At 39.1% G+C, this 64,730-nt stretch overlaps 5 protein-coding genes across 10 annotated transcripts in view; all 5 read left to right on the top strand.

Annotated features, from left to right (window-relative positions):
• Positions 1–6,368: 6,368 nt before the first annotated feature.
• On the top strand, positions 6,369–9,446 carry LOC108243513. 3 transcript variants are annotated; one of them, XM_017428979.3, is made up of 10 exons: positions 6,369–6,491; positions 6,586–6,891; positions 6,992–7,045; positions 7,180–7,215; positions 7,306–7,422; positions 7,538–7,562; positions 7,674–7,714; positions 7,802–7,852; positions 7,950–8,053; positions 9,163–9,446. In XM_017428979.3, the coding sequence occupies exons 1-10, from the start codon at positions 6,443–6,445 to the stop codon at positions 9,292–9,294; spliced, it is 915 nt and encodes a 304-aa protein (XP_017284468.1). In that variant the 5' UTR covers positions 6,369–6,442; the 3' UTR covers positions 9,295–9,446. The 3 variants fall into 3 exon arrangements, with proteins under 3 accessions (XP_017284468.1, XP_037837866.1, XP_017284470.1); XM_037981938.1 differs by having other exon boundaries at positions 9,196–9,446; XM_017428981.3 differs by having other exon boundaries at positions 7,306–7,416.
• A 35-nt stretch (positions 9,447–9,481) lies between these two features.
• Positions 9,482–18,995, top strand: spa17 (sperm autoantigenic protein 17). 3 transcript variants are annotated; one of them, XM_037981921.1, is made up of 7 exons: positions 9,486–9,594; positions 9,814–10,001; positions 10,077–10,156; positions 10,246–10,289; positions 11,649–13,410; positions 16,553–16,754; positions 18,068–18,995. In XM_037981921.1, the coding sequence occupies exons 2-7, from the start codon at positions 9,848–9,850 to the stop codon at positions 18,121–18,123; spliced, it is 2,298 nt and encodes a 765-aa protein (XP_037837849.1). In that variant the 5' UTR covers positions 9,486–9,594; positions 9,814–9,847; the 3' UTR covers positions 18,124–18,995. The 3 variants fall into 3 exon arrangements, with proteins under 3 accessions (XP_037837859.1, XP_037837849.1, XP_037837853.1); XM_037981925.1 differs by having other exon boundaries at positions 9,488–9,594; positions 16,553–16,708; XM_037981931.1 differs by lacking the exons at positions 16,553–16,754; positions 18,068–18,995 and adding an exon at positions 13,515–15,146 and having other exon boundaries at positions 9,482–9,594.
• Positions 18,996–21,493: 2,498 nt separating this feature from the next.
• hepacama (hepatic and glial cell adhesion molecule a) lies at positions 21,494–30,425 on the top strand. The gene is made up of 7 exons (XM_017428943.3): positions 21,494–22,059; positions 24,858–25,205; positions 25,856–26,137; positions 27,717–27,807; positions 28,036–28,103; positions 28,244–28,314; positions 29,548–30,425. Exons 1-7 carry the CDS (start codon positions 21,957–21,959, stop codon positions 29,914–29,916), a joined length of 1,332 nt encoding a protein of 443 aa, XP_017284432.1. The 5' UTR covers positions 21,494–21,956; the 3' UTR covers positions 29,917–30,425.
• A 3,359-nt stretch (positions 30,426–33,784) lies between these two features.
• On the top strand, positions 33,785–47,844 carry pde9al (phosphodiesterase 9A like). 2 transcript variants are annotated; one of them, XM_037979674.1, is made up of 18 exons: positions 33,785–35,057; positions 38,418–38,488; positions 38,945–39,022; positions 40,072–40,115; positions 40,207–40,261; positions 40,400–40,470; positions 40,605–40,692; positions 40,778–40,859; positions 40,949–41,023; positions 41,111–41,197; positions 41,381–41,485; positions 41,677–41,759; positions 42,048–42,204; positions 42,667–42,780; positions 43,034–43,138; positions 43,244–43,372; positions 43,442–43,537; positions 47,094–47,844. In XM_037979674.1, the coding sequence occupies exons 1-18, from the start codon at positions 34,989–34,991 to the stop codon at positions 47,139–47,141; spliced, it is 1,557 nt and encodes a 518-aa protein (XP_037835602.1). In that variant the 5' UTR covers positions 33,785–34,988; the 3' UTR covers positions 47,142–47,844. The 2 variants fall into 2 exon arrangements, with proteins under 2 accessions (XP_037835602.1, XP_037835600.1); XM_037979672.1 differs by lacking the exons at positions 33,785–35,057; positions 38,418–38,488; positions 38,945–39,022; positions 40,072–40,115 and having other exon boundaries at positions 40,216–40,261; positions 40,802–40,859.
• A 15,758-nt stretch (positions 47,845–63,602) lies between these two features.
• The window catches only part of oafa (OAF homolog a (Drosophila)), an 18,813-nt gene continuing 17,685 nt past the window's right edge, over positions 63,603–64,730 (top strand). Inside the window, exon 1 of the mRNA XM_017429027.3 lies at positions 63,603–64,372. Coding sequence (XP_017284516.1) covers positions 64,142–64,372 — 231 coding nt within the window. The 5' untranslated portion in view covers positions 63,603–64,141. The remainder of the gene's footprint in view (positions 64,373–64,730) is intronic.

Below are 64,730 nucleotides of genomic sequence, written 5' to 3' on the forward strand. Positions count from 1 at the left end.
CTGTTGAGGCCAAACAAAATACATCAATTATTCGTAATAATTATTATAGTTCTTAAAACAAGGTAAGTCATAAGATATTTTCAAACAAGCTGATCAATGTAGATGTGAACAATCAGTTTAGTAAAGACATTCACTGGTAAGTTAATTTCTATGGACTTATTATCCGTTAACTAGGAAGCACCCCTAAGGCTTGGAAAAAACCCACACCAATCAATATACTGCCTTAAACTCTCAAATATATGATATATTAGAGCAATATATCACTAAGCTCTATAAAACATCAGGATATATTATCTTCTCTGATATCCACATAGTGTATGCCACAAGAACAGATGGATAAAATCTCACCCCTTAGACAGGCGAATCGTGCAGGACACTGCTGACACTGCGAGCGGTCAGTAAGGTTGGTGCGATTGCTGAGGGTCCCCGGTGGGCAGGCGTTGGCTGGTGCATTGGGTTTTGAGGATCCAGGAGGACACACAAACCTAGGTGGATTCAAACAAAATTGATCACAGAAATAAGGTAACAACTTCAAGACAGGTTTAGATGCAAAACAAATTCTTTAGTATTCAAAATGCTTCAGTGATCTTCAATATCAAATATAAAGTGAGGGAAATTGAAGTGTGCAGAGTCATGCTTGAGAGATGAGATGGTTATTTACCCTTGCATGCAGTCCACATCAGGGGCTCTCAGACCAATCTGTGTGCAGGCCTTTCCAGCGTAGCACTCTCTGCAATCAGCCAACTCGTCCTGACCCTCCAAAGGGTTAAAAGAGCCTGGTGGACATGGCATCGGATCTCGTGTCCCCTCTGGACAGTTAAAACCAGCTGGGCACTTAAGACAATCCTTCACACCTGGAGGGAAAATTAATCATGCTTTGAAGGGATACAGGGTTGTGTTATTTGTTATATCCTAATGAAGCTTTAAGCAATTTCTGTAAGATTTTTCTCATCCATCATCTTGTCTATATTAGACTCACTTTTCTAGCTCTTATCGACTGACTCATTTTTTTTATTACATTTTTTTCTATTTGCTCTCTTGGGTATCCATCTGCTGTATTTTCTCACCTGTATGTTTTGCTTCATACAGTTATGAACTCCTGGATTTTATGTAATCGCTGACCTTTTGTTACGATAGTTTGCAATAGCACCAAATTAGTCTGAATGAGCTTTAGCAAAAGTGTAGAAATAGAAAATGAGGATTTAATTGCAATGACTGCATGGATAGTTTTGAGCATCTGATTTTAGTAAAACTGTAAAACAATGGAAATAGTTTATTGCTGTACTCGACAGTAGAAAGTTCTTCTGTTGCTTAGAGCATCTTTAAAGTGGTTAAATGTGACTATATCATGTATCTTCAATAAAAATCACAGTTGTAAGTAAAAACAGAATGCAATGATTTGCTAATCTCATAGACCCATACTTTATTTACAATGGAAAACAGTAAACATATCAAATTCTGAAACTAAAAGTGGTATAGTTTTCTAAAAAAAAGGTTTTATGGCACCAGGTCAGTAAGAGGAGTGGGTATAAAGGAGTTTCTCAGAAGTAAAGATGGGCAGAGGTTTACCAGTCTGGGAGAAATGCATCTAAAAATCGCAGAACAATTTCAGAATAATGTCCCTCATTGGAAAATTGGAAAGACTTTGAATATCCCATCATCTACAGTTCATAATATCATCAAAAGTTTTCAAGAATCTGGAGAAATCTATGAGCACAAAGGGCAAGGCTGAAATTGGATGCCTATGTCTGTGATCTTTGGGCCCTCAGGCTGCACTGCTTTAAAAACAGCTCTGATTCTGTTCAGGAACACTTCCATAAATCATCGTCTGTAAAAACAGTGTGCTGTGCCATTAACAAATGCTGGTTAAAGCTCTATCATGCAAAGAAGAAGCCTTACACTAGCCAGAAACCCTGCTGTTTTCTGTGGGCCAAAAGCTCATTTAAAATGGACTGAGGCAAAATAAAAAACTGTTCTGTGGTCAGACGAATCAAAATTGGAAATTTTTATTTAAAAATCATGCACGCCATGTCTTTCATACTAAAGAGGAAAGGGACAATCCCCTCTGTTATGAGAACATGGTTCAAAGGCCTGCCTCTCTGATGGTATGGGGGTGCAGTAGTGCCTCTAGCATAGACATCTTACAGATCCAGCAAGGCACAATCAATGCAAAAAAGTATATACAGTTTTAGAAAAACATGTGCTCCCATACAGCAAAAAAAAAATCCAGCAATCCAGGACTGTTGAACAGCTAGAATCCAACATCAGACAAGAATGGGAAAGGATTCTCCTCCAAAAACTCCAATAACTGGTCTCCTCAGTTCCTAAATGTTTACAGACTGTTGTTAAAAGAGGGTATGCTTTACAGCTGTAAAGTGTCTCTATGTGTGGCTGCTATAAAATTCAAAAATACCTTATTTATTTTTGCATTATACAATTTCTTAGTTTCAACATTTGATATGTTTACTATGTTCAATTGTGGGAAAAAATGGGTTTATGAAATTTGTAAATCATTATGTTTTGTTTTGATTTACATTTCACATAATGTCCAAACTTTTTCAAAATTGGGGTTGTAGTTTATTACTGTATAAACAGAAGTAAAGCATCTAAACCCACTTATTGCCCCTTGATGAGGGGTGAAGGTGCCTGGAGGACATGTCACTTCCTCCAAGGTGCCAGCTGGACAAAACCTTCCTCGAGCACAGGGGAGGCCAGGACTGGATGTGCCTGATTGAGACAACACATAAAAAGAGAGAATCATAAGTTAAGAGACGCTGACTCATCCAACATGTGTTCATAATTTGTGCTGGTGAACAAAACAAGCGATGCTTTAACAAACTGATCTTTTTTTCATATATTTACTTAAAGTGTGAATTCAGTTACTTTCTGGGACATATTTATCAGTGTTTCCATTTCTGTTGCTCCAGTGAAGTGAGTGTATAAATGCAAAGACTTACCTGCAGGACAAAAGCGTCCCTCTCTGCATCTCTTACAGGCCGCCCTACTTGTCTGACCCAGTTGTTCCCCCGCTGTACCAACAGGACAAGGTGACCCGTGAGGAATGGCGGTGCCCTCCTCACAGTAATAGCCTTGTGGGCACATGAACTGGGAGGTAGGTCTCTCAGAGCTGCCTTCCAGACAGTAAAACCCTTGAGAAAATATTTATGGATCAGAGGAGGATTTTGTAAAAGACAGTAAATGTGTGGTAAAGACATTGCTTACAAAGCCACTATAAAATACATCTTGGGTGTTTTGGGGTTTTCTTGTTTTTTTTTTTTGTTTTTTTTTTGAAAAACCATAAATTAATAGTTTGTAGATTTAAACATATAGATTGCTGTTACCTGCAGGACAAATTGTGCAGTCTTTCAGTCTTTGCAGACCTTCTTTAGAGCCATAAGTCCCTGCAGGACAAGGGAAAGCAACGCCTCCCACACAATAATGACCTGGCGTGATAACAAATGAGTCCAAACACATATTTGGTTTCCTTCAGGAAAGAAAATTCAACTAAAATCCAGTAATGAACACTGACCTTTTGGACAGACAATACAAGCTGAGTCTTCCTTCAGATGTTGGTATGTCCCTGGTCGACAGGTGATGGGTTGAGCCGATCTTTGGACTGTCTGGCTCCACCGGGGTGCCACAGCTACCCCGCAAGGCAAGGATGTGTCGTTACAACTATGGCAGTAAGTTCGTCCAGGTGTGGAGGACGAGCCCGGAGGACAGGGCAGCGGCTGAGACATCCCACTATCCGGACAGTAACTTCCTATTACCGGTGGAAGACACAGTTTTTAAACATTGTGGAACAGTTCTATGTGACATTTAACCGATCTGAAACATTGCACAGGAGCAGAGGTGTTTTCTGTTAGCTGCACTACCTGCTGGGCACTGAAAGCACTGAACAATACAAGCAGTGGAGAAAAAACCTGGGGAGCAGTCATCACATTCAGTGTGATCCGCATTGGGCTCCTTTCCAGGTCCACACTATAGACACATATTGATAAAACAGACAGAATAAATGCATTTGGCTCAGATTCTATTTTGGCACATTGTAAAAGGCTTTTCTAGTGATTAGCCAATTATCGTCCTTGTATTAATAATCCTGACCTTATAAGGGAATCCAGATATGCAAACAGAATCAAATGGGCAGGTCTGGCACTGTAGGACCCCTTCAGGAGAATGCTGTCCTGCGGGGCATAAATACACTGTCCCCTTGGTCGGATCACATGAAAAGCCAGAAGGACATAGCCTACAGTCCACTCTGTCCTCTGAGCTGATCAGACCTGGAAAACAAGGCTGAAACACAAAGCAGTAAGTTATGAGTGGATGCAATCACAATAAAATTGCTGAGCAGATTAATTGTTGTTTGTTGCACTATTCTGTAACAAATCCTGGAAAAGACTTGCTTTTGATCTTAGTATTTTAATGTGTGCATTTCAGTTAAACAGACATTTAAACGTATGACTGAAGGGTTCTTTTATTCACAGGTGCGTTTTACCTTACAGTCACTGATACTGCTTTTCTTTGTGTAGAGGTTGAATGTTCCTGCAGGACATCTTGTTGGAGTAGATGCGTTGCCAGGGCAACTATATAAATGAAACATGTTATTGACAATTTAAAGTCTTACAAGTATAGTTTATTTAACATGACTCTATGTACATAGAAGCTTAATAAAGACTAGAAGCTTAATTCATGTATATTCTTTATTGAATTTCTGTCTATATAGTAAAAAAAAAAAGTGATAACCTACAAATGACCAGAGGGACAATCCAAACAAAGCTTCTCTTTGAAGTATTTTCCTTTTGGACACTGATCCAAGTCTGACTCTTCACTGAGAAAAAGGTCTGCACTCCCTTCAGAGGATTCTTCCAAATTTAGAGAATATAGAGGTTTATCATTATTAAGATAATTGCGCTTTTAAAAAAACTAATAAAAGTTCTAATGTTCTTGGTCTTACCTGAGGCATCTCCAGATTGCGTCAGCACTGGAAAAGTCCATGAAGCTGAAAGGCAGAGCATTGTTCTCCAAAAGTACATTACCAGTGGCGCTCTAACCGAGTACATGAGTAAGTTGCCGTTTTTGTGCATTTTAAAAGCGGACTGTTTGCTGTAAATCTACATGGATAACTGTTCAGAGTCAAGAAAGTGAGAGGCTCTTTGCCTGAAAGTGAAACAACCATGAAATGTGATTCCCTGGAGGCGACTCAAGCTGACAGTGATGTGCAATTAGGTTCTGTAACCATATCTGCGACTTTCATAATGCATGAGCAAGTGCTAAAGCTTGCATAGATGCTGTTTCTGTTAGCAGATCCCTGAAATTATTTATAGTGCCAAAATAAGGTCATTTACTCTAAGCTGGTAATTTAATTTAACTACTGGAATGATGTTTAAAATCTGATATATTTCTAAAGATGATTGAAAATAATGTAATTTAATTAAAGGCCTGGTTTTCTTTGAGGGAATGCATATCGCCCATTGCCTTTCATGCCAGCGTTTTAAACTAATATCTTCTTTTAATAAGAAGGGGTGGAGATAGCAATTGTAATTGATGTTATGCGATATTGTGTGAACTTGCTAGTTGTGTTAGGGCGCAGGGTATATGTTGAGAATGACTCTCAGCCACTACTACATCAAATATTAGCTCGGTGTCTGTAAATTTGATTGAGTTGTAGCTATTTCTGCGTTGGGTAAGGTCAGTAGGCTGTTGCAGCCATCTTGAACTGGGTTGACTCCAAAAGTTAATGAGTTGTAGATGTGCATCCAGTGATTACTTTCTGAGACTTTCAATAAATCTGTTCATTTGTTCATAATATTTTTTTTGCCAATGCTACATACAACCAAACACACAGACATGGGCAAAAAAATTGTAGCCCTTTTGCATTTGGTAGCAAGCAGTAACAAAAATTAAAATACGTGGAAGAAGAGGACTTTGAAATGAATAAATTAATTCACAAAAAAAAAAGGAAAAAAAAAAAACACTTTCTTTGTCAGAGCAGAGAGAGTAGTAAATTAAATTGCAGTGCTGAATTTACAGACCTACTAAGCAAACTGCATTTCTATCTAATGTTGCCTTTTATCTTACTGGGTGTTAAAATGGATGCACATACTCAGTAATAATGCATGAATAAAACTTGTCTTTACCTACGCTAAATCAGTTAGTATCACATCATCGTGTACCAATACGCATTTGCTCTTTTCATTTGCAACAGAAATGTTACTCTGCAGGAAGTCAGTTGCAATATACATGGAAAGTTGTGAATTATTTTTTGCATAGCTCTGAATCCTTTCGAATACCACTTCCTGTACCCAAACCCAGGTGGAGGAACATTTATGTGGGTACGTCAGTGCCTTTTTTGCAGCTGCAAACAGCTTCAGACTGCAAGAGAACAAGACATTTCACTGCATGCTCTGAAGGTGTAAGAAACTCAGAAAGCCAGGGACCAACGATGAGGATCTCAGTCTTTTTCACCATACTCTTCTTTTGGGCTGCACAAGGTCAAATAGGCACCCATACAGAAAACGTATGCTATATGAGGTAATATTATAATATTTGTTTCTTAAAGTTAAATTTGTTGTTCTCTCTTTGCAGATTTTGTCATTTCCGCTAATGCAAAGACCCTCGTTGAACACTTGCACGTAGAACTGGGCAGCAGTCACACTTTGCGCTGCAACTACAGCTGTTCCTCTGGGTTTATTCGTGGCTGTTGGAGCAAAACGCCAAATACCCCTGGTTGCCTCGGAACAATTAGCAATGGCAGTGTTTGCACCGTGTCCCTCAATCTGTCACATGTGTCCGCTGAAGATGTAAAGAAGAACTACACCTGCTACACCGAAGCCACAGATGACCCTAATCTTCCAAAAAACCCAGTGCGGATTGTTTTCCTTCAGGTTCAAGGTATTAAATATTTGAATATTCAAAAACGATGTAGTATTCATTTGGAGTCTCAAGGAGTTCGTTTGGGAAGCTTGACGTAAAATTTGGCTTTGTTTTACAGCTCACAAAAATGTCCCAAATTGGACAGTAACTCCAAAGATTGGACCTAAAAATGGTAAAAAAAAATTGATTTTTAGATGTGCTTGTTTTCCTGTTATTTTATTGTTGTAACTTTGATTATTTCTATTTATAATGTACTGAAATCTTAATTTTATTCATTTTATTATGATCTCCTCTTCATTTTTTTAGCCTCTCTTGTTGATAAACCAGGGGATTCAAGTGGAGGTGAGATTATTTATTTACATTCACAGAACTAAAACATAAAAGATTGCCATCCTATCCACTTATTTTAATGGACATCTTGTGGGTTAACAGGAGAATTTACTGGGATTAAGGTTTTGGCTGCAGTTACTGTTACGGTGGCCCTGGTTCTTGCAGCTTTGGCTGTTTACCTGTGTGTGAACAGGAACAGGCAGTACTGGAATGGTAAAGGTGATTAAAATACGTTATACTATGAAACCCCATTTGGGGTTTAAAATAAATTCCTGAAAAAAATGGATACAAGTGTATTTATATAAAATGTCTTTAAAAATGTCATTCATTCTAGGAGATCCAGTTGCATCCAGGTCATCGTGAGTACAATTAAAACTCAGATCTATTCAGCTAAATTTAATTAAATTTAAAAGTTATGTTTTGCTAACCTTTTTTGATGATAATTTTTCTTTTTTTTTTAACAATTTTAGCTCCCCACAACCAAATAACGCTGCCCTTCTGCCAATAAAAGGTAAATGGTTTGAAATATAAGATGCAAAATATAAAAATGTTAGCTTCCAAATGCAGCTCTTCCATTCTCACTTGTCAAATTCACCAGGAACGCTGTCAGCACAAAATGAAAAAGTGAGTTTGCGGATTCCTCAACCTGGTAAGACGGTCTCTCAGATGTATGAGCAGCAAAGAATCATAGTTAACAATAAAATTGCTGACAATTACTCATAAAATGTGTTGTTACTTGGTTCCAGATAATGAGAGCGAAACTGAGGTTCCTTATGCTGACATCATGATCACTGTTCGAGGGGTCAGCACACCCGAGCTCACTCAGGTCGGCTACTTAGGAACTGGAGAGGTAAGAAAGTTGACAAGACAAACTCGACAAATAACTTAGTGCATCATCTTCTCTGATATTTTTATTTCTTTGCTCTTAAAATGACAAAACTAGAACATGACTAAAGCTGAAACAAAAATGCACACATTGTTGTGATGTCATACAGGCCAAATTTGTTTGTGCACACTGATTTATTGACTAGGTTTACATAGTTTGTGCTCATTAAATTAAAAAAAAAAACAAACATAAAAAGCAGTGTTCCCTGTTTTGCCATTGCAGATGTACTAGTCTACCAGTGTCATGATGACAATATTTACAGCAGATAAATTGGATTCAACAGCAATTATATTGTTCACTATGAACCTACAACCACATTTAGGAAGAAAGGTCACTCTTGTTGTATTTTTATTTTATAGTACTTTTAATGGGTCTATAGGAAGGTCAGTTCCGCTCTGTAAGAATTTTGCTGTTGTAAAACTGATAAATTATTTGACCAAACCTTTATTTTAAAAAAAGAATTTTGTTTGTATGGCAGCATGAGTCAACTCCAAGACTTACATGTTATTCTTTAATATGGATAGTTTGATGATATATAGTTACTTTGACTATGTGCGTCAATGCAACCGCCCATTCAATCAGGGATGAGGAAGATAATTCCCCAATTCAAAAACATTGTTACCTTTGAAATCTGCTTCTTTTTATGCTACTTTTAATTTTCAGCTACCATTCTGCTACTTTGAGTTTGCCTTTTGCTGATTTTAGTTTCTATGTACTATTTTACTACTTTTAGCTACTCCTTTTAGCTTTTCGCTACAGTTCTGCTTCTTTTAGCTTTAACAGCTCACTTTCAGCTTCTTCAGCAAGTTGCAGCAAAGTCACTCAGCACTCATTGCTATTTTTCTAGTAAATTCACATTGTTTGGTAGACGGCACAGTAATGACTTACAGCTTATATGTAAAAAACAAAGTAGTCATTTGTTCTTAATGTGTCCAGTAATATTTAAATACACGTTTTAGTACCAGAAGCCTGCTACACAGAATCATTAGGATAAAGACTGCTCCACTTAATGATCCTGAGCTGCTTCTTTTTTTTCTGAGCATGTGGCATGAGTTTTTCTGTTTCCTGCTCAGTGGCGAGGAGATGACTCAAGATCTTACCTTCAGGCCTCACGTTCAGCTGACAGATTGCATGTCCTCCAGCCCAGAGAGGTCAGCCGCAAGATGAGCACCAACTCTGAATATGCAGTCATCACATACGCCTGACTCCAGCTCAAGGACGAAAAGGAGGAAGAAAGTTTTATAAAGTGTTTTTCAAGCTAAAATAAAACCATAACAAGGATTTTTTATGTCTAAATGTGTATATCCTGTGATCTTTCTTTGTGCTCTGTATGTAATAAACATTTCAATTTAATCAAGCTATTTTTCTTGTGAGTTTTATGGCATTTGACCCTTCTGGGTGCCCGTATTGAGAACCGTTGCTAGGAAACACACATCAACGAGGTAACCTGCTAGCTATCGGTAAACAGTCAAAAGTGGCTAAAAGTCGATTGGAAAAACGTTCAGGTAACAAGTGTTGCTACTAACTTTTGTTTTGGTATTTTCTGCGTCTCACGGAGTAAATATTTAAGCAGTTTAGGAGGTGTGAGAGCCACATTCCACTCCAAACACAACGAAGGCTCAGAAAGTTTTCGATGTTAGCTTGACTCTAATTCATTTCAGAGATTACACATTTAAAGGTTGTGTAATTTATTGTGGAAAAACGTAGACTTTCCATTCCCCCAGCCACACGTTGGGATTGGAGATACGTTCCCACAAAATGTCAGTGCCCTTTTCAAACGCTCACCTGCGGGTCCCTCGGGGATTCGGTACCATCTTAGAAGGTCTGGCCCGAGAGGTCCTACGAGACCAGCCCGAGGACATCCCTGCATATGCTGCGCGATATTTCGACGCGCTTCTCAAACAAAGAGAAGGTAACTGAAACAATAAAATAAAACAAATAGCGTTCACTGCAGTGAGATAATCGTGTCCCTTTCGTTTCCTTGCAGAGAGTGGTCTGGACCCTGCAGAGTGGGCTGCCAAGCTGGAAGATAGATTTCACAACAGCTATGCCTTTCAGAATATAAGGGTACTTATATAACCTATAGGCTTCTATTATATTTCATTCACTGCTCTAATTTTGCCCACTGAAAAAAGATTTGTGTTATTTCTCCCCAGACTAGTCCTGATAAGGAAACAGCACCAGAGATGACCATTTCCAAGTGAGTCCCATTTTATTATGCAGCCAAAAGGATCAACAGAAGAGGGAAAGGATAGCAGCCAGCTCAGATTACATTAAATTACAGTATTGTTCGTATGTTTAATAATAAAAAAACAAACCAGGAGTCAGTTGGTGTATTTTATTTTACTTGTTTGGCTTCATCTGAAACATTGAGTTAATTTTATTTTGATTGTATCTAAATTAGATGGTTAGATGTGCTTGTATTGTCTGAATCACAGATTCCCAAAGTTGGGTTCAAAACCCCACTGTTGGTCATGAAACATCAAGTCGCACCTGAAAACTCGCTCTTTTTCATTGGCTTTCAATTCAAGTTCAGTTTGAGGTCCATCAGATTTTTTTATGTTGCAGAGTTTCCTTGTTTTAACTCGTTTTTAGTCTATTTATTGCACCTGTTGGGTTCTGTGTGTGATTTGACTGTACTTGTTTTATTGATGGTTCTTCTTGATTTTAAAACTAATTGCTAATGACATATTTTAGTCATAAGTGTTACAAATGTTAAAACTAGCAGTGAAAATTGCACTCCTTGAAGGAATGCATATCGCCCATCGCCTTACATGCCAGAGTTTAAGATCTTGTTCAGCCTGTTAACATTCAGAGTACGCTTTGGGGATGACTCTCAGCTACTACCACACTAAATTGTACCACAATACCTGCAAAGTTGACCGAGTTATAAACCATTTTTGTCCTTGCTAAGGCCAATTAGCTGTGGTGGCCATCTTGAGTTGACTCTAAAAACAATCAGTTGTAGATGTACGTCCAATGTCTGTCTAACAGACAGACAAAAATCAGACACAGGCAATTTCATGATGCTTGTCTTTCATGTCAGTGGGTGATAAAAAGTAGTACAAAAGTAGATAAGGTTGTTTGTGTTTCCATTGTGCTCTATTTTATTAGGGTTATTAGCAATATTTCAATGTAGTTTTTGTATGCTAAAGCCCGTTTAAGCAATTATGAACAGATGGGATTTTTTTAATAGAAAGAAATGTGTATTTTGAATCAGCACTGTATACTACAGCTAACTCTCACACTTTAACCAGCAGAAAAATAGAGAAAATGAGAAAAATGTCATGTGATAAGGAGATCTAGCCACAGCACTGAATATCAGCTCAGTTTTGTCAGATTTGCAGTGTCGAGGGTGAGAAGAAAAGGCAGAACTAATCTTCCTAACACCGCCAGCTGCAGAAGAAGTCTCAGGTTCCAGTTGAGTCCTAATGAAATCTAATAATATTTGGGTGTTTTGAACAAAGCACCACTTTAATCAATGGTATTACAGAAAATGTCTCCTCATTCTACTGAACATAACTTATGTTAATTTTCGTGTGCTGTTTTGTACTTTTAGAGAAAAATCATATGAGTCCCAAACTGAAGATGAATCAAATCAGTCAGCAGCAGAAGTTTCATCTCTTTCCATTACACAACCTCATGTCTCTGAAAAACTTGATTCAACTGAGGGCACAGATGAAGAGGAAATACACATGACAGAGAAACTCTCCATTTCAGGTGAAGAAAGACTTTCAGACGATAAATCTGTTGCAGATAAGCAGTCAGATGAAGAACACGGTACAGACAAGGAAGAAGACCCAACAAAAACTACACTTGATGAAGTTGAGAGGGCAGATATTGAAATGGATGACAACTGTGGTCCAGAACAAAATATACCTCAGTTTGACTCCGATCCCACCATTTTGTTGTCAGCCAGAGAAATTTCAAATGTGACCTCTCATGACTTGGGCCTGCCTGATGACGAAGGAGGTGATCAACCAGAAAGTGAAACTGTAGATAAGGAGATTGTAGACTCAGATAGAGAAGAAAATACTGAAATTGATGAAGTGGTGGAGTCCGTTTCCTTACCTGGACTAGCTGATGTGGATGTTGGTGCCACGGAGCTCGAAGTAACACAGAAAACAACAGAAGAAAGCACTGTTCAAGAAAATACATACGTTGTTGAAGGGGACAAAGGCTTAACGCCCCAGATAGAAGAAAATGCTGATTTGTTACAGTCTGAATATGAATTTACTCAAGGCAGCCAACAAGAAGAACAGGATCAGGCACAAAACAACAACGAGGAGGAACAAACAGAGGCTGAAGCTTCTTATGAGGAAACTAATGAAGGGTTAGCACTTATTGAGAGTGAATTAGAAGACAACAATATACCAAAAGAAAATGCTTTGGTTGAGATTAGCTTTGAAGATGTTCCAGAGGCTCAGGGGATTAAGGTTGAGGAGAAAAATCTTATGGAAGACGCTTCAGTGGAGATCTTACAGAATAACAAATTAGAAATGCTACAAAAAGAAGAGTCCGTGGAGCTTACTGCAAGTTCAGCAGATCAAAATATATCCAATACAGGAGATCAACTTAAATTTGAAACAGAAAAAGACAAAAAGGAAGTTCATTCAGATGAGGAGGAAATTCAGGCAACATTTGATATATCGAAAGAAAATGAGCACACAAATAACTCTAATCTAAATGACAGTGATGATGGTGAAAAGGAAATGGGTGTTAAAGGAATCAGCTCATCAGATCAGCCCACTACAGAGGCAGAAGATGAAATTCAAGAGCATGAAACAGATCATGAAGACACTGAGGAAATATTTGAGGGGACGTTTTCCCAAAACCAGGAACCTGAAAAAAAGCAACAGTCACAATACCCTGATTTTGACCAAGATGAGATGACAGACGCAAGTGATGGAGATGAAGAAGAGGGTAATAGAGAGATGGGCAGTCGTGAAAGTATTGATGTCAGGACGGAAGAAAATCCATCACTCACGACCAAGTCAAATACATCAATCATGGAAAAAGAGGCAGAGGCAGAAAGCTTTGACAAAGGTCTACCTCTGGAAAACAAGCAGAGCCCCAGAACTGTTGAGAAGTCACAACCAGACAATATCTCAGAAGAAAAAGAGATCACAACCGAGGAAGAAGAGGAACACGTGAGGAAAATGACAGACTCTGAAGTACGACAAAAGAGTCAAGAAATGGAGAAAGAGGAGACCTTCAGCCTCTCAGGAAGTGCAGACCAGACAGCTGCTGACCTTGAAGAGGAGGACAGGCCAGATGAGCCTGAGGAGAGCACTATAGCATCTGTAAACAAGGTTGATAAGGTAATTTGGATGCCCCTTTCAACACTATACCTGTAATATTGCATTTCAAACATTTCTTGTGCCATGATAAAATAGTTTTGTTAACGTAACTAACTTTATTGCAGCTCCCTTCATCTGGTATTTTAAATGCCTCTGCAAGTCATCCTAGCTGGCATGTTCAAAAGTTTCCTTCTCGGGGTTTGAGGGGCTCTTTATTGAGGCTGTTGCTGTGATGTATGCTCATAAAAACTGTCTGAGGCAGATCAAGTCTCCCCTCAGGAACCAGCGCAGCCTCCGCAGACTGAAGCCCGACCGTCATCTGTCATCGTAAAAGACCGACAAAACAATTCATCTTGTGATTAGGCCTCTAACATTTACTGCTGTCACAGGTAGCCCCGTCTGAGTTGTCTGGACCGACAAGGCTCCAAACGCGCAGGGAGGGAGTGTAGGAAGAGGTACTGAGCATGTTACTATGGTAACTCCTCGCCATCCTGCTCGCTCTCAGTGTCGTCATGGAATTAACAGGAGATGGTGATGCTGATTGTTGCTAGGCACCCTCTGTATCAGTGAATCCACCTTTTAAAGCAGTTTCTAACTCTGATTAAAAAGTAAAACATCTCTTTGCTGAAACCACAAAACTCTACAATATTTAAGCTTTTTTGTTTGTTGATGAAAAGTTGTCTTCGAGCACCTATCTATAATTTAGTTTCTCCATGTATACATTTTCCTTTCATGCCTTAAACTCTTTGCTTATACAAGTACCGATGATTATATGCCAATAATTTAATCATCTAAGACAAACAATTTGATATTTATACTAATAATCAGATAAATGTACATTGATTCATTGCAATCCAATTCACAATGCTTCTAATTTCTACATGTAAACCGTCTGATTGATAAGGCTGACCAGCAATTAGTCATGTGCCTAACTTATCATGTTGTTTAAATATTTAGCACACTGGCAGGAGCGTGTTACTGTTAAAGATATAACACGGATAAATGGATGTTTTCTGTTTCTCCCTCTCTCTGACTTGTCTGTGAGGCTGGCAGAGGAGTGTGGGCGGCCATACCAGCTGGGATCAGAGGGATGGAGAGGGCTGTTAGCTCACTCTGCCTCTAATAAATTTATAACACCTCCCAGTGTAAAATAGCCCAAGATGCTTACACAGTTTTTGCATTCACACTATTAGTGGAATTTGAAAGTCAGCAATTAATGTTATTTACTTATTTATTTGTGGCCATCTGGACTTTGCATCCTATTTCTAAGTTGGTCATTTGATTTTATATTTGGAGGTTGCTCCTGTGACAGAGAAGCTTGTGAAATGTTGTGACGCTAGTTGTATGTGGTGGTCACATGTTTTCCTGTTCACATTGTGCTTATTTTTTTTTTTTGTCTGTTGTTGTTGTTGGGTTTTTTTCTGTTGTTGGTTTTCTGGTCTTTAGGTTGTACTTTGTTCTTAATTTGTTGTGAGTAAAGTGAACAGAGTGGGTCAGCAACCTTAATGAGACGGAAAGGATGAAACACATGCTGTTATGTTGGTAGGAGGTCTCTCTTTTCCTCTCTTTCTCTCTTCCTCTCCCTCTCGCTCTGTGCGTGAGCGGCTGTTACTGAAGATACAGCCACTGTTAGCGAGAGCCAGTGAGGCATCTGTATCACATCGGAGACACAGTTAAAGAGCGCTATACCTGGCCCACGCCAGAATTTAGCCACAAAAGTCATCCTAAGTCAACTCAGCTGAAGACTAAAGTCATCTCGGAGAGTGAAAAATGGACTGTCACAATGTAAGTAGATGCTTCTAATTAACTTTAGCAAAAAAAAATCATTTTCATGTTTAACTACATCTTAGTTTGTTCAGTAGATGGAGATCCTGATATTTGGATAATGGACTTTGTCACTAGTGCTGCCAAACTGGTTACTTCACTTGTATTTGTTTTTTGTTAGTTTGTTTTCTACATCAAATATATGTTACGTATTGATCATTTTTGTTTCTTAAAGGGTGAAATCTTCTAACCAAATGGGCAAAAAGAAGCCGATTGTTATAAAATTAAAGCGGATGACACTGTAGAAGATTTATGTTGGATTGTTTAAAATGGATCTTCATCAGGTTAGGACCCATGAGGCAGAATGTGTGTTGGCAGAACAATCCAGTGCAACTGTGTATCTTTGCTCCTGTGAACAGAGCTGGATGCTGGCTGCTCAGTGAGCAGTCAGACAGAGAGGCTAATGAAAGCTGGCCGAACAGGTGGGTGGTCACACTCCTACACTGGAGGGGTTTCACTGGAGACATGATGCTCTGCTTCACCGAGATAGTGGGATGGCGGTGGGATCATCCTGTGGGCTGCCTTTGTATGAAATGTCAGTCTGCGTCCACAAGCAAAAGCGTTGAGTTATACCTTTTATCTGTTATCTCAACTTGATTTAAATAGGTGTTTACATAACTCGTCAATATCCTTGGCACTATTCCACTGACAGTTTGTCACAAGCCTGAATTTCTTTTCCGCCCACTCCACATTTCCTTCAGGACAATGGTTTCGGTACTCTTAATATCCGAGTGAGTGGTTGGTGTAGACCTCAGCGACATTTTTGCTGGATCATCCTTTTTCGGCAAAAGTTGAGGAGCAAGAACTTTTTCTGTAAAGATGACTTTAAAAGTGAGATTGTTTTGAAACTGTGAGCTGTATGACTATGATATTAAAACTGTTGAAAAAATACTCCACCACATATATTTTAAATTTTTACGCTGGCTTTGTCTCTGCTAAGCCGACTGTTCTTATTTTTTTGTTTATATCAAGGATTTAGAATCTAGATCATTTAATAATTTCCCATAATAAAAACAAGCAAATAAAAACAAGTCAACAAACTGGAAGCGGCAGTGTTTCTGCAACAAAAAGAGGATGGGGTGTTGACCTTTCGAGAACTCCACTAAAGTCCTGCGACGATGGTGTGGAACTCAGAAAGCACAAGTTACTTACTGTTAAAAATAAATTAGGAAAATGGAACTGTTAAGGCTATACAGTTAACTTTACAAAATGTGCTCTCACAATCTGTTAACGATGAAATACTCCCACTGGTGTTTCGTAAAGAGAAACATTGTCACGTTCATGAAATCTGTTCCCCCGCTGTGTGAAACTACTACTTGGTTGTCCTCCTTTTTAACAGGAGGAGTGCAGCCGGCCCCAGGAGGAAGAGGACATCATGGACATTCCCCTGGATGACCCTGAGGCCAACAGGGCTGCTGCCAAGATCCAGGCGGGCTTCCGCGGCCACATGACCCGCAAGAAGATGAAGCCAGAGGACAAAACTGAAGGGGAGGAGGTGAGCAGCACGGGGGATGTGCTCAACAGCAGCCAGGGGGTCTCAGGTCAGTGTTGTAGAGCCAAGGGGTAAGAATAAAGTCCCATAATGCTGCTAAAATGGGCATTACGGATAGTGAATGTACATATGGTAAGTTAGGCTTCCAGTGCAAGCTTTAACTACGCTAAGTGACTTAAGGTAAGTGGTGGAAAAGTTACTGATCTGGCAGCAGGAAGAATCTCGAAAGTAATGTAGTCAAAGCCATTTCCATTTCTATGAAACAGTGATTAGGTACGGTCTAATGCTTTCAGGAGACGCAGTCTTAGCTTTGAGCCAAACATGTGAGCATAATGCAGAAATACAAATTGATTAACTGTTGTACACATTAGGAAAACAATCCACTTTAAATCCATAAATAATTCAGTACATCTATTAAAGCCCCTTATGGCTTAACCCAAGTGTGATTAATGCAAGACCGAACTGAGTGACTCATTTAATTACCCCATGGGGTCTTCAGCAACAGATGATTGAATCTGTTATTCAGTCTTTTTTCTGCTTAAGGGCTTGGGTGAATCCACTTTTAGATGTGCTTTTAAACTAAGAGAGGAAAAAAAAAAGACATCTGAGTTCCATTCACTTAGGAAATGTCAAGTTACATTATTGCTGCTGAAGCTCATTTGCTTCCCTTTTATTTCATACATGACTTGAGATGCAAAACAATTGTACAAACTAAAGTTTCTGCATGTATAAAATATAACTTAAGAAGTTTCACTTGGACACGTATAAGCGAGAACCACCAGAAGCATCAATTCGAAAGGCTATGAAAGAAAATGAATCTTCAGATTAGTGCCACCTAAAATCTAGCTCTTACCCCATAAGGCCACTTTTTTTGTGGAAAGGATGTGGTTACCACAATGTTTCGCCGTAACCTAGTTTCCGGCTGCCTTGTATCTTTAGGTAGGAGATGTATTTATAGCTCCAGGTGCGTTAGGTATGGTATGCCTAAAAGGGTCGAGCATAATTAATGGAGCTGTCTGCGTGGAGCCGAGCATCTTGAGCTCCTCCCACTGGAGGAGACCCCCTTTTCACAAGATACGTGTTCATCAGTCATATTAGCCGTGAAGAAAACTCTCAGTACTTTAAAACTAAGCACAGACTAACTGCATTCACAAAGTGTTAGTATTAAAAATATGTGCAGAAAGATGTGCTTTTATATAAATAATCCTTGAATAACACCTCAGTCTGCAGTTTTCTTCGGTCAGTAATAAAGTTTGCCTTTTCGCGTTAGATCCTTTACCCTTGACCACATGAATGAATGCGGAAACTGTTCTTTCTAGGTTCTTCATTTGTTAACTTTGCCTCGCCTGTGTCTTTTTTTAGAGACAGGAAGATCGGGGGCAGTAGAGAGAGACGACACATCTGTGCCGGAACAGTGACGCCCCTGTCCTGACCTGGATGGAAAGGAGGAGGAGGAGGAGGAGGAAAGTGAAGGTAGTGGGAGAAGTTTGGCTTAAGCTGGTTGAACTGGCTGTCAGGCACACCTTTTAACCCCCCCCCCCCAACCTGAAGTCATTTTTTTTCTTTTTTTCTTTTTTTAAAAAAATCACATATTAGCTGTAGAAAATGAACAGTTTTGAGGGTGTGTTATGTGAATTTTGTGAACTTTAACACTCCCTCTCTGCTTCTTCAGCAGCCTCATCAGTACGGATTTCTTTGACCCAGAATTTGCAACTCGCTGCATGTACTTGTGAAACTTCTGGTACTGTGCTAGTTTTTAGATGATGGTCTGTGAATGTGAAAATGAATGTCCTCTAAATGCTAAACAGGGCTTCTTTTGAATGGATCCGCGCATATATTCCGTGTGCACACCTTGTTATGCATCACTTTTAGCAGTTAGTGGCTTATGTTGTTTGTTGTTTTGACGTGCTTGTATCTTGACAATTATCTGACTTGCTTATAAAAACAATTAAAACATACAAATCACCAAAAGAGAAGTAGCTACGTATGTTCTGTTTGTTTATACCTATCTCTTTGATCGCATAAGACTTTTCACAATTCCAAGCATTTTCTATAAAATCTGATCTTCCAGAACAGTGAGCATGCAGTAATCACAGTTTTATCCAAATGCATTTTGGTACAGCTTTAAAACATATTAGTTCAAGTAAGCTCTGTTTTAATTTGTATTGGTGGGTTTTACCTGTATGTGAAAACAGCTGTAAGAGTTTTCGGAGCCTCTGTGCTTTAAAAGTAACTGGATAGTCCCTGAACTTTGGTGTAGAGTCACTAATAAATCCACTCTAAACATACAGCGAAATGTTTGTCTTAAACTTAATTCAAGAATGTGTTTCAAGCACATGTCACCTTCATCTTTGTCCTTGGAAAAAAAGAAAAGAAAAAAGGATAAAACATGAATAGTTTTGCACAGTGATACAGAACTTGAAGCAGCTCACGCACCTTTGTAACAAAAGCAGAGCTTCTAATTGGAGGAAACGTGTTTTCTTAAAGATGAAACAATGTTCCGCCTCCCGTGTGGTTCTCTTAAACAAGAAATCTCATGAATAATCCACAACATAAACTTGCATTTAGCTCTTCTTGTTAAACAAAGGTACTCTACTTAGACACCGCAGTTAAAATAATATTATTGAACACCATAAATACTAATGCATCACCAAGCGTGTTGTCCAGAAAGTAATGTAAGTACTTGTCAGGTACTCCACGATGCAAAAAAGGTAGTTTAAAGCTCAAAAGTACACCTTCATTTCTTCTCATCTGCCAAGGCAGTCTTGTTGGCTTCATGAGAAGCAGGATAGAGCATCTTCAGTCTCCCAGCGCACCCACTCAGCCCACCCACACACATCTGAGCCACGCAGCACACGGCACAAGCTCGAGCTGCACATGCATTCTCACACAGGAAAAAACACAACCCATACTTTAGCAGGCAGTTCGCACTCAAGTCACTCACTCCCGCTGTCACACACACACACACACACTCATACACACATGTGTTGACGGGCTGTGTCACCAGCTGTAGAGATAGGACAACCAGCATCTCGTCAGAAGTGGTTCTGCGATGGCAGAGTGCAAGCGCTTCCTCCTCAGGCTGACATCCCTCCCTTCTCCTCCTCCTCCTCAATCTCATAAACATCCTCTATGGGTTTTATTTGGACCTGTTTTGTTCTCCTACTCAGTCCCAGAGGTGCCACGGCCACGTTCCGCTGTCTCTTTAATGACTGTGGGTGAACAATCAATAATATGCACACCTCCAAACATAGCACAACTCCCACTTTGTGCTGTAGATTGAATTCTGACGGCGAAGGAAAAGACATACTCCAGAAAAATACCCAGAAAATCACATCAGTCAGGATAATATTGGACCTACATGTGAAAATGCATTTGTAAAGCACATGGTAACCTTAAACGACTAAATTTTGCCCCTTCCCTTTGCAAAGTTGGATTATTTTCGGAGTACATCATGAGAACGATCTGCTTGGTTGCCTTGTTCTACTTCTTAGACAGCTTGTCAGTGAGGAAAAGATCTCCAGTCTCCTGGGAGATAATTAGAGATGAATAAGGCAGGACAAACAGCAGGGGGCGCAGTTATAACCCTTATTTTTCCCAGTGGTTCTCCCACTGGCCTCGCCATCTTAAAAGGACCTTTATTTTTACTCCAAATAGATTACACAACTGAAAGGACAAATTGACTTTACATACACATTTGAAATAGAATTATACTTCCTAGAGAGTCAGTCATAACATTATGACCACTGACAGGCAGAAAGAGTAGCCTAACTCATCTTTCTAGTCCTCTGGAAGAAACACAACGATGGTTTCTGTCATAAAACATTCACTCAAAACTGTCTGAGCCTCACAAGCTGCTCCCCCGTCTCTCCCTCTGCCGGCTGAAAAGTGTCCCACTTGATTCAGAGCACATTAGAAGATGAGAGGAAGGGCTTTTAGCGAGGGCAGAGGTGGAGGGGAGAGGTTGGACTTTGATGGCTCCCTGGGAGGAGTGGTGGCTCCACTCCCACTGTCAGCCGAGCTTTCCTCCTCCGCAGAGGAGTGGCCTTTGTTTTCAAACAAAATGCTGTAAAATTATAAAAAGGAAAAAAAAAAAAAACACTCATAACAAAAGAATTTCTGGAGGTGGGTAAGATGACTTATAATGCTGCTGACTCATCAGAGCACGCAGGCTAATCTGGAACATCAGAGGCTGATGTAACATCTGGGGATTTTACACATGGCATCACGTCTGAAATAATGAAATCTAACAAACTTTCCAAAAAAATAAATAAATAAATAAGCTGATTGGCAGAGAGGAGAAACATCTGAGGCTCTTAAATCTTTAAACAGTATTTTGGTGTCTTGCCTTAATTGTACGCACTTTTTCCCTCCAGGAAAGAACTTGATGATTTTCTTTCGTTTCACACAGTTTTAATATGAAAACACGGCCAAGAAGGCTGTTTATCTTCGATGCATTCCTTCCTTCCTTCTGCTTAATAGCCTTTAAACATCATCTGTTGCCTGAATATAGCTTCTACTCCACCTAGAGGACAAAGTAGGTACAACCTTCTTAATTAGTCTTTCAGCTGTTGTGCAGTACCACTGATGAAGCTCCTGATAACTTAAGCTACTGTGGAAGATTGGCACAAAAAGAGGCTTCAACATTGTATGCTCAAGGTTGAGCGGAGGTTCGGTTAATAAGAAATAACGTGAGTTTATTGGACGGGTCCAGTTCGAAGGAGGGTTTAACAATGTGACTAAAGTGGGCCAAAGAGGGGGGGCTTCAAGTGGATTCCTCTCAGAGTCGCTTACTCAGCTGAAGTATTTTTCCAAAGTAGCTGAACTTAATGTTAAGTTTTTGATTGTTCCCTTTGAGTTTGTTTTAGAATGTGCTCTTAGAAGAGGGGGGAGCTTTAAATGATAACAGAAACGTCCCAATATAAAGTTGCTTTTAAGGTAGTATTTTCCGTGGGTTTTTTTTTTTAAAGGGGCAAAGTTGAGCAGAAGAAAAGAGCAGATCTACAGTGTGTCTCTGTCTCACAAGCGCACACACAGATACACACACACACACACACACAGTTGGCTGTTGTTGGCTGTGATGACTGGGGTGCTGTGGGGAGAGTGGGGCTCAGTGTGGCCAGGCAGAGGCCAGTGCAGCAGGCAGGCAGGCAGGCAGGCAGTGGTGGGGAGTGCTGAAACCACAGAGACGTGCCCGGGGTGGATAAACCATGTTCACTAAGTGGGAGAAAGGCTCTTCCCAGGACACAAGATGAAGGTGGAGAGGACGTCCTCCTCTACAGGCAACAGTATCAGAGGCATTCCTCCACTACTGACACTCTCTGGCCTCTTCTTCTTCCTTATCACCTTCACAGGTAGGTCCAAACTTTTGTTAATGTATCAAGAAAACCCGATTATTTGTATACTCTCAATAACTAAATGCTAATTAAACTGCAAAATTTATCAAACAGAAGCCTGACTGAGTTCTGTTAACATATGCTTATGACTTCAACGTCTGAGTATAATTCTTAAATTACATAATTATTTTTTGCAACACTATAAACCTGAATAAAGCTAACTCACTTTCCAAAGTGAAGTCAATGTATAAGTTAAATGAGTCTTAGATGGTTAGGAACTGGCAGCTGAATGGATTTGTTCCTGGGTGGTTCTCGAAACTGAGCTCACATTTTAAGCTTGAAACAACCTGGGGAGGTGATTGAAAGCGAAGGGGGCTTCTTAAAAGGAGTTTTGAGGAGAGAGCTGTAAATCAGACAGAGTCAGGCCTTTGTTTCACTGAAACTTTTTTGTATGTTCATTTGGGAGAAATAAGGAGGAAAAGACAAAAGTAAATAACAAAACAAATAGTGTGGTCTGATTTCACAGCAGTACCATGGGTCCAGTTTACCCAACCGGACCAGATTTGGCAGAATAACTGGATTCTGTGTCCCTCTCCAGCTTCAGCAGTGACAAAGATTTTTTTTCCTCTCTCTCTCTCTCTCTCTCTCTCTCTCACTCTCTCTCTTTCTAACCCTCTCTCACTCTTTTCAAGGGAGGAAACTAGTCCCAACAATCATGCCCTTTGTCTTATTGCCTTGGCAACCCTTGTCAGGCGGACCAAATGGTTGCCACGGCAATGAGGCGATGCCCTGCTAACTGCCTCTCTGCAAAGAATAGTGAGAGTCCCTCTCTCCTTCTCCTCCCTCTCTCTCTCTCTCTCTCTGTCGGGCTGATCTCTCCATCACTGAACAGTAGGATGCCCCCAACCGGCCCACAGCCAATGTCTGGACCTCCATGTGCCCAGCTACAGCTGAGTTATAGGAACCTCCACTGTGAACATAATAACTTGGCTTTGTTTGGTTTCCAAGACAGGGCTCCACTGTAAAGGTGAAATGTGACTCACGCTATAAGACTTTATCCCTGTACCCCTGTGGGAGGGGGACAATAACTGAGGAACACAAATCAAAATTAGTATGTTACGTGTTCTCTGCGAGAAGTCCGGGTGGAGGGACTCCTGGAGGGAGCTTCTGAGAAACTGATTTATGAAGATGTGGCTGGACATTATGGGCCCAGTTAAAAACCAGCATGTGTGCCATAAATGAGTCTTTGAATTCCTTAAGATTAAAAACACAAAACAGCTCAGATAGAACCCTGAAAGAACAACGACTCCTGTTCTAATCTCATGGTAAAGAGATCCTTCAAAGATGTTTAGATTTTGATGCTGAAGTAAACACCACATTCTGTTTAGTTTTGCTACATTGTTGTTGCACATTTTAATTGCATGATGTTTGACAAAAGGTGAAGGGGGAAAATACTGGTTTTCCCAGTGTCTGTGTGTGCTCATGTGCCTGTCTACTCCCAAAATATCTCAAGAACCACTGGATGAATTTTATTAAAACCCACACGAAGAGGGATGAACCTTCGGACTCAACCCAAGTGAACGTGGCTCCCACAGCTAATTGACATTAGCCAACACAAAAATGGCTATAGCTCAGTCTGATTTATAGATACTGAGCTAAAGCTTAATGTGATAGTAGCTGAGAGTCATTCCCAACACATTCTCTGAGAGTGACATCCAGCTGTATCATGCATAATGTTATTTTTAAGGTTTGACCAAAATGGCTACAACTCTGAGTACTCTGATTTATCAGAAATGGTGGAGTGTAAGGCAGCTGCTCGTTCTTTCTGGTGATCCTTGAAGTTATAAAATGTACATTATACAACTGTTTTATGAGGTGATGTGGACAACTTCAAGAAGAAAAGTTTGGAGCACAAAGAACTGAGGCAGTTCAGCAGTTCACCATCACCAGCTCCCTTTCATGTATTTTGAATGGCAGATCTCTACAAAGACAAAAAAGGGAAGAAAAACATATGGAAGGGAAAAGGGGAACCCACTGGAGTATCAGTATGATTTTTTTTTTAAAGAAAAGTGAATGTCTTTATTGCATACACTAAAAAACATCATTTTAAAAATCATAAAAGTGATCAATGCTCAACTTTCTACAGAGTTTCCAACACTGTTAGAGAACGTGATGGGAAAATACTTCCCTTTACTATTTTTATTGCAAAAACGGGTCTTGGAAAAGGTCAGGTGGAAGCGTTTATTCACGGTGTTTTATCCTGTTTTGTTTTCAAAAGGTTTGCTGTTGCTGTATTGATCTTAACAAAAGAAAAATGACCAATGAAAAGGTGAATTCTGCTGTAAACATTACATGCTTAGAAACTCTTTCAGAGACGGTTTTGGTCATTTTAAGGCTAATTGTTCGATGTGTTTATTAAGGAATACTGTAGGTTATGACAGGTAACCCTACAGTAACAACTGAATACTTCAAAACAAATGAACAAATGAAATTTTAAGTTAGAGGCAGGATGTATAATGCAGTCAAAGGAGAACATGAGCAAGTATTAATATTTTAACTGTACTCCACACTGAATCTTCTAAACCTTGGGTGAACTAGAACATTGTCTTCCTACTGTTCTGCTTTAGATTTCCATTAACAGTTATTTAGTGTCATTTTGATTTGACTCTAATTATAGCCCTCAGTTTTTGACATGTATCTGCTCAAAGCACCAAAGGCTGCAAAGGACTTCCTTTTATTCACTCAGACAGTCCCAGTCCATGGATTTCCTCTCATCAGTTCAGGACCTCACCTCTGTCCCATTGACCTTTCCACAGGTGAGGCTTTGGGGGTGAATGTGACCAGCCAGACCCAGGTGGTGAAGGGCACGGTGGGCAGAGAGGCCCTCCTGTCGGTCAGCTACACCAGCAGCAGCTCGGCCAAGCCCGTCATCAAGTGGCAGCTGAAAAGGGAAAAAGTGAAACCTGTCACTGTTGTGCAGTCAATAGGAACAGGTGTTATAGGAAACCTGAGGCCCGAGTACAAAAACCGCATCCAGGTGTTCGACAATGGCTCCCTGCTGCTTCACAACCTGCAGCTGTCGGATGAAGGGGTGTACGAAGTCGAGATCTCCATCACGGACGAATCGTTCACTGGAGAGCACTACATTAAGCTCACTGTGAACGGTATACTAAATGATTCTCTCTCTTTATTTGAACAAACAGGCATCTTAAAGGAATAGTCCATATCTTTTTCAAGCAGGGATTTGAAAGTTTTTTTTCAGTTAATATCTTACCTGTTGTAGACAGCTCTTTGAACAGCTTAGGTCTGGAGGAAAAAGATTTATTCTGACCAAATTGGCAACCTAACAGCTAGCCCGAGCGGTGCCTAAACCAGAGTGAATAGCTTCTCAAAAAAATATGAGCAGTTTACTTGAATGCTGTTTTATACACCTTTACATTACCATCAGTTTTGCATTGCTTTGTTGTAACAGCAGAAATGTGTTGATATTCCCAAGAGAGGTGCCCCAGGATCCACCAAAAGTGTTACAGCTAGTTTCTAGTACCATGATTGTGCTAATCAATACTCACAACGTTGTATGTGAATAATTATGTAATGCAAAATTGACAGTAATGAAAATAATTTTACATTTGTGTTATTGAGAAAAATAAATACATACAAGAATTAAACAGAAAGATATCTCAATAAGAGGATGTGATTGTTTTAGTGAAAGGCAACTCATTATCTATCTGACTAATAAGAGGTCAACAAGCCTCTCATGTGTTTCAGTTGCAGCATTGAGCTCATTACGCCTTTATCCTGTTGTCCTCCTCAGTTCCAGTGTCCAAACCGTACATTCAGATGATGGCCTCCTCGGTCCTGGAGTACAGCGAGTATTTCAACCTCCACTGTTCCCACGATAACGGCACGAAGCCCGTCTACAGCTGGCTGAAAGGAGGGAAAGTGCTGGCCAATGACTCGCGTCTGCTGCTCTCACACGACCAGAAGGTGCTGACCATTTCCCGTGTTCTGATGTCAGACGATGACATTTACGCCTGCACCGTGGAGAACCCCATCAGCAGCATAAAGAGCACTCCTGTTCATCTCACCGTCTACAGTAGGTGGCCTTCAACATCACTTGGATCTTAAATCGTACAAATTTACACCAAGTTAACGAGCTGATACAAGACTTCCTCTTGGGTGCTGAGAGGTAGGGAATGGTATGAAGTGCAGAGTGATAAGTCTTGCTTTCAAACCCCTAAAGTACTCATCTCTTAAATGGAGTGAAGCGCTAAAAGAAGAAGAAATGAAAGGTGAACGCATCTACAAATCACAGTAATCACAAACAATACATACATTGTGTTAGGTTGGTTGTTTAGGTTTAAGTAACTTTTCAGCAGTGATGCCTTAGATGAGGTGTCTTCAATTAAACTTCAATTTCTTCACTTGAAGAAATTTCTCTCCAGCAAAGGTCCAAAATATATACGTATTTATATTCTGTTTTAATGACAGCCATGCTAGTTTTCCTCTTTCACCATATTGTTACTTTCAGGCCTGTTCTTCTCCTTAGGTTTAAAGCTTCTCTTTGCATGAGAAGAAGTAAACAGCGAGCCAGATTGGGGAGATACTGTAAATGCTAGAATGCTAAAATGAAAGAAAAAAATGTAGAGAAGCTCACCTTAAAATGAAGTACCTAATTTATAAATAAACACCAGTTGTTCGTTTTTATTTTTAACTTTTTCTTCCTGTCCTTCCTTTCTTGTTCTCTATAAAGTGGTTGAGATTAGAGACAGCAATCCACTTTTGTCTTGGCCTCACTCTAAATAGCCATCAGCTAATTAATTTGATCGGAATCACACTCCATTTCTCCGAACTGAGGATTTTCGAAGAGCTCGGCATCTGAAGATTTTTAACTGTTCGCAACCTTTCCACGGAACCCCACTTCAAAACAATCTGAACTATCCCTTTAACAAACCTGGGAATGCGTCTTGTTACGAACACTGTGCACATTGTTTACAAACCATCTATTTCCACAAGCTTGCAGAAGCAATTATCACCTCATGCTGACCAATCTGTAAGTATGCTGGCCTCCCAAACAATGTTGTTTACAACAAGCGCAAACCCCGGCTGTGTTTGTAAGAGGGCTGGCTCAGAGCGCCTGTCACTGGGCGCCACTGTAGGATCACATGTCAGGCAGAGGGAGAGGAAGAGGCACTCTAATCCAGTGAATGGCCGGTTATTTATGAAGTGGCAGAATAAAAAAGGAGGCAGGTGGGGAGGACGTTTTGCCTCAGTGGACCTCAGTAATTCTGACTTCATTATTGCCATACTGCTCTGTGCTGCATGATCGGACAGCTGCGGGCCCTCTGACATGCTCGCTGTTCCCTCTGCATGCATAGCAGCACAGCACAGAGTCTCAAAGTGGCTGCCCTAATGTCCTACTTCACTGATTCCTATCCAAGCCAGCGCATTCTTTAAATGACAAGCAATGTAAGTAAAAAAAAGAAAAAAAAAAGAAATGCCTTTTTTAATCTTCCGAGATCTGCACTGTCAAAGAGAAATGACAAGTAAAAAGGTTTTGTTGTTAATGTTAGCAGATCACACATTAAAATGAAGATGCAGTTCAGTGTATGAAGTCAGTTTTTTCTTCTTCTTCTTCTTCTACTTGTTCTTTCCCGTCTACCACTCTGGTTTAGGACGGAGTTCGTTATACATCATCCTGTCCACCGGAGGCATATTCCTTCTAATCACCCTGGTGACAGTTTGTGCCTGTTGGAAACCATCCAAGTGAGAGTTGTTCTTTTTTTTTAATTATATATTTTTTTCTTCCTCTCCTTCTTTTTCTCTTTTAACCTCTTTCTTGTTCTCTCCCTTTCTCTGGCTTTGATTTAGCACTGATATTGTGACTAGAATTTCAAGTAGTTACCTACTCCAACTTATGTCTGCTGTGGAGAAAAAAGAAAGAAAGTGGCATTTAGCTTGTGTGTACTTAACAAGAAGATTGATTTGTTGTAGAAAGAAGCACCGACCTGTCCCCCAGAGAGCTCCTGTTTATGTGGAGCAAAGTGAAAACGGCCATGATGGTGAGGAATAGTTTGCTTTATGCTATTTATTATATTGTCATTAAACTTTAAATCAGGTTGCCAGCCATGCTGCTAGAATATCAATGCTAACTTTTCTGAAAAATGAAATTTTTTTCTACTGAATAATCTATGTTCTGCAGTTGATGTTGTGCCCAAACCAACAACACTTGGTCGAAGGAGCCCAATGCCTCTTTATGTTCTCAATGAAGACGTGAGTCACAAAATTTATATTTTGCAATGTTACAGCGCAAGGACAGTACTGTGATTATACAGCCACATTCTGGGGCCTTTTTTTGGAACTAAAAACAGGATCCTAAGAAGCCTAGAACAACAAGTGCTTCTAATGTTTAAAAATACATGAGTCACATTCACCATCCTAATTTACCAGGCAAGCAAATAGTTCTTCTATTGTTCCAAAGGCAAAGTACAGCTGATAGTGAATGTCTTTAAATTTGCAACTAATAGTTTAGAAACAGAACCTTAGACAAAATGCAGATGATGGCTTCATGAAAGAATAACTTGAGATAAATTAAATGCAAAGCTGGTAAAACCCTTTTGTTGTTGATAATTTTTCTCTGAAAAAAAAAAAAACATTTTGGAAGACCATAAAGTATTAAAGAAAAATGTTGACCTCATTTGATTTATACAGCAGTCAAAGGAAAGCACAGATCAGTGGTTCTCAAATCATTTAGATTCTGACCCTCAAAATACCATTAGCATAGGTTTGTGACCCCAGTTATTGTTGGAAAATGATAATTATAGCTAATAGGTCAAAAGGTTATCACTGACAGCATAAACAACTAATAAAGATTTTTTTTTATCAGACTATAATAGCAGGTCTTTTTATATATTTGTTTTATAACAAGGAAAATGTGCTATCTTGTGCTGAAAGTAGGTAAAAAGGCAGTACAGAGTTTAGTTTTTTATCACAAAATGGCTCCGCAATAAGGACCTAAACACCAGCTTTTCTAGTTTGTTACAAATTCATCATATGAGTTGGCCAAGAACCTCAAAGATGTGCACCTATACAGAAATAAATACGATTTGTGAAACCACCTAGTGACTTCAGCACCATCAGTTAGAGTGAAGTGCTGCAGGAACTGTCTCTCACCTCACCCTTACTCACCAACACAGCTCTGTGACTACCTACTCGCCAGCTTAGTGGCATGGCAGCAGCAGGTTGACTTTAACCAGGGTTGCATTGTTGCTCCTGTGTGTGAGCCAAAAGTACAAATATGTGCGGGTAACAGCTATGTCAAATAAAATTTGATAACAGTTCATCACAGCTAGTTAGTAATACTTCTCTGTGGATAACATTCACTGGCAGTAAGCATGCTACAACTAATGCAGTGGTTGAAATTATTATTTACATATGAGGTGCAATGTAAACAAAACAAAACAAAAACAGGATATTTCTGACATGACTATCATCTGTTCATTTCAGGAGACTCTGGAGCGTCTGGAAGAATGTTCTGGCATTGCTGCCAGCCAATCAGAAGTTAACGTGCCTTCCACCTACGTTCCCGTCCTCCCCCCTACCTCCAACAGGACTGAGCGGCCCCTCTGGTCTGCCCCTCGCAGGTACCCCCGCAGCCCCTCTCCACTGGCGCAGCCTCTCCCGCAGCCTCTCCCCGCTCCGCCCCTGCGCCCCATCTCCTCCCCAGCTCGCTCTCCTGCTCACTCCCCAGGATCGTCTCCACGCAGTTTCAGCCCGATTCGAAAAGTGCGTCCTCCGGTGGGCATCCCACCCAGCCACCTGCCCGTGGAGGCCGAGGGCCTAGATCCCAGCGAGCAGACTCCTTCACAGCACTGACAGCCGTCTGGATGTTAGTCTTCACCCTGGGATATGTGAAATACCGTACGCTTGTAGTTTGTCACTGTTCTGTTGCCCCTCTGCCACGAGAATAATGGGGTTCATTCATGACGCAGAGTTTCTTTATGGCTATGCACAGAGTTTGTCCTGATCTTTTGATGAGCCGCTCAAAAGAAAAATCCTGACCACCAGCATGTAGGGCACCTCATAAATGAAGGCACAGTAAGAAATTCCACTTCTGAAATATGCTATACCTCTTCTTGAAATGTAAGTTTTGATATACACTTGTACATATGTAAGTTAATAGTTTCACATTTGAGTTAATTATTTTGTCTGTTTTTTGTGTTTTGTTTTATTTTTCCTTTCCAGACATTAATTAAACCACACACAGAGCATATTTACTCCACATTAGGTGACTTTATAACCTAAAGTTATAAAAAAGAAACTGTTGTAAGAAGTTGTATCTTGTCATCTATTTTTGTGACAATAAAATACACACCTCATCTTTATTTCCTGTACTTTTTTTTTTTAATCTAAACTTATTTAACTTTTAGCTCTCTTAAATCTCAGAGAGCTTGACTGTAATACTTCTCCTGACCACTAGGTGTCACTCGAAGATTTAATAAAATACTTTATCTTCAGCCACACTGGTCAGAAAACACTTCCAGAGGTTTACAGGTTAATAAATAAATTTTATACACCTTACTGCTTGTGACTTCAAACATGACATCACATTCTAGATTATCGCTTATGTTTTTATGTAATTTACTTATTTGCATTTTTACTTTAACTAATAAAAGATATTGATGAGTAAGACATCAACCTGCAGTTACTGATAAGAGGAATCTTAACAATAAAAATATAGTAATATTCTATAGTTTTTAATCACAATTTGAGCAGTTTGCCTCAAAATGGCCGCTCCACACTTTAGCTCATAGACCATATCACAGTGTTCCTGCCTGTCTTTGTTCTCCTCAAGGGTTAAATTTACAATAACTTTACCTTTAACACACCAGTTTGTGTGTTCAGTTCTAGAGGATTAGTGTGTTTTTAACTCTGTTTTGTTGTAAATTGAGCTCTTGTGCTCTGCCTTGTCTTTCTGCATGCTGTGCGTGTCGCAGCACGCAGGTGGCTGCTTCTCAGTCCTGAGCAATCAAACTCCCAGATTCTCTCAGTCTGACACCCAAACATTGTCACAGGCAGCAAAACTAATTCCAAAGATTTGTGTCCTCAGGCTTAATGCTGAAGGATTAAAATAATAAATAAAAAAAAACTTATTCTCTTGTTGCTGCATTTCAATAAATACTTTCAGGTGGATGTTTGAAGCGTATTTAGTTGGTTGTAAAGGCTGCGCATTAAAAGCTACTTGGTTAAAGTGAGGAAAATATGGCATACATAAAATAAAATCTGTAAATAAAGGTCTAGTATTCCTTGAAGGAATGGACATTGCTCGACACCTTTCATGCCAGAATTTTGGATCAAGATTGGACTGACTACAAATGTCGATCAGTCTTAGATGGACATTCAGTGATGACTTTCTCCAAGTTTCATTCAAACTTGTCTCGTGGCTCATGAGATATTTTGACAACAGACAGGCTGACGCACACGCGGACACACCCACACTTTCACACATACACAATCGCGGGCAAAAACATTATCGCCCACCTTCACCTTTCACTGATATCAATGGCTCCTTCTTTTCCTGGATTCTCCTGCCTAGTCTTGGCATTCAGTGAAACCAGAAAGCATTTTGGGATGTGCAACATTCATGTCTTGAGGAAACTTATAATATTGCGTTTATTTTCTGCAGCTATTTCTGTTTTGCTTTGAGCTCAGCTTCATTTTTAGACACCTTGATTCAAATGTCAGTGTGTCTTTAAATGAAAGAATCTTGTTAGATTTTTATGGTTTTTAACATTTCTTTAGCAAAGACTTGTATTACGCAGCAGTACAAAGTTATAACAAAAATATATGTTTTTACACTTTTACACAGAAGTACATTCTTCCGAAACTTTTGAACCTAAAGTCCTTATTTAAATCCAGCCTTCAGTCTAATCTCTGCCTCTGCTTTTGTCTGCATACATTGATTTCATTTAGTTTTATTTGCACATTTTGACATTTCCACCTATATCCTCTTCACTCGTGCACATCGAACACCACTGATTTAGAAATGTTTGATTTGTGTTTTGAATTTAATACATTTTGTTAGCTTTTACATATGTTGTGTCTTTTAGTCCTGGTAATAACGACCCATTATGATCTTTAAAAGACTATCTGAAGTGTCTAAATGCTCAATCAGGGTCCTGCGCTGTTATTTGCCTTAAGAAATGTGTGTCTCCAAGTGCTTTTGAATCATCACCCAGCCTTATCTTTCCTCTTTCCGGCATGAAATGACAAAGCCCAATAAGATTCTCATTAATTAAAGTGTATTTAGATGCGTGGTAAAAGGGTGAAAATGCATGCACATGAAGCGACCTGGTCTATCGCTATTATCAGGATAATGTGCTCCCTTTCAGAGGTCCATCTGGACATCCTTTGTGATGGAGATCTGCATGATGTTGCTGATTACTTTTATCCCAGATTGTATCTTCCACCACTGAGGGTGTGAGCCTTTCGGTTGCATAACCTCATCAAGATCTGCCTGGTTTGATCTGCTCATTGCTGCCTTTGTTCTGTTTGAAATACCACTCTATTCACCGGCCTGCACGGGCTCATGAATACGCAGGCAGCTCACAAACATGTGCATAATCACATGTGGAAAAAGAAATGGCGTCAGATGGTAAAAGTGGGTCATTTCTATTTGGCTTGGAAATTTTCTTTCGAGTCGACCGTGATCTCACACGCTGAATGCTAGTCAGTCTGTCCTGTCACGTTTTCTCCTGTGTGACAGAAGAGCTCAGGAAGGATGTAATTGGACTCTTGGGAAGCGCATCACATTGAAAACAGAAAGGGGTGTGTGTGTGTGTGTGTTTGCAGGTGACTGGAAAAAAAGGTGTCCTCTAAGGTGATGTATGTTCTCCTCGTCGAATTAATTACCTCCTGCCACCTGACTGGGCCTTGCCAATACCGTCCTTGTTAACACCAGTCGCTTGAAGTGAAATTCCCAGCAGAGACGAGTGACTTTATTAGTGGAAGTCCCAGTGACAAAACTTTATTGAGGTCAGATAACAAAAGGATAATGGGAGAGGCCAAGAGCCGCAAAACAAAAGCGACTTGATGCAACAGTTCCTGCTCACACGTGTTATATATTCAACTGTAATTGACTTTTTCTACTTTGGCAAAAAGTAACAAAATAAAAGCACTGTTTTCATTTTAACACAATTTTCTCCAAGTCTGTTTTTCTTGAGCACATTGTAGAGATTAAACTTTTTCTCCAATGCATGATTTTGGGAGATAAACATATTTTTTAGGCTAAATGTAGCCTTTTGAAAATAATAATCGTAATGTCGCTCATCTGGCATGTACAAGTTTGTGCATAAAAAACCTACTCCAGAATTTGTAGTTTTACTTGAGTGGCTATTTGTAACAGAAAAATGTCATCTAGCATTTCTTTTTTTTAAAGAATACAAGCACACATATTAAAAAAATGTCCAAAACAAGTTAAGATAATGTTAGTAATTGTCTGTATAAGAAAGCGTTGTTAATTTATTTCTCACTTTATTATTACACTAATTAAAATGCCTAAAAACACCGGACAGGAGTCTGACAAGAAAAAACTAAAACTAGTTGCACTTGTCCAAACATAGAAATAAAAATATTGTTATATGTGTTTGCTATTCATCACTTTTAATATCATTTTTTTCTTTAAATAAAAAAATTAATAAAACAAAGCACCTGCACATGAGGTTGTGTGTTTTTTTTGCAGCAGCAGGGTTTATTTATGATAATTTGTAGACTCATATTTCTTCATGTACTCCTTTCACATTGACTTTATTGCTTTCCATTGGTTTTTCAGTTTTTATTCTTTTAAAGATATAGTTCAGATCTTTTGACGTGAGGGTCTGTGGGAGGTTTATGAACCATTAATATCTTACCTGTGGTAGGTAGTTCTTGATCAACCTTAGTTTGAAGAATTACAGTTTATTTTTGAGTGAACTCAACAGCTAATGGCATCATATATTACGTCTCCAACCCCTGCGACCCAGTAATTTATTAGTTAAAAATCAGTTCTTATGACATTTTTATTGAAATATTATATAATCTCTTATTGAGGATGTATTGTTGAACACTACAAACAGTACTTCCCTTGTGTGAAAACCAATTTTATTTATTTTTACACACCATTAAGCTTCATTCAGCAGGGTAGTTTTTGTTCAGTGCTTTTTTTGTCTGTATTTCCTATAAAACACAGAGGCTTGGGCTCGTTTGTCACCTGCTCAGGTAACAGCCTCACACCTCTAAAGACATCGCAGTTGTCATTTTATTCTCCTTAGTAACGGTCCCACAGCAACGAGTGCCACTTTTAATCTCTGCCCCCCTCTCACGTCATCTTCATCATCAGCTCCATCACTCTCAGCTGCCCCCTCCTCCTCCTCCTCGTCAGTTTGTTTGTGCCTCCATGTGAAGAAGCTGAATCCTGGGACATCACTCATATTCTTCCAGGAAGAGCCACACCACTGTGAGTTCAACATGTGCACTGATGCTTTTTTAAACTATCTTGAATGTTTATTTAGCTGTCGTGTGTACAAAATCCTGTTTTTTATTATAAGTTGATGCAGGGAAGATTTTTATATTCTACATACTGGTTGAGCTTTGTGGAAAATTATATAGTATTACACATACTAGATGTAGGCAACTTTACATTTAACCTTTACTTGTTTGGATTTGATTTTCATTACTTTAACAATTTTTTTCTTTACGGCCAGAAAGCTGAGCCTTTTTATCTTTTATTTCTTCTTTTTCCCTTAAGTCTTCTTTTATTTTTATTTTTAAATCCTGTGCATATTTACAGAAATACACAGTTAAATAACTATTCTCTTGCCTTTGTTTGGTTTTTAATCTAAGGCTCCTTGGGTTTATTAATCAGAGTGCCGACGAAGAGTATATGTTCAGGTGAGGAGAGGAAGATCAGCATGGGCTCCAGCTCCTCCTCTTACGCTCCCAGAAAAATTTACCTGGATGTCGATGGGAAAGTGCAAAAGGTGAGCCAAGTTCTGGATAATTAAATGAATATTTACTAATAATGATCTAGTTAGCTAACTGATACCTTGTTGTTTACATGGGTTTTTATTGCCCACATTTTAAATAAGATACAATATGTGGATTGGGATGTGAGGAATAAAAAGTTTTTGATTTATTGTTATTTACAAACAATCTTTTTCAGGTTTTATTGAACAGACTCAAAGAAAGGCATTTAGAAAATCTTAACAAATCTTGTTTAATGCTGACAATATTACTCATAAATGTTGAGATAGGCTTGTTATGCATCTTTTTTATTGTTTAGGAATCAGTGATTATAATAATTACAGTGGTTTTGCAAAATGTGCGTCCATTTTTTGCAACCTACAAAATGTTACTGGCTCATCAGGTTTTGGTTATTGTTGTTTGATTTTTCTCTTCTTCATGCTCCATAAACTTTCAGTACTAGACCAATTTGAACTGCAGGCAGGCTATTTGAGCGCACACATTTACTCTTTATGAAGCCCCTCTGCTAAACATTGGATAGAATGGGGTTTTGCATAGTTTTCCAAATTATAAACAAATGTTTTTTGTCATACATGCCTCTTCCAAACCCAACATACATCCCCACATCAGTTTTTTTCTTTTATCATTTACAGCCTGAATAGGCCATCCCATTTTTGCTATATAGATTGTGACAAACATTTTTTTCCTAGGAAAATACCAAAACCTTAACTTATTTGATCACAGAATGTTGTTTGTTGTTGTTTAGGGGTTCTTTCTTTCTGTATTATTATATTACATGTAATGCAGTAGGGGACTCATGTCATATAGCAATGGGTTGTTTTTTTCCACATATTCCCAAGAGAAATTAACCCAAACTTGTTAAATCTCTTCTGAAAATCTGTTTTGCAGATATTTAAAGATCCAGGTTATTTGCCTTCATACAGTCATGACCATCCTTATCTGAAATCACTAAACTTTTTGAAGATGCTCCTTTTATATCCAGTCTTGGCACCCTCACTTGTCACATCCCTGGTGATTGAAGAATCTCCCAAAACAGTTTTACTTTAATCGATTTTGTGTTTTCTGTCTTAGTTATATAACAGATAACAAACAATTAACTTGTAAATTTAGCCACTGTAGGTAATGAAAACCTTTTTTGTTAAAGATTCAAACAAATCAACAAATTACAAATCATCTTTTTGGTTGCAATTTTAGAAAACCTCCCAACTCTTTCTTTTTTTTTTTTTGAAAAACAGATTTGTAGGTATAAAATTAACCACAACCAAGAACATTAATGTGATTATTCTTTTCATAATTCATCTACTACACTTTACCAGCAGCTATTTCAAGTGGATTCTGCTGATGCGATGGAGATCTAAAATTAGACTATAAGGATGCTGATTAGTTTTCCTTACAGGTGCTAATGACAAATCACCAGTGGGTAACACGCTTATGCCCTAGCATTACTTTCAGCACTTTTTTTTATCTCAGGGTGCCTGAGTGAAAATAACATTTATCTCAATATTAATCATTGTGAAGTACATAGAGACAAAATTGTAAAAAAACAAAAAAAAAGTGTCTGACTTGCAGCTTTTTTTTTAACATAACAGCAAAGGCAGAGAAACTGCTTACAGATCACATAATATAAACAGTTGCAACAGATGGTTCCAGGCTCAAGTTTCATGTGTCTGAGGTCCAGACGTACTGAGGCACAGATATGCAGAACACTTGCTGATCTGTTGATGTGAAGTGCTTTCAGTGGAGATCTGGAAATGACACGTCTTTGTAAGAGCCATGAGCCCGCGGTCTGGCATTGATTATCTGTCTGCTTTCCCAGATCTCTTGTGTTCTGGGTACAGGCACTATATCCTTGCACATTCCTCTAATTGCACGCTCTACATTTGCTGCAGTAAGTCTTATAAACTGGGCTGATTTGTTTGCTCTTGACATCTTTAGGAGAGTCAGGAAGTCTCAAACAGCAGCTGCCTTTTTTTCCTGTCAAATGGTTCCCATGATGTCATTTTGTTGGTGACTTTTCTAAATTCTAGCATGAAATGATCACATTTATATTTCATACACACCCACTTCCGAAAATGTTGGGACGTTGTGTAAAATGTAAATAAAAACTGTACGCAATGATTTGCAAATCCCATGAACCCACATTTTATCCACAATGGAACATAGTAAACATGTCAAACGTCAAAGAAATTGTTAAAAAAATCATTTTGAATTTGATGGCAGCAACACATCTCAAAAAAGTTGAAATAAGGTCATGGGTACCGCTGTGAAGCATCCCCTCTTCTTTAACAACTGTCTGTAAATGTCTACAAACTGAGGAGACCAGCTGCTGGAGTTGTTGGATTTTGTTTACTGGAAGCACCTTTCCAGATGTGTAAGCTATTCATGCCAAAGTCACTAATGCACCCCCATACCATCAGTGAGGCAGGCTTTTGAATTGTGTGCTGATAACAGGCTGAATAGTCCCTCTCCTTTTTAGTATGTAGGATATGGCATGCATGGTTTCCAGAAAGTATTATTAATTTTGATTCATATGACCACAGAACCGTTTTCCACTTTGCTTCAGTCCATTTTAAAAGAGCTTTGGCTCAGAGAAGACAGCAGCGTTTCTAAATAATGTTCACATATGGCTTCTTCTTTGCCTGATAGATCTTTAACTGCATTTGTGGACGGCACAGTGAGGTATGTTTACAGACAGTGATAGCAGAATCAGACCTGGTTTTAATGAAGGGCCTGAAGATCAGGAGCATCCAAGATTGACTTTCAGTCTTGTCTTTTGAGTTCAGAGATTTCTCCAGATTCTTGAAACCTTTTGGTATTATGAACTGCAATTTAAGGGATATTCAAAGTGTTTTTTAAAAGTCATTAAGGGACATTATTCTGAAAATGTTTGACTCATTTTAGATGCATTTTTTCACAGACTGGTGAACCTCTGCCCATCTTACTTCTAAGAGATTCAGCCTCTTTAAAATGTTATTTTATACAAAGTCCTTTTACTGACCTGTTGCCAATGAGCCTAATTTGTTATAAAAAGTTCTTCTAGCTGTTTACTTTTTGTACCACTTAATGTTACAGCCTGTTATTGGCCCTGTCCCAAGTTACCGGTATTTGAAATGCGTTGCAGCCATTAAATTCAAAATTATGTAATTTAAAAAAAAAGGTTACACTTTCAATGTTACTATGTTCCATTGTGAATAAATGGAGGGTTGTGACAAATCATTGCATTTTGTTTTTATGTACATTTTACACTACATCACAACTTTTTTGGAAATGGGATTGGTGTTTAATGTCACCATATTTACCCAATCACGTGTATTAAATTTTAAAAACTGAATTCAAACGGCACGTTAACATTGCAGGTGGTGTTCAGCCGGCACTGCAGTCCGTGTGACATCAGGGAGCTCCTCTGCTCTTCGTCTAACATTCCCAGGTTTGTTTCTTGGTTTAATATGTGGAAAAGTCACATTTATATACACAAGCGTTATACAACAGAGTGCTAATGAATGTAAAACACGTTTGGCTGCTGACAAATAATGAACACATGCAGGGATCGAAAGGACACACTGTATGAATCATGCATGTCAAAGCAACAAACAAAGATGAATGAGAACTACAAGATGTGTTGGTGCCTTTTTTACTTTTACTAAAAGGAACATTGTTTTTTTTATTTAATTTTTTACCTTTTTTCTCTCTTTTTAAATCAGAACAACAAATATAATAGCTGAAAGTAGCTAGTAGAAATGATAAAAGTATGTAGTCGATGTTCTAAAATATTTACAGTACTGTGCAAAGGTCTGAAATGACTCCTCGTTTTGCACCTTTGTGTGAAATGTAAACTAATTAGGCAGGGATCTTAATAATTTTTGGCTTTATCTTTCTACTGCAGAAACACTGCCATCATGGTTGTGGATCCAGAAGGTGCCATGGTCTCCATTGATCCCACAATGCCCACCAATTGTCCAAAGTAATAAGCTCCACATCTTGTTCGAAATATATATTGTTGCTTTACGTAATTCTATTTTCCTTGTGCTACCCTGACCTCTAGATTTTGAGTGCCCTCTTGTCCCTTAATTCAAAGTCACGGGGGGTAGTGGTTAAAACGTCACTCTTTGAAATGTGGCACGCCTTAAAAAAACTTATATGTCATTAGTTTGTGTCACCTATTTTTCACCAAAATAGATGCAATGTGTTTTTGCCAAAGTTTTATTATCCTGTGTAATGTTGACTAGCTTTCTTGATCTAAGTCTATTTTTTCTGCTTGTCAAAAAGGATTAAGCTTGATAAAAATGCATCAGAATCACATTAAGGAAAACTTGCTTTTATAACACTCAAAACCTTCATTTCTGCCTAGTCAAAGACCAAGGCTGGAAATTCACTGAGGTAGATTCCAACATGTACCATTTGTGTTGAATGCCCATAAAGTTAGTGTGGGACTGAGTTGGAGGGGCGAGGGGTGGAATGAGATTCATCAATCTGTTGGCCTTTTCATTAAAATGGTTTTACAAAACTGAGCTCATTTTTGGGACACCTCTGGTAAATGCCAAATAATACGCAAATAAAGCCGGTCATATTCCACAGTGATGTGTGTTTACACAAACGAACCAGAGACTCGGAATCAAAAAGTAGCAACAGAATTGAAGGTTTAAAGGATCAGTTCAGGGTCCCCCCTCACACACTTCACATTTACTCACCAACTCAGCTCTGTGACTACCTTCCTTGCTGACTCAGAGGCCTAACAGTGGCGGGTTGTCTTTAACCCTCTGTGTTGCATCAGTTGTTACATGAATTGCACCAAGGCCAGAAAACAAAGGTGTTTTGTGAAAAGGGCTTATTTAAAGTTAACTTGAGCTCAGCATGAGATTACATTCTGCCTTTGGGAAAGGTAGTTAAATCCAGTCATCTGCTCTTTATATACAATAAAACTTTATTATTAATTAGTTTTTTTATTCTTTATATATAGAGAGTGCATGCAGTAACTTGACTAATATTTATATGCATCTAATTTCTTAACAGCAACTTGTACAAAGTTGTCCCACTGTCTGCTGGTCAGGTTGAAGGTAAACTTTCTTAAGCATCTTTCATGATCAAGAATCTGACAAAATAAATACAATTCATGCTGATTCATCAAGTATATATTTATACCTGCAGAGAAGGACGACATGTTTCACTCTGTGTTGTCCCAGGTGGCTGAGCAGTTCAACAGGTAACACCTTTGACTCAATACGACCAAAATCTTCCCTTCCCCACCGTGACAGATTCCCCACACATTCATTTGACACCAAGCTTTATTTAACATTCCCTTATCAACCAATAGAGGAATCTCCTGATTTGCCTTTCACAGAGCTTTTCACATCACTGAGTTGAAGACTGAGCTCACCAACAGGCTGGCCATGCTGGAGAAGAGAGTGGAAAGTAAGTGATGCAGTTTACAAGCAAACAAAAGAAAACAGCTGACAGAAGCTTCCATTTTTAATGTGTATCTGATATCCATGCAACACTCCAGAGGAAACAGATTCCTTCAGCCATCGTGACTTGTCTTGTTTCAGAGGAAGGCTTGAGGGTAGTGGAAATCGAAAAGTGTAAAAACGATCTGAGGAAGCTTCGAGATGAGATGACGTTGAGAGGTGGTGGCAGGTAAAATCAAGCTGGTCTACAAACTTTTAAATCTATCATGCATGCGACGTATAGAACAGAAGTAAATGTGGCGTTATGACTCCAGGTTAAACTGTTCATGCAAATACAGCTTCTCAGATGACGGAAAGAAGGTCACCCCTAGAAGAGATGTCCCCAACTACCCAAAGGTATGCACCCCTGTGATAAACTCTGCTGTCGTCGGGAATGTGTCGACTGATTTGATTGTCTGTTGACTTTGTAAATCTACCATTTACAGTACACACTATCTCAGGAGACCATTGAGGCATTAAAGAAGCCAACATTCGATGTTTGGCACTGGGAACACAATGAGGTGTGTTGATCGCCATCAATTATGTCTATTTTGTGTTTTCAATGACACTGATGTCTGGCTTTTGTTACTCGTTCTTATTGGTTGCAGATGCTGAGTTGTCTGGAGTTCATGTACCACGATTTGGGACTAGTGAAGGAATTTAACATGAACCCCATCACACTGAAGCGGTGGTTGGTAAGAATGCCACAAAAGGGACAGCTCTGGGAGATTTAGAGAGGATTTAGAGGGTTGGCGTGCAAATGGGGAAGCTTTTAACTTAATTTATTTTTTTAAATAGTTCAGCTAGGGGGAAAGATGGAGATCTGAGACAGAGAAGTTTGTATCCATGTACTGAATGAAGGATTCTCTGACTCCTAGTTGGCAATTCAGGAGAACTACCGCAACAACCCTTTCCACAACTTCCGTCACTGCTTCTGTGTTAGTCAAATGATGTATGGCATGATTCACCTCTGCAACCTACAGGTATGACATAAACATCAAGTTTGTAAATAAGTTTATAGCTTCATGTAATTATCACACTTTGTATGACTACATCTTTAGTCTGATTGAATGTTTTTAAACAAAAGCTTGTTTTATTCAATTGGCAACCTGTAAAATTCCAGATGAAGAGCATTTTCTTTTCACCAGTTCTTCACCTTTGCACTGTTTTCCAGGAGAAGTTGACCCTCACAGATTTGGGAATCCTAATGACAGCTGCAGTGTGTCATGACCTGGACCACCCCGGCTATAATAACACGTAAGATTCTCTCCTTTCTATCTGTAGTGGCGTTAAAAGATACAACACTACAGAGTCCCACTGACCCCCTGTTTTGAAAACCCTTACACAACACTGTTCTTGATGAACTGTGAAACGAGTTCAGCTCGGAGAGATCTCAGGTATGAAAACAAGCCGACTGAGATAATCATGTTACTTCTGGTCCGGGTTTCACACAGGTGAAAAACTTCCCCTATCAGGGAGGCTTCGTAAGAATTTACTATCCGATCATCTTAAATCCCTCCGTTTAACAATGTCATTCACCAACAGATACCAAATCAATGCTCGCACGGAGCTGGCTGTGCGCTACAACGACATCTCTCCACTGGAGAACCACCACTGCGCCGTGGCCTTCCAGATCCTTTCTCTGCCCGAGTGCAACATCTTCGCAAACGTGGACCCTGAAGTATTCAAAAAGATCCGACAAGTGAGATAACGATTCGATAAAAATGATATAGAATTGTACATCAAATCAGCCACTTTTCAGATTTACAGGATTTAATTGTGCCTCTGTATTTATTCCCAAAGGATAAACAGTACAGAACGCCCCCCTCATGATGTATGCATGACAATAATTATACAAATTACTGTTTGGGTGTTTCCACTTTTGCTTCTTTCTATGCAGAAAAGTGTGCTTTATTTTTGCCATGACAGTGCTCATATTTTGCAAAATATACTTATAGAACATTTCTAAGTGTCTCTTTTGAACCACAAAACTTTTAAACCCCTAGCTTCCCTCTAGCTCCGTTTGAGATTTCTCGATCACACAAATTCAAAGCCAGGGACTTCTTGTTGACCTGACACAACATATTCCTTTCTCGATATTATGATTTAAAATAACAACGTGAGGTAGATTTTGATTAATTTTTTTTTCCTTTTATGTTTTCAGGCAATTATCACCCTCATACTGGCCACTGACATGGCCAGACACAGCGAGGCACTGGAATGTTTTAAGCAAAAAGTGGACAACTTTGACTTCACCAATGAGGAGCACGTGACGTGTGTATGTGAAGATTTTACAACATCGACCCCATAAATTGTTTATTTAACTTTACATTGCAAATTGAACCCATATGAGATTTTTTAAAACTAATTTAGTGTGCTGTTATCAGCTGAAGTAAGAAGGATTGTAACAAAAACAGTTCAGTGAGCTTGAACATCTGTAAGGCAAACTCTGATGTTCACTGTAATAATGGCTTCTGTATCTCTCCATGTAATAAACATGTGTTTGCACATGTTTGTGTTTCTGTTCTCAGCTGAAGAAGGTTCTGATCAAGTGCTGTGATATTTCTAATGAGGTGAGGCCAACTGAGGTTGCTGAGCTGTGGGTGGACTGCTTACTGGAGGAGTACTTCATGCAGGTGAGTCCGGCCAAACAATTCTTTTCCCCCAAAACCTGTCGCTTGAAAAGAATAGATCAGTGCATTGGGACAACGTGCCATTCCTTCTACTCTGTTGGTTTTAAGAGTGACAGGGAGAAATCTGAGGGTCTCCCCGTGGCTCCCTTCATGGACAGAGATAAAGTTACCAAACCCACTGCTCAGATTGGATTCATCAAGTTTGTCCTCATCCCAATGTTTGAGACTGTCATGAGGGTAAGACAATGCTTTCACAAACATGTGCCACCAAAAGGTTCTTTTATTAACATTTGTTTACTTGGGCAGCTGTTCCCTCAAATTGAAGAGATTATGGTTCAACCTTTGAGAGACTCCCGTGATCACTACGAGGAACTTAAACAGCTTGAAGATGCCATGACAGAGGTAAAAGCTGTGAATCAATCAATCTATCTATCTATCTATCTATCTATCTATCTATCTATCTATCTATCTATCTATCTATCTATCTATCTATCTATCTATCTATCTATCTATCTATCTATCTATCTATCTATCTATCTATCTATCTATCTATCTATCTATCTATCTATCCATTTATAGAGGAATGCTCTGTTTGTTTTTTTGTTAAGCTACTTAACGCTGACCTTGTGATGAACCAGCTTTGTGTCGACACTTAACAGACAACTTAGCAAAGAATCCATTTTAAGCACAAGAACTGGACTGAAAATTAATGAAAAATTTTCAAAGAAAAACTTGAAAAATACCTTTGATCGGAACCACATTTAAAAGATTACAGAAAGCTGTGCTGCTGGGGTGGTTTAAAACCTTTGCACAGTACTGTATAAATCTGTCAGAATGTCTTATATAATGTGCCAATTAGTTCCAACTCACACAAACACACACACACACACAATAAATAAATGTTGATGTTTAATATAACCACAATAAAGCTTACCACTTTTCCCTTTACACAAAAGATAAGAGGCAGAGTGTGCGATACTCTGAAAAGTTACTGGCAAGTCTGATCAAATAATTTTGTTAAAACTTCCCCAAATCCCAAATCATAAATTACCAGCTCCTTTTTGTCCACGACAACAGCCAGAAAATAGCTTAAGAAGTTATGCATCCAAGCCAAGAAAAATTTGGCTTTTCACTATTTCTGTGCCAAAAATCAAACAAGAATGTTTTCCAAAGTACCAAATGTTTGCTTTAAAGCCCCATGGTGGGACGTTCAGCAACATCTGACACAACATAATATTCCTAACAATGTTTTCCTTTGTGTAGAACTGTGTGACAATACAAATCATTGTGTTTTCACTGCTTTAAGGCAACCTATTAATAGTCTAGTTACCACAGTAACCTGAGAAGAGGCAAACCAAACTGGAGAGGGGCTTGAGGCTGTTTTGCTGCTCTATAATTCATTTTAGGAAGAGGAGGCTGAGGTGAAAATATTCAGTCTGCAGTATAGCCATACGTGCCAGTAAACCCCTTCAAGCTGCTCCTCTAAGGTTGTTTTTGATAATGTAAAAAGAAAAATGCAAGCAGGAGCACAATCTTTACGTCGAAATTTGAAAGTCATTCCAACTTTTTCGTACTCATCAACATAATCAGAATATCAGACTATTTGGGGTATTATTACCACGTGTGTCAAACAAACAGATCTTGAACTTTTTTAAAAGCCATAGTTGTCAGGCTGGATGGAAACGGAGGCAAACCCAGAGTGCAGACTCATTTCTCAAAAAACAAAAACTAATTTATTAAATAAAGAAAATAAATAAAAACAAACCGCTGACGTGGCAGCAAACTAAACTTAATAGAAATCCAAAGCATGGCATGGCAAGGCAACGAGGAAACAAAACATGGATACACCAAACGACAAACAATGATCCGACAGGGTGTGAGAGAAATGACCAGGTATTTGAACACTGGGGTTGACGAGGTAAATGGAAACAGGTGAGTGGGGATAATGGCAGACAGGTGGAGATGGGCGTGGCAAGAAAGGCAGAATAGTGACAGGGGAGGAGTGAATGCTGAGAACACCACAACCAGGAAAAAACCAAACTGAAATAATAACTCAAAAACCTCACAATAGTTCAGATCTGTTGAAGTGGGGTGTTGTGGAAACAAATATTGTCTTACTTGATGTAAATAGCTCATTTTGAAGAAATATGATTTCATTCTGATTTCACAGACAAGCTAATGGCTAGTCCAGGTAGGGCCAAAACTAAAGCCTATCGCTGCCGTCTTGAAACAGCAATCTCAATTTATCATTACACAGTTTTCTACATGGTTATTTCTGCATTCAGACAGCAGCAGCTGCCACTTTCAGCTGGAATGTCACAATATAATATTTTTGTTGGCATAACTATGTAATACAAAACTAAGGTCAGCATAAGGCTTTTTAAAATATTGCTTGAAGAGACTAGAACATTACAGAGATCGGTTTTGATTTAAGACACCAGAAATCCACTCTGATCTCACTCAGATTAGCTGTAAGATGGTCAGTACAGTCAAGAATAAACTCTGTTTCTTCAAATTACAGTCATTTGAAAAATTATCTACAAAAAACAGGATAACAATTGTTTGTAATTTGTCCACAAAACCCTATTTCAAAGAATCTGAACTGTATCTTTAACACTTTATCAAGATTAGATATAAGTTGCTTTATAACCACATTTACAAGACATAACAAATTCATACGAGTTTTTTATTGTTTCATGCCTTGTAACATAGTACCTTGACATTCTGTTTTTATTGCTAACCATTACACAATGAGAAGCGCTTGCTGCATCTATGAAAAAAAACCATTCAAAGCGTTTTAGATCACCTTATTAAACCACAAATTTCCTCACAAATGTTGTCCTAATGCATAGTAGACCTGTTCATCTTGAGCAGTCTCATAGTGTTACCTAATGGCACAAGAACAACTGTAACCGGCTGAGCCTGCACGAACAAGGAGAAAATGAAATTAGCATGTGTTGACACATTAGATCAGATCACAAATGGAAAATCATGTCTTAGGTTATTGTATTCGTCCTACTTTATATTTTCATAGAAACTTATAATTATCTGTTGATATTTAGGCACACACATGAACACAGATTCGTGCATACACTCATGCTAACAAAAAGATATCTTTTGTTCAATGAGGCGCAGAAGAAAAAAACTGAAAATATGTCATTAGGCGGGGAGAAGAAGTAAGCTCTGCAGAGTAAGTAAATGCAACTGAATCCTTCCTTTTGTGTTGAACGTGGACGTTTTGAGTTCTGTGTCTCTGTTTCTCCACAGCAAGCCTCTTCTACTAAACTCTATAAAAAAAAGACAATTAGGAATGTGCAGCAATTTCACCATGTTGGACCAGCCATTTATGTTTTAAGAGAGCATAACAATTTGCAAAAGTAGGTTCTTTAAGGTTTTTTTATGGCAAATCTGAAGATTTCAGTTCAAACATGAACTAAAGGTTTGGACAGTTTACAAGGAACGAGAGAAAAGAAACCTTGCAAGCATTTCTAAACCTAATAAAACAGTTCAAATTTACGATTGAGCCAAACTGTGATATGAGTAAGTTCTTATGTTACATGTAAAGGCAGAGAAAGTTGCATTTTGTGTTTGCTAAAATCAAAATGGGGGAATTGTTGCTCATTTAATTTACATTATCTTTTGTTTTTCTTACATAACATGATACTTTTTCTGCTAATGAATTAAAACTATAACCTTTTTTTTAATTATTTTTTTGCTCTGTTTGACATTTTCTGCAGAAACAGAACAAATCTGACTGAGTAAGTTTTGACTTTTCACACAGTGAAGTCAGTCCTCACTCACTCAGTAGTTCTGCAGCAGCTTCTGTCTTTAAAACCTTTTTCAGTGTTGGATCATTGTGAATGAACCAAACTGAGTCATCAGTGAATTCTCGTTTAGTTCTAGTTTTAGCTTCCATCTTTTGTCGGCCGCTTCTCGTTCAGCTCTTGTTTTCTTGCAGGGATCTTCTTTCATGGTCAAATTCAGGAAAGACGTGAAAAGTCCGTGAGGCCCCCGCAATGACATCCTGCACTGAAGACAGCTGAAGCAGGAGGGCGAAGATAAAAGAGAGTCAGCTCAGCTGCATACTGAACTAAAATTAGGCGACACGGCAGCACATCTTGAACTTTGACTTCGACCTTTGTGCTGGAGGTTAAAAGGTGTTAAACATCTCTGTATATTTATGGTGTTTAGTTTGAGCTCTTTTTGCATTTGTTAATGCAAGCTGTTGATGTGTGAGCTTTCTCTAAATGTAAATGTCAAATTGTGCTTGATTTAAAAATCAGGGTTTTTTTTATTTCTTTTTTATAGTTTGATCAACAGAAAAAAAGATATGCACTCATGTGTTTTTTTTTTCAGCTAATCTAGCAATAAAAAGATGATTGACACAGTGCATGATGAGTGTTTTTCAGTGAATGATCCATCTTCACACTTAGATTTTTTATTTTTTTTGTTCAAAAAAGTCATGCAGTATGATGTCTGAAGCAAAGCACATCAAGCCCAAGTTACCCTATTTAACATCTTACAACTATACATTTGTGCTGCCTTTATTGGGCTGCCAATGTCCCCACCTAGTGATGGCTGGGAAAGTTTGAGAATTAGTTTTGACCCTCTGTTGTTGCCATAGTAGCTCAGTTTACAGCGTTGAGGTTACGGAACAGCAGTTCAAGATCCTCTCCTCAAAAAACTGGATATATCCCTCTCAGGCTCAAATTAAGTTTTAGTAACAGGAAAAATCAGATATTTGGGGAAATTATCATCTGAGTAAAATAAGGCTCATAAAATATGAATGTGGAGTAATTAGGTATATGCAATTCGCTGTTGCAAATCTGCAATGCCTGCCTTGAGAGGGATATACAAGCAATAAGTTGCCCTACCAAAGTGGGCACGAGAGAGAGGCCAGAAAACTTATGTATTACTACTTAACCACACTATGCATGCACTCTTATTAGTATTTTGCTAAAATAAAGTCAAAATGTTCAACTAAAACAGTTCCAGATTTTGAACTTGGAACCACAGAAAGGTGCCACTTATGAGGGGGCCCTTCCACACCCCTTCCTCCTGCAACAGCTTCCCCGTGAGCCAGATCAACAGGGGTGGTTTGCTTCCAGCTACTCCACAGTCTTTTTATGACTGCTTTTTATAGTCAGAATGTTGTAAATTACTCATGCGGCCTTCATCTGAGACGTGCTAAATACCACCTGTGTGGCTCTGATGGAATCACGTGACGACCGCAGACTAACATGCAGTAAGAAACAACAAGAACAGTCACTTCTTTCCTGTTTTCTTTGTGCGTCGCAGAGAAAAAATACTTCCCTTGCTCTCCTCGAGTCTGCAATTTTGAAAAGGTGTTCGTGTTTTTCCACCTGGCAGTAGGAACCTGTTCTGATGCATCTGATGCTTTGAGTGCTGTAGACCCATTAACATGTAATTACTGAGATGGAAGACGGCATAAAGCACATTTTGGTTTGTGTTTGATAGTATAACTGTGATTACTCGTCAACTTCTCAACCTAGCATGACAAGGTATATCAACATAAAACCCGCAAAGAATGCCACATTTAAAACAGCGTCTTATCATAGCAGGATAGCGTGCTGCGTTTTGCTGCCTGTCCACTGATTACAATACTGCTATTTATGAACTAAAGTTAAAAGTAGCATTTCGCAACACATTTAATTAAACTGATTTTCTATGAAGTGCCTCCAGGAGGTAGATCTCGTTTATGTTTACTTTAGTTTTAACACCAGGCAGACTATAACATGTCATAAAACACTAATTAAAGAAACTGGTATCTAAAGTCTTGTAGTCACATTGTGTTTACCTTGAAGTATGAAAATGAACACTGCATTTAATTTTGAAATACCTCAAGGGTGATTGAATGAATAAGCTTCTATTTCGGCTTCTTTTAATGGGTGAGACATTTAACAAATTCTTTTGTGCAGAGGAGCAAGTTTATTTACTTCTAGAGATAAATTAAAAAGTGTATTTACAGAGTTTAATTTCTGTATATGTTTTGTTTCAGAGAAAGTGGGTTTTTGAGAATACAAAACTTATTTCCTGTGTATTAGTGTCTAAGTATTTGGGACATGTGCATATCAAGTAAATTGTTTTTAATGGGACAGTTCATTTGTTTTATAAAGAAGGGTTTTGTGGAAGAGTTATGAACATTTATAAAGCTAAATGGCCTCAGTTTGGAGAAATAGAGTGCGATTATTGAGCCAGGAGTTGTGCCAAAACCAAAGTGGAGTTTTGGCAACTTAGACTCAGCTCTAATCTCAAACATTACATAGTGGTTTATGTGAACCCTATTTTATAAACCATTACACTGCCACCAATTTCACATTACATGGTTATTTGAAAACTTTCGATTTACTAATACATTCCAACCCTCACCTATGGTCATGAGGTTCGGATCATGATCGAAAGAACGAGATCCTGGATACAAGCGGCTGAAATGAGCTACCTTTGTAATGTCGCTCAGCCTTAGAGACAAGGTGAGGAGCTCTGTCACCTGGTTGGAGATCATAGTAGAGCCGCTGCTCCTTTGCATCAACAGGAGTCAGCTGAGGTGCCTCCTGGACGCCTCCCTTTGGAGGTTTGTCGGGCACGTCCCACTGGAAAGAGACCTCGGGGCAGACCCAGAATTCGCTGCAGGGATTATGTATCCTCTGATTATGTATCCTCTCTGGCCTTGGAACGCCTTGGGATCCCTCAGGAGGAGCTGGAGAGAGCCCCTGGGGAGAGGGAGGTCTGGGTTCCTCTCCTGTAGCAGTTCTCTATGCAACTCTACCATGGATAAGCAGTAGAAGATGGATAGATGGTTATTCCTGTAGAAACATGTTCAATAATTTTACCAGAAATACCACAACTAGCTGCTGCTATTTGTGCTTGCAAATAATTTTAGAGTTCTATATAAATAACTATGTAATATGAAATTGATAGCAATATATAGGTTTATACAAAAAAAAGTTCATGTGAGCTGCTCTGAAATTGTGGAGATTAAAATAGTTTTAAGACAGCAGAAATTCACTTTAGCCTGTTAGCTTGTCAATCCAGTCAGAAATAAACTTTAAACCCACTCACTGAGGCTGTTTAAAAGGTTATCTGCAACAGATAAGATATTTACTGTTTATAAACTTTTCTCAAATCCTCACTTCTAAAGATCTGAACTTTTGTGTTAGGTTTCAGAAAACTAAATAATATTTAGGACGTTTAATGAAAAATGTACTCTTGGCAACCTCATCTGCTTAGGATGTGACTAATACTTGGAATGAAGGAGTCACAGTAAACATGCTTAATATATTCTTCATGTGCTGACTGAATTTTGTTTATCCCATTTTTTTCCTCTTATTAAGTTTTGTTTTTTTATGTTTTAAATCAAATTTCCTCCTATAGATTGCCTCATAATAAGCTGAGACTTGCTTTATGTTTACTTTTGTAATAGAACCTTATTTATGGATCCCGAGAGTTTATGAGCAGAAATGACATGTACCTTCTACAGCTTTATTCTCAGAATAGATCTGCACTGGTGGTCTCAAAAATCCTGATTTTAGAGCCTGGAGAAAGTGTTTTTAAAAGAAACTGGGTAATTTGAACCATCTAAATCCCTTTTTTTAATCTGGTTTTATCTGACTTTATCAGATTAAAGAGCATGTGAGAAAGACACACACAGGAATGTTGATTGAAACTGATAAACTTCATTTTACAAGGCAGGACAACGCGTGATAAAATCCCATTTGAATTTAAGCCAGTCATAATGACTTGTAAGTGTTTGTACGGTGTAATTGACATGTTTTGACCCGTCTACTTATGGCAATAAATAGATGCAACCTGCAACTTACAAGATCCAAGTCCTTGTATTATTATTTAAAAAGCAACTTAGGGACTGCGACAGAAAGTCTCCTTTCAGTTTCAGGTTTGTTCAACAAAATGCTTATTTAAAGAACCAGATTTGCAGCTCAGAAATCAGACATGTCATTTTGTATTTCCTCTTTTTTTCCCCTCTCTTGTTCTTGCTCACTGCCTTCTCATGTCAATACACTAAGAAGAGCTCCTCACATGCGTTCACCCTGAGGTTAACGTGAGTGCACATTGTGTGTGTTTGAGCTGTCAGCATGCTCTCCAAAGTTGAAGACTTGCAGCAGGAAGATGATCCATGGCCTACTTTCATGGGAAACTGAATGAAATGTGAAATAAATGACCAAACTCTCACTGCAGTCCAAGCTCAACATCCTGTTCAGAATTCTTTTTCTTGTGACATGTTTTCAACTTAACAAGTATTTTGTCTTTAAACTCCTCGGTATGGTTGCTGTTTAATCTCCATCAAACAGAATACCATTCCAAATTCACTTTTTTGTTGTCCCACAGATCAGACCGTGATATAAGCCAGGGGTCAGCTATCCAAACTGTCCAAACTGTTTCCTGTGAGCAACACATCCCGCAGACAAAGCCACGCAGACAGGAGGAGAAGTTAAATCATCATGGATGCCCCCTTTCTCTGACTCCCACACTCACAAGAATGCTAAGCTCCTCGTTTGGCCATTAGACTGCGAGGACACAAGCTAGATTTATTGAAGACAGTTACATCGCTGCCAATAATGGCAGGAAGTCAGAGGTCACAAGTGAGAGTTAACACTAAATGGTGGCCCTGCATTTTTGTGTCAGTGCCTCGGGGCTCTGTAGCAGTGCGAACAAAGAGCAGTAGAAAAATGGTGTAAGTCTAGGCACCAAAAACAACAGTGTTTTTATCTTCCAGAGAAATAATATTAATGGTGGCAGAGCTTCTGAAAATCAGTGTTGATTTAATTATGTCTTTGTTTTCCTCTCCTTCAAACATTACCTTAAAAGACAGGAGGCAACATCCAAATTTGCCCAGTCTTGAGAAGTCTGTTTTATTCATTTCTATTTCTGCTGTAAAGAGTAAAAAAAAAAAAAAAGATGCATGCTGAAAAAGTTCATGTGGTTAGAGCAGTCACGCGTTCAACTTTCTGTCTGGGGCCTTTCAAACCCCATGTGGGGTTTCTCTGGGTACTCTGGTTTCCTCCCACTCACTAAAACCATGCATGTTAGGGTAATTGACACCTCTAAATTGTCCCTAGGTAAGAGTATGAATGGTTGTTTGTCTCTATGTGTCCCTGTGATGGACTTAAAACCTGTCCAGGATGTTCGTCACCTCCCGCACACTGACTGCTGGACATAGGCACCAGCTCCTGGCTGTATTTTGTCTTTTGGATTTGAATGTTTTTGTATTTAGGGTTTGATTCTTAAAGTGTTTTTAACTTGTGCATCTGGTTGAGTTTGGCCTCCTGCTCTTGTTCTGCAGCCGTGGTTTCAGTTTTGCTGATTGCACCACACCTGTGTTTAGTTAGTTACCACTCTCACCTCTGTGTTGCATGTTTTTTTACTTCCTCGTAATCAGATTCTCATTTACCTTCTCTTTCTGATAGTCCCAAGTGTATTTCTACATCCAGTGTTGCCTTTCTCCTGTTAGATTTATCAATCCTTGTGGATTTACATCACCTGAAAAAGTCAGTATGGTTACAGTGGGAGCCGGAAAACATAGTAAGGATTTAAGATTGCCAGCAATATATCCAGTGGGATCAAAAACCAGATCCGTCAGTAGATAAAGAGCCATAAAAAAGTTCTTTCAGACAATAAGAGTTCGGTGCCTTCCATATCTTGAGCGTCATGTTCAGCTAGTAGAAGTCGGCCTCTGTCAAACAGACGATCTTTGGTAAACCCGGGACAATGGAGACGGGTGGGGTGGACAAACACGTGCTCCTGTAAGCAGGTTCTGATTGCTAAACTCACTGCAACCAACAAGATGTCTCTTTGAAAGCCAAAAAAAAGGAAAGCAGATTCAGAACTTTGACCATTTCAGAACGAAAGGACTGAAAAGTACTTTTGCTTACTTTGCCAACAGCAACCAGTGTTCAATGACGGTACAGCTGTGACTGAAGAATACAGTGTGAAGAGACAATATAAGTTAAATCGTGTCTCTTCTTTTGCAGAAGAATCTCAAAACCAATGAGGTAAAGTTCAGAGCTGCTTGCATTTTTTTCACTAAGTCTGAGCCAACATCCCTGTGAGTAAATTGGACATCAACCAAACAAAAACAACTAAACACTTACTGTCCTTGATGAAGCTGGGGTTAAGGAAAAGGTTTAACAAATTACTGCCCGTGACCCTTAAACCCCCAGTAAACTTTTAGATATGGCCCATGTGCAACTGAAGTTGAACAGCCCTGAACTACACTGTAGTCTGACATGAAAATGCACTGAATTACAGAGAACTTTCTGATATTTCCCAGCTTGCCTTGCAACCGCTCCCCGTTCCGTGTGTGTGTTGACAACCCACACTGCTAGTTGTGAACCAAGCATATGTGGCAAGTTTCAGCCACGCATGGTTCAAAATAATAGCGTTTTGCATTGCTTCTTTATTATGTCACAACCATCTTATTCAGCAACACAACACCATCCCACTCCTTGCAAAATGCCTTCTCCTCAGTAACGTCTCAGCTATCAGCTTGAGCACACATTGAAACATCTGATTTCACAAGAGCATGTGCACACGGAGGCGAATCGTCTCGTGTATCCTTTTTTTCCCTGCATACTACCATGGTTTAGTTTGTATCATTTGTTCCCACATGCAGGCGAAGTCCCACTGTGGAGGCCGTGGTTACTTCTCCTCTTGTTACACGTGTTATCAGAGAATGACCTTTACATAAACCCTGCATTCTGGGCCTGTTTGCATGTTGTCTGTAAGTAAATATCTTGTTTTTCTTCAAGCTCTGTGCAGAATGTGTACTTTATCCTCACTGGGCAAAATGTCAGAATTAAGAGCTGTTTCAGGACGGCAGAAATCTACTTTGAGTTTGGTTCCATTTGGACTAGCTGTTAGCTCATCAATCTGGACAGAGTCAAACGCTGCTGGACCAAACTGAGGCCCCTCAAAGAGCTATCTACACTAGACAAGATATTGATTATTCATAACATTTCCATAGATCCTCACTTCAAAAGACACAAACTATCATTTTAAGGTAAAAAAGTGAAACCAGAAAAACAAAAAAGATTCTGGGAAAGATGTTTGTCTTTCATAACCTATTGGAGCATTTTAATAAAACATTTGCTTCCATAGCCCCTTTGGCTACTTTTTAAGATTTAATCTGCATTAAAACAACCCAAATTCTTTAAAAAGAACAGTTTATTACTCCTTTGTGTAATGCCTACGTTCAGCCAAATGCTGTAAAAAGAAAACAAGCTCATGAGGTTTTCAAAGCATCCATTCAACCATTCATTTTCTATACCCTGTTGATTCTTGGAGTGTCACCTATCTCCAGGTATAAGAGGTGGGTTACACCTCTGGCAGGTCAACAGTCTATCCCAGGGCCACGCAGAGACAAACAAACAAGTATTCAAACACACTTACACTGAAAGCTAAATTAGAGCTGCTAGTTACCCTAACATGCATGTATCTGGAGTAGTGGGAGAAAACTCACACCTGCATGGCATTTTACTACTTTTGGCTTCTAATTAGGTTTTGCCTCTTTTAGCTTTAAGCTAAATGAAGCAAAACATTAGTTAGCATCACACACACTAGCTTCTTGTACATTGTGTTTTGCTTTTTTTTAGTTTTTCAGTTTCCGCTTCTTTAGCACTTTTTCAGCACTCAATATTCACACTGCACTTTTGCAGTAAAATGCATTTTCTTTAGTTACAAACTTAGTCAAAAAACAGTTTTTGATGGTTTCTTGCGAGAAGCAGCTTAATTATTAACCACGAAGACCAACAAAAAAGTAAGCAACCAAACAAAAAAACATATCATATATAATTTGAAAAATACCAAGAGATTAAAGATGGCAAAATAAAAGAAATATATCAAACTGCTGATCAGTTTCGAAAATTTGCTTTGTGCTTGGCCAGGATTTGTCTTAGTCCTTGACTCTGATTGTTTTGGACCAGACGCATCACAAGAGGAGCTAATCCCGAGTGCAGAAAAGATGTCTGTCAGTTTTCCGAGGGAAGAGTCTGCACCAGTTTGTTTACAACTTGGTAATCTGGAGTAGGCATCTTGATTGTGTGTTGGCAGAACATCAGCAGCTGTGCCGTGACTCTTGGGCCACACTGCAATTACACCAGCCTCTTATCTGTATGAATAGCAGGCCTGTTAAGGCAGCAAGCCTGGCCACATGGAGAATGTTTCCAAAAAAAAAAAAAAAAAGGCCACTGTAGCAGAAATTGCTTTAAAGTCTTTCCTCAATAATCTCAGTCTGCAGTTGAAGTGGAATTAGATTAGAGTTTGGTTGAAGGGATGCAAACGGCTATTTAAAAGATGATTATTCTGAGCTTTTTATTTTGATAATAGCAAACACAGCTGCTCTTTGACATTGTTTAGAAAGATAAACTGACTTTTAAATGTTGATATCACATGGTGCTGGTTTTGCAAAGCATGAAAACATTTCTGTTGAAATGAGCACAACAACAGAAAATATGCAGCAGCCTTTTTTAATTAACAGAATTATACACATACTTTTTCCTGCTTTGCTCAACTCTGTTAGTCTCCTGCATTTGATTTAAAATACTCAAAGCATCAGTTACTGCTATTGTCTGCCATGTAATGCTGTGCAGGTACTTAACAGTAAATAGGTTTTTTTGTCTGAAATAAACTGAATGCCATTTCCAAAAGTAGCATGATTTGTCTGTGGTGCAACTTTTTTTAACCCTCTCAAGGCAGGTGTTGCAACAACATATCTGATTTTTCCTGTTACTAGAACTTAATTTGAGCCTGAGAGGGTTAAATTACCAATAATAGCTAAAACCTAATTTTGTCTTTCTAAAACATTTTGGGACATTATCTTCACAACTGTTGTTAAGATACCTCCCCAAAGTAACAGTTCAGATCTTCTGAAGTAGGGTTATGTAGTGAAATTATAAAAATGAATATCTTACCTGTTGTAGATACTGACCTAATTGTTGAAAAAACTGATTGTTGCCATTCTAAAAAAAGTCAGATCTCAAAAATTGTATAGTGGTTCATGCAAACATATATTTATCATATTATATTGTTATTTCCATAGAAATCTATGGTTGTTTGCAAGCTCAAATAGCAGCAACAGCAGCTAGCTGTAGCACTTCCAGTGCAGCCTGGGGCACTTCTTGAAGAAATATTATAATATTTCTGCCAGAATAACCATGTAATGCAAAAGTGTTGATGATATATAGATTTATCAAACAGTGGTTGTATCAACTGTTCATAAATCCTTGAGAGTGGAGTTGTTTTAAGGCAGCATCAACTCATGTCTTGGTTCCGCTTTAGTTTTTAGGCAGGAACAGACTGTTTTTCAAAACTAATGCTGTTCAGGATAATAATAATTGCATGATGTGTGTGTGTGTGTGTGTTTGTTTCTTGTGTTAGCCAAATATCTAATAAACCACTGGACAGATTTTAATGAAACTTTCAAAAAGTAATCATTAGATGATCATCTACTACTGAATAAATTCTAGCACTTGGGTTTCTTTTTTCTTTTATTTCTCTGAGAATCAGTGAAATTAAACTTATTTGTCAGTCAGCTAGCCAATATGACATGTCATCACTAAAGCATCAGTGTGACTCTCTGGCTTGTTTTCAGAAAAGAAGTTTGTAACCATGTGTTAAAAAAGGGGGCTATTACTGTCAATAAAACATGTACTCACATGCTAGAGTGAGTTGGGCTTGTTTTTTATTTTTCCCCAAATAACGTTGAGTGCATACTGAAGAGGCTCAAAGTATTTGTCTGTGAATATTCCAGAAACAAAGGAGGAGTTAGCTCCACCTGAGCGACAGGATCATAACAGCTTGGCCCTGCCATAAAGAGGAACGATAAATGATACTTCCCTACGCTTGTGTTTAAAGTGGGATTGCCTTTCATCTCGTGCTGGGACTCTGCCAGGAGAGTTTCTCACTGCGGGGTTTAATGTTCCGAGCTATAAGCCCAAACATGTTTATTTGTCTTCACAACTCAAAGAAACTCCCCCCCCCACCCACCCTTGTTGCTGTATTTGTAACCCCTCGCTCTGTCATTAACTTTATGGGAATTTCCATGAAGTTCTCACCTAACAAGTTATTGTATGGGACGGGGAACCGTGTGTCATGTATTGTGTGGAAACGCAGAGGGTGTTTCACCATTTTTCTCTTTGATTCCTCCCATTCTACTGATTACACAAGGGCATCTGAATGTCACCTTCATGGGTAATACTGAAAACAACAACTTACACAACATTTAAATTAAATTATATGACATTAAATGTAATCAACAAAGTCAATATTTGTAAAACCAGGAGTTCTTTGACACAGCTATGTCCTTTTGAAAAAGAATTGTTTAATAATCCTGAAAAATAGATAAACAACAAACTCTTGTTTGGCTAGCCATTAGCCTAGCCTGGACCTTTTTCTCTATACTCCATGCGCTATGACTGACGTTCCAGCTTATGTGCTAACTATTGATAACTATGAGACAGGACATCACTTCAAAAATGACGTGACTATCTTATTCATTTGTTTGACAGACAAAAAAACATTCTATTGAAAAAGGTCAGAAATTGGACTAAAGTTGAGGGTAAAAGCAGCCAAAGTCTCCCTCCCTAAAAAAAGAAAAGAAAAACTGAAGAATGCTGTTCAAGATCACTTTAAAGATTACAAGAAAGTCTGGTAGTCTAATTCATGACCTCTTTAAAGAATAACAATAAAACAAAAAAAAACATTGGTACACTTGTTAAAATCAGCCACTCCTGCAAAATCCTTTCCCATTCCTTTGAGTATCATGTTTGCCCTCAGCACTCTACGAGCAACATCCTCATAAATCCGTGTTCACGCAAAAGCCTCTCTTAGCTTGCATTTAGTTAGTACTTAAATCATCTCCCAGCTCTTCTCTCCGTTCCTCCATGCAAACCTGTTCTCCAAAAGGGCTACTGTGGCCCCTGATCTCCTCAGTGTGTGTAAGAGGATATGTTCAGTCAGCCTGCAGCGGGGAGCCAATCGAGCAACTGGCCGCTGCCTCGACTCACTGTCTGCAAGGCTGTCAGACAGAGGGGAGAGGAGAAGGGAGGCACGGATATGAAAATATCATCAGAGCGCTGGGAATCAGCTTCAGCTCCTGCAATCCCAATGTAAATACTGCTCATTCTCAAGCACACACACGCACCCACGCACACACACACACTAACACTTCTGGCATCTGTCTGGGGGAGAGATCAACTGCAGATCAGCCACAGAGCTCGGCTCCCCCCTCCTTGTCCTCGTTCCGCAGCTCTGCAGAGGTGAAACACCATCACTTTGTTGGTTTTGGAAGCTGTTCGATTACCTCTGAACACTTTGTTCAAGCAAACGCTTACATAGGAAAATATAGCGCGACTGAGCTACTCTGCGTGTGATAGTAGTAAATCCACAACATAAATACTGCCTTTCTGTCCCCATATATAGAGTTCCAGATGTTCCTAATCTAAGCATTTGCATTTATTTTAAATATGACAGATCTGATTAGTAGCAGGACAATCAGTTTACTATTTCTTTTCTCCTCAGTTTGCAATAAAAATTGTTGTTTTGGTAAAAAGTTCTGTCTGGGTGGCACAAATCCCCTCGTCAAATCCTACCGATTTTTTTAAGATCACCTTGTGAAAGTCCTCCTCACACATGCACACACACATAAACATCCACACAGGACTGGAATTCAGTATTAGCACTTCAGCTGCATGTGGTCAAATCCAAACAACTGCATGGTTCTGCAACAAAGGCCTAAATACTTCACATTTCTTACAGTACATGTAAAAAGGCAAGCACACTCTCAAGTGGAATGAACTTTTTTAAAACAGCTTTTTATTTTCTGCCCTGATTTTTACATGACCTAATATCAAATCAGTCTATTATAATTATGTTGATTAACATATGATTGCCTTCTTGTACTTGAACATTATCCCCTTCTTTCTGCCAACATGAAACTTTCTCATTTCTGCTCCTGAGGAGAAATAAGTGCATTGTTGGAAACAAAGTTGAGGTTTAACAGGTTTTTCCTATTTCCCCAACTGCAGGACAACCCTGACATTAAATATGTCAAGACAATGAATCTTTGCAGCTGTGTTTTTAGAATCAGAAAATGAGCACTCCACAGGAGACTGACAAGACAAAACTGTGCTGTCTGCTTCACAGGAGCAAGAAGGAATGCAAACAGCTTTTCAGCTGGAGCAATCGGCAATTTTTTCAGTGACACTGAGGATTAAAATGACTAAAAAGCAAGTAATGGATCATTTTATTAAGTATCATATCAGTGTCAGTATGCTTATCATTAAATGTAATCTTGGACATTCTAAAAGAAAAAGCCCCCAAACCCTCTTAGACCAGCAGAATATGATGAAAGGGAGAAAAAGTATAGCATTTCAACTAACTGGATAAAACTTCAAACTTCTGATGAACAAACAACTTTTTTAAAGTCTAGTTTGATGTGTTCCTACCTATAATGTTTGGTATTACTGTCAAATATCCTTAACAAGCACAAAAAAACACGGTGAGAATAGTGTCCTGTTTCTGTCATAAAAGTATGTTATTGTCTCAAAAAACTTTATAATATTCAGGTGAATGAATGATGTTTGGTATTATTATCAATTTCCTTCAATAAGCATAACAATAGCCTTATTTACAACGTCTGTTGCAAGCTTGATCATTAGTTTTACAGCATTTTAATTTTGTGGGTTTTTTATATAAAAGTAAGAAGTGATTGCACATCAATGTCTTGAAGAAGTATCCCGTATTGCATTGGAATATTTTCACTGCAGCTCTTTAAGACTTTGATTTAAGGGCTTAATTTCTCCAGTTTTTCATTTATAATAAGATGTTCCCTAACCAAATGCTGAAAATAACCACTGAAGAAGAAAACCTAATCTAGGTAAACAGTAAAACTAAAGATGACAGATTAATGTAGTTTTTACATTTGGCAAGGAATCAGTTACTACTTTCTTTTAAAATGCAAATTAGCTGGTTATTATTGATTATTGTCGTTATGAAAGGCCATCAATTATGTAATTGCACATGGCTGTGTGTGAGTGTGTGTGTGTAGATCTTTGTTTGTCTGTCTGTTGGCAAAATATATCATGAATCAGTGGGCAGAAAGCAATCATTGGGTGTACGAGTACATCTGCTACTGATTAACCTTTGGAGTCAATCCCATTCAAGATGGCTGCCACAGCTAATGCACCTTAGCAAACCCAAAAAGTATTTTTTTTTAAGACATCGAGCTAAAATTGAGTGTTTTTGTAGCTGAGAGGCATACCCATCATGTGAGATTTTTGTTAAAATCTTCGGCACACAAGATGGTGAGCAACATCTTGCATCTTACAGCTTAATAAATAACGGGGCTGTTTGTTAATCCATTATAAGAGCTGTCTTGTGGTAGACAAAAGTTAAAAATGATTAGTTTTTAAACTGTTACTGTCAGCCGTTACAGTTCATGTCAGAGCAGGATTAAAAACAGTGTGATTTTAATTGTCGGCAAACTTTTATGTAAGTTCAGCATCCAATAAAAAAAAGATTAAAATAAGACTTTTTCTGTCCCTTTCGGAAAAATGCCAACAAACTTGTCATGCAAACCCAGTGACGTACAGTCATGGTTAACCAGGCACTGCTCATTGTGGCAGTAATTACCACAGTTCGACATGGTAGTTAATCATAAACGCCTTCAGTACACTGCAGCTTGTGTCTGTCTCTGCTGTCAAACCACTTCACAGGGCAACTGCACTTTGGACTGCTCTGTGTGTTTATACGCCGTTTATTTCAGCCTTCGATGACAAACTGTCGCTCTGGCGTGGCATTGTTAAAATAAAAGTTAAAAACGAGACAATGCATTTGTCAAATTCACATAAAGCAATACATCAGGAGCTTCGTAAGGTTAGAGACAAGTTATTAGATGTGTTCCCCTCCTCTTGGCTCAAACTTCCTTATCTGCTTGCCTGTTCTAACTGAGATGTAGTCGGTGAATACTTCCAAGCTGCACTTCATGACAAAGAGGAGTGTTTGCCTGAGCTCCACTACTCAAATCAACCAGGGTCCGGGGCCCGGTTTGGTTTCCCAGTCCCACCTAACACTGTTTACTCTGCTTTATGGCCTTTATGTTTGCTTTCCCCTTCACTTGAGCAACCACCTCTGAGTCCCGACAGAGCGCTGCCACATTTAGGGTCACCGATCCGGGGCTCGGCCCACCCACAAAAAGCAGTGCGTCAGACACTCGAGATAACAGTGCCTGGATGTGATTCTTTAGCCTGTCTGTGTGTGCACATTTCACACACAGAGGCAGTCTACCATTTTATGCAGATCTGAGATCCCGCTTCAAGATAGGCAGCTTTTATCAACGCTGGCAGCTCTCAAATCAAGTTTGTCAAGATTTCCCTTCAGGACATTTTAAAATAAATACATACACGGATGAAAGAAATGACTGACTGGCTGTTTCTTTTTGCCTTCTGCTGAAACTTGTGTAACCTAAAATGTGTCATCAAAACCAGTAATTACCTCAAAGATATATTGTATTCCATAAGATGTCACCACTTATGTCATAAACAAAGGACGCATCAGTGCACACATAAAAATAAGAAGCTTGCACAAAGAAAATTTGTGCTTTTCTAGCTGCACAGATCAAGTTAATAATAATGGCCATGCTTAATAACGATACCTTCATAGTTTTTATTATTCTTTGTCTGGCTCATTCTTCATTCAACTCTGTAAAAATTATAAAATAAAAACCATTCAGGTTCATATATTTCTTTTAAGCCTCAAAAAAACAGGCCCGAAGTGCCACAAATACACAATGGATGGAAATAATAGTCACAAATATATATATTCTGTTTGTGGATGAAGTCATGAAGATTTAACATCTTACGTGTTGCAGATAGCTGTTTGAATGGCCTCAGTTTGGAGAAACAGAGTTCTGGCCAAATTTATAGGCTAGTCTGCTCAGCACCAATAACAACACCATTCTCAAAAATTTCAAAGTGGTTCTTTCAGAAGTTCTTTCCTTGCTGCTGTATGCAAAAATATTAATAGTTTTATAATATTTTTTTAATATTCACAATGTAATTAGTTTTTTATGCTTAAATTCAACTATGCTAATTCTAATTCAGCTATAGTTTCAGCCTGTTCAACTATGCTAATGTTAAAAGAAAGCTTAATACCCCTAGTCCACAGATGCTGGTTCCAAAAATACGACATGGCAGCTTCTGTAAAATGCTTTCTGCTGGCTTCAATTCTCACCAATGAGACAAGGTGGGGACAGTCGGTTTATCTGTACAATATGTCTACGGGTCCAGTATTATAATATATGTCAGTGGTTCAGACCAGCTGGTATCACTTCAGTCCGGTCAGAATTTAAGTTTGTTTCTCCAAATAATTCATTATTCTAAGGAGCTATCTACAACAGGTAAGATAATAACTGTGACCCACGATGCCAACATGAGTCACAATGAGGAACTTTTCAATACTGAGTTCATATTATTTTCAAATTCTCCATCTCAAAAGATTTAAAAAGATTTGTTATTTGTTGAAGTTTGGCAATTTATTACCTGACCTGGCAACAAGCTAGTTTTATGCAGAGTTGAAAACTTGATTTTTATTAGTCTGGAGTGGTATCACTGGAAATTCCAGAAAACAAAAAGGGGTTCTCCCCAAGCTTCACAATGATGCCAAGCATTATACGAAGGGATTTACTGCAGCCAGCAGAGACAAAATGATCAGTTTCAAAGGAAATCAAAAGGATTAGAATTAAAAGGATTAGTGCCGTGGTCTTGTAATCCCAAGGATGCAAACCGGAGCCCAGGTTGTGTCAGGAAGGGCATCCAGCACGAAAACAACTGCCAAAACTTTCATGTGAGTTCAGCCGCTGTGACCCCGTGCAGAAGGCAGCGGGCGAAAGGTAAACAGCGACTTTTCTGAACACAGACCTTTTGGAAAACTTTGATATAAAGGCAGATTAGGAAGGTTATTATATGCTGTTTTAGTTACTGGGATCACTAGATGGTGTCTTTATGGACTCATTTGATTTATTTATTTTTTTTTATGCAAATCTCACTTAGGGCAAAAATCTATATTTTCAGGTTCTTGAACTGCAGCTGGAGCTCATTCTGACTCATTTTGCTTTTGTCCCACTTCAAATAAAATCCTGAACTACCCCTTTAAAAAAATGTTTTCCTTCTGGCACCTATGTGGTTCTTATTTGATTTCTGAAAACAGCCAGCTGCTGGTTATAGTTTGTCTCTTATTTATCACCCCCCCTCCACACACAAAGCAGTGATTCACAAACCCTCGCAGCACCTTTGTTGTAATTGTTTGGGTATGATTGCTATTCTTATTATTATTAGCCCAGCAGGAGGATCACATGAGGGCTTTAGGGGGATGGGCAAGAGTTTTCAGAGGTTGGTATGACTTTAAGAGTTTACTACCAACACCTCAGTGCTCACACACACACACACACACACACACACACACACACGTTCAGGCACTCAGCGCAGAAAGTTTTGGAGGCCAGGCGAGCTGTTGTGGGATCGGAAGTGACGGCGCTGCGTGGATTCCAGCAGAGAAGGTATCAGCACAAAGCAGACTGAGGTGAAGCAACGTGGGACGGTCAGCCTCTGCTGTTCTGTTCTGCGTGGACCGAACTGCGCATGACCGTAACCACAACAGCACCGGAGCGGAGCGCGAGCTGAGCCGAGCGGAGCGCGAGACTTTTTTTTTTCAATGGAAGTAGGTTACCAGAAGTGAAAAGGGGCAAAGATTTCATATTCGTTACTCGCGTTGGCGGTTCTGGGAAGTTGTAGGCACACGTATGGAGCAGGAGTGACCTGTTAACCCCTTTCTGGAGAGAGAAAAAAAATGACGTATACAACTTAACGAAACAAAACAAACAACAAAAAAGCCAAGTTATTTAGAGGATATGAACTCAGACTTGTGGATTTCGCCGCGTTTGTTTGCCTCGTCGGGTTCGGTATCGCGTGTTCGGGGATGTTCGCGGCTCCGGTTCGGACCCTGGCCCGTCCCCCTGCCCCGCTGCTGGTGCTGCTGGTGCTGCTGGTCGCCGTGGGACTCGGCTCGGAGCTGAGGGTTCGGGTCCGGCTCGCCGACGGGCTGGTGACCGACGAGGTGCTGGAGGCGGACAGCGACAGTGACTCCATATCGCTGGAGTTCAAGCAGGGAGATGGGACCCTCATCACCTTCGTGGTGGACTTTAAACAGGTGAGAGGTGGCTCTGCTGCTCGGACTTTCACAATGTTTGTTTGTTTGTTTTTATTTTGGGGATTTCTCCCATTAAGCCATCTAGCCAAGCTCAGGTCTGGACACTGAATGTTTGCTTTTCCCCCAGCCAGGACTTCTTGACACAATCAAGTCGACTTTATGGTTTCTAAATTACACCCTGGAAGTCTCCAGGAGGTTTAAAACACAAGCTGGGTCTTTAATTAGTGTATTAAAAGTTTAATTCATACCTATCTGTCCAAAAAGTGCCTCATGGCTGTTATTAAAGTTAGCCCAAACTCTGCAAACTAATTAAAGACCCCCACCTTTTACTTTGGGAAACTCATTTAATGTAGCCCCC

Source organism: Kryptolebias marmoratus, linkage group LG2 (assembly GCF_001649575.2).
Source record: "Kryptolebias marmoratus isolate JLee-2015 linkage group LG2, ASM164957v2, whole genome shotgun sequence".
Taxonomy (NCBI): Eukaryota; Metazoa; Chordata; class Actinopteri; order Cyprinodontiformes; family Rivulidae; genus Kryptolebias; species Kryptolebias marmoratus.

Coding starts and splice junctions, on each gene's coding strand:
- LOC108243513 (XM_017428979.3), top strand. CDS start 6,443: ATGAGGATCTCAGTCTTTTTCACCATACTCTTCTTTTGGGCTGCACAA. Junction 6,492..6,585: donor CTTCTTTTGGGCTGCACAAG/GTCAAATAGGCA, acceptor CTCTCTTTGCAG/ATTTTGTCATTTCCGCTAAT. Junction 7,715..7,801: donor TGCCCTTCTGCCAATAAAAG/GTAAATGGTTTG, acceptor CAAATTCACCAG/GAACGCTGTCAGCACAAAAT.
- spa17 (XM_037981921.1), top strand. CDS start 9,848: ATGTCAGTGCCCTTTTCAAACGCTCACCTGCGGGTCCCTCGGGGATTC. Junction 10,290..11,648: donor CCAGAGATGACCATTTCCAA/GTGAGTCCCATT, acceptor TTGTACTTTTAG/AGAAAAATCATATGAGTCCC. Junction 13,411..16,552: donor CTGTAAACAAGGTTGATAAG/GTAATTTGGATG, acceptor CCTTTTTAACAG/GAGGAGTGCAGCCGGCCCCA.
- hepacama (XM_017428943.3), top strand. CDS start 21,957: ATGAAGGTGGAGAGGACGTCCTCCTCTACAGGCAACAGTATCAGAGGC. Junction 22,060..24,857: donor CTTCCTTATCACCTTCACAG/GTAGGTCCAAAC, acceptor ACCTTTCCACAG/GTGAGGCTTTGGGGGTGAAT. Junction 27,808..28,035: donor GCCTGTTGGAAACCATCCAA/GTGAGAGTTGTT, acceptor GATTTGTTGTAG/AAAGAAGCACCGACCTGTCC.
- pde9al (XM_037979674.1), top strand. CDS start 34,989: ATGGGCTCCAGCTCCTCCTCTTACGCTCCCAGAAAAATTTACCTGGAT. Junction 40,471..40,604: donor GCTGGAGAAGAGAGTGGAAA/GTAAGTGATGCA, acceptor GTCTTGTTTCAG/AGGAAGGCTTGAGGGTAGTG. Junction 41,024..41,110: donor GGCACTGGGAACACAATGAG/GTGTGTTGATCG, acceptor TATTGGTTGCAG/ATGCTGAGTTGTCTGGAGTT.